The sequence below is a fragment of the Procambarus clarkii genome, chromosome 63 (assembly GCF_040958095.1).
Source record: "Procambarus clarkii isolate CNS0578487 chromosome 63, FALCON_Pclarkii_2.0, whole genome shotgun sequence".
Classification (NCBI taxonomy): Eukaryota; Metazoa; Arthropoda; class Malacostraca; order Decapoda; family Cambaridae; genus Procambarus; species Procambarus clarkii.
Window position 1 is genome coordinate 6,787,440 of NC_091212.1, and position 72,089 is coordinate 6,859,528.

Consider the following 72,089-nt stretch of genomic DNA (forward strand, 5'->3'; position numbering starts at 1 on the left):
CTTCGCTGTGCAGAAAAGGGAGAGGCCGTGAGAGGTTGACTGGCAGATGTGGTGGCCACACCTCACTGCTTTTTGACTTGCAATATCAACTTAGTGGTTCGTTATGATGAACAAAACATGCAGATACATATATAGTGTATAACCTGTGTATCTAGTGTAATAACCGACAAAGTATTTGTTTATTGTTTTGTGAACACAATAATTGAATCAATAATATGCACACCATAATTTTGAGTACAGCGATGATTCACACATTTTATTATATAAATATATCACACTACACACTATTGAATAATATTACAGCAAAAAAATGAAGAAAAATCAATCAGAGTCATTGAAATAATTAGGTAATTATCTCTTTGTGGCCACTCCTGCCTGACAGCTGGGACTGAGCAGACTGCCTCCGATGCACACTGAGTCAGCGCCTCTTTTTTGCCAGGCTTCCCTGCCCTATAGCGGGCAAAATATGCCACTTACGATTGTTTTATTATTTTTTCCGTGATCAGGGAACACAAATTAACAGGTTTAGAAGAATTTTTTTTTGTTATGCATCTGTGGGTCACAATGGCCAAATAACCTTTAGCAACACAAGGGTTAACCCTTAGACAATGGTTATGGAGAAAGTCATACAGTACAGTACCTGTCTATGCACAAAAAAATATAAAAAAATTGTCATTATTATTATAAATCTGTATGCAAACTGTAAGAAAAATATGAAAATCAGTGAATGTTTATCATTTCATTGGGTGGAGGCACTCGACTCGTTGGGTGTGCAGTAGGTATGTTTAACACCTGCCAACATCCAGTGCCTGACTGCTGATGCTGCCTGTGTTATCCTCGGGTGTTTCACTGATTGTTTATTGCCTGCTTCTCTTCATTTACCAGAGTATGTGTGTTGAATAACTTGATAAATCACATAATTTAACCAGCGCAATTGTTTCAATAATAGATGTTTCAACTGATGATTGGTTTACCTGGTATACTCCATTACAACCATAAAGAGTAGTGAAAAGGATATGAACATAATATACAATGGTGTTGGGCTCTGGGCAATGACATATGGTCTAATTAGCACCATATGGGCAAGAGTATAGATTGAAAGAAAGGCGTAAGCCATCAATATAGCACATGTACATGGCAGCAGGATCCTCCTGGTATGCATAACAATGAAATGGTAGCAGGATTTTTTTCATGGGTCAAGGGTAAACTCCATTGCATCCACAGAGAGCTATTATATCCATATTTGCATCACATATATAAAACCCAGACAGTAATTGTTCAAAAAGTCATACGACGATGACCGCATTTCCCCTAGTAATATTCATGACAGTAACTGCATTCCCCTAGTAAACGTAACCATGAAATGGTGGTAGGATTTTTTTCATGGGTCAAGGTAAACTCCATTACTAAACATTCACATAGAGCTATTATATCCATAATTGCATCATACATATAAAACCCAGACAGTAATTGTTTAAATCGTCATATGACAATAAGCGCATTACCCCGTGAATCAACGAATGGCGACAACTGCTGTCTAAGGGTTAATAATGTAATATATGACAATACTGTATTTTAAACATTATTACAGTAGTGTGTAACAATCTTAATGATTTCATAATTTTTTTACAGTTATGAGGTTGTAAGTGATGGAGAGTGGCATTCTGTTGAACTGCTGACTATTAAGCAGAACTTCACAATGCGTATAGATCGGGGTACTGCACGCTCAATAATAAATGATGGATCTAATGAATACCTTCAGGTCTCTTCACCCCTCTATATTGGTGGTCTTCCCAAGGAAGTGGCACAGTCTGCCAACAGACAGTGGCATCTACGGGACTCGGGAAGCTTCAGTGGTAAGGAACCTAATGTGTTTATGTTGTAATCCACGTACTGTAAATGGTTTTAAATAATATAACCAAGTTCTGTGTCATCTTTTATTTACTTTTTAAGCTTTATTTGAATTCTTTTTTTGACAGTATCAAACTATAGTATTTTGTTTATTATTTGTATAGGTTGTATGGAAAGAATGTATCTGAATGGTCGTCTTACGGATCTTGGCTCTGGGCAGCAGCACAAGGTTGCCCCTGGTTGTGGTGGTGAGGAGACTGTCAGAGATCAGGGTCTTAACGGGATTGACCAGCACATGTTAAAACCTACGCACCGGCTTGGAGCTAAAGAAGAGGAATGTCATCACAATAACTCAATTGCTAATGAAGTTCAGGTAAATCAAACTGTCCCATTGTCATCTGTATTAGCACATGGGGATGTAGAGGCATCATCCCAGAAGTAAAAGTTACAAATGATAAAAGAATAATAAGAATTTCTTTAAAAAGATACCCTGTTCACTCGCCAAATCTTTCACATTCTGCAGCATCACAGAATCAACACTGTCACACTAGCAATCCATCCAGTAATATATTTATGAAGTAAAATAACATTTTGATTAAATATAAGTTGGCATTCTTAACTTTCAATGTTTTTGTAATAATATATTTTTAAATTTATTACCTGCATTCAGTAAGCTTGTCCTTGTTTGTTTAACAGTAACCCATTTAGAACTTCCATACACCAGTTTTAGCACATTTCTGTTCAGTTGGCTCTGTGAGGCTTTATGGCTCCCTGAGGTGGACCTCTACACTTAAGCATGGAACTAGTGGCTTCCATTCTACATAGTTCTGTTCCCCAATCATGAGGCTGTGGATGCTTTTCAGCTGGTCTGGTCAAGGTGGATGCCTTTTCTCTCTTTCCTCCACATTCAACTGTTGATCCATGTTTTGTCCAGACTTGAGACTTTCACTTTACAGAATATTCCTTCTATCTCCTTGGTGGCCTGCTTAATCTTGGTTTCTGACCCTTTTTGGCTCAGTGTCCGAATCCAAGCATGTTTTTGCTGCTTTGAGGTTCTCCTCAACTCTTTGTATGCAGAGTTTCTGACGCTGGTTTGTTGCCATCTGTGTGGTGCTCAGGTGGCTGAGCTCTTGGTTCCCACCTGCATCATTTGTCATGGGGGTAGTATGATGTTTCCTGGTGCTCTTTTCATCTATTAGTCTCTCTTCATCATTTGTCTTCTGTCTTGGTAGTTTGTTGATTAGCATCTTATATCCAATTGTGTCGCTTCTTATTGTTTGGAAGAGCCACTTTTGTTGCTTTCAGTGTTGACTCAGCACCATTTCATAAGTTGTCTTGCGGATTTTTTCACCTCCAGTCTGCTCATTTTCTTCATGGTCTCTGGATTGGGTGATGGTTTTTCTTTCATTTTGATGAAAGCCTGTGACTCTTTTTTGAGGCCTTCTGTTTTTGTTACCCTTTACTTCAAATTGTGGGGTTGAAGAATTTCTTGCTCTCCTCTAAAAGCATAGATTTTGTTCTTTCTGGCATGGTGGGCAGTTTTGTCTGCAGCCTTCTCTTTCTTTTCTGGCTCAAATAGAAATGATTGGTCTCTGAAGGGGTCCATTAGGTATTGATTCTTAGTTTGTTTAGTCAGGGTTGCATCACTTGTGTCCAGTTGCAGCAGTCCACAGTGTCATACCTGGTCAGTGTACCTTTTTCCCTTTGAGCTTGCATTGCTCTCGGGTTTGCCTCATAGTCTCTTCCTTTTGGGGGCTTGCTTGATCCTAACTCTCCTCTTCTTCTAATGAATCCCACTTTTCACAGGACTGAAGATTGTTGACAGTAGACCCAGTAGCTCCTATTGTGCTGTCACCTGATGGTGTGGTCAGCTTTTATTATTTATTTATTTTATTTATTTATTTATATATATATACTGTGTGTATATATTATATATACAGGCATACCTCAGAATAAGAGTTTAATCCGTTCCTGGAGACGCCTCGCCTTCCGAAAACTCGCATTCCGAAGTTAATTTCCCCATAAGAAATAAAGGGAAATGAATTAATCCGTTCCTGACTACCCCAAAAACCCCACATCAAACTAAATTTTATACCTAATTTACCTAATTCATCTAAATAAACCTACAAAACTGTGTTCCAGTTATTACTTACCTTGCTGTCGAGTGCTGTAGGCGTATGGAAGATGGTGAGGAGGGGGGAGGAGGAGAGGAGTTACTGTTTGGAAGGGGAGTCCCCTTCCATAATCACATCACATAACCCCATGCCTTGTAACACTATGGATACCACTTCTCTTTCTAAATTTTTCAAACCAGCCCCTGCTTGCCTTAAACTCTTTCTTATCTGCATCACTCGTTGCAGGGGTATTCTTTAGAAGGTCTTCGTGCAACACCCTGGCTTTCTCACAAATAATGGCCTCCGAAACACTATCACCCCTCAACTCCTTGTCGTGTATCCAAATTAATAACAACTTTTCCACTTCTTCAAGTATTTGTGGTCTTTGTGCCGTTAATGTTCTTACTCCTTTTGCCACTTTAGCACCCATAATCTTATTTTTCTTCTTAAGTATAGTGCATATTGTTGATGTGGCTTTGTTGTACTGCCTACAAAGTTCAACAACACGTGTACCGTTCTCATGCTTCCGAATGATCTCTTGTTTCTCCTCTATTGTCATCCTCACATGAGCTTTCTGGCCTTTATCCTTACCACTGGCTTTCTTGGGACCCATGGTAAGATATATAATAACAAATTGTATAAACAAATCACCAAAAATCCAACAAAACACTGAAAATCCGCGAGAAGAATTGATGTGGGGGTAGTCACTGAGCGCGAGACAATAATAAACTGAGGGGCGGAGGGGCGACGATCGCCGAACCACCACGCGCTAGGTCGGCCTGTACGCGTATCAACAAACTCGCGTCCCGAAGTAACCCTCGCCTTCTGAGACAAATTTTTGGAGTAAATACTCCTCGCCTTCCGAAAACCTCGCATACAGGGACAATCGCATTCCGAGGTACCACTGTATCTGTATGTATGTATGTATGTATGTATGTATGTATGTATGTATGTATGTGTGTGTATATATATATATATATATATATACACATATATATATATATATGTGTGTATATATATATATATATATATATATACACATATATATATATATATATATATATATATATATATATATATATATATATATATATATATATATATATATGTATATGTATATATATATATATATATATATATATATATATATATATATATATATATATATATATATATATATATATATATATATATATGTCGTACCTAGTAGCCAGAACGCACTTTTTGGCCTACTATGCAAGGCCCGATTTGCCTAATAAGCCAAGTTTTCCTGAATTAATATATTTTCTCTAATTTTTTTCTTATGAAATGATAAAGCTGCCCATTTCATTATGTATGAGGTCAATTTGTTTTTATTTGAGTTAAAATTAACGTAGATATATGACCGAACCTAACCAACCCTACCTAACCTAACCTAACCTATCTTTATAGGTTAGGTTAGGTTAGGTAGCCGAAAAAGTTAGGTTAGGTTAGGTTAGGTAGGTTAGGTAGCCGAAAAATAATTAATTCATGAAAACTTGGCTTACTAGGCAAATCGGGCCTTGCATAATAGGCTGAGAAGTGCGTTCTGGCTACTAGGTACGACATATATATATATATATATATATATATATATATATATATATATATATATATATATTCTGTCTGTTATGCTTTTAATACTGTACTGTACTGAGTTAATATACTCTCTAGATACACCCACCTGCCCTAGAAGAGGAGCACAAGGAAGAAGATATAACTCGGGTTGATCCATGTGAAAATCACAAGTGTCGTCGTGGACGATGCAAGCCCAAGCGCAAAGCAGATGGATTTGATTACAAGTGTCGCTGCCGAACTGGATGGTCTGGAAGGTTTTGTGATCAGGGTGAGTTTTTCTGTTTGTATTTAAAAAGTAAGAAGTTTGGGTTTCCAGTTGTCGGGAACAGTAAGCCTGAAGTTTGTCTTATCGAGGTTCTCCTGGACCAACTACTGATCATTTCCAGGATGCAAACCATGACAGTTATCTAACTCTCAGGTACCTATTTACTGCTAGGTGAACAGGTGCATTAGATGAAAGGTAATGTGCCCAACCAGTTCTGTTCTTCCTAGGGAATCAAATCTGGGATCTCTCAATTGTGAGCCGACGATATAACCACTGATTTGAGAGAATCTTACTGGATTTGAGGAAATGCATATGAATATTTTGTTCTCTTACTACCCCGAGTATACTGTACTTATTTATTACTTTTCTGTGAAGAGCCCCTCCGGCTCCACCGACCAGGCTGATGTGTGTATATATTATATATAATAAATAAATAAATAAATAAATGTTTATTCAGGTAAGGTACATACATACAAGAGATTTTACAAAAATTGATTGATTTATAGATAGAGCTAGTACATACAATGCCTAAAGCCACTATTACGCAAAGCGTTTCGGGCAGGAAAAACATTAATGACTAAAACTTAATACTAATTGAGTATAAAGAATAAAATGTGTTGAGAACAAATAAAAATAAAGATAAAAAAGGGGGGAACATGGCTGAAAAAATAGCACAAATACAAATTAGATCGACAAACAGCGTTGTTTAAAAAAACAGACATGGGTTGACAATAGAGGGGTAAGGTATGTTACAGGGAATTTATTAGGTAGTGCTTCGTTTTTATCTTAAACTGGTTGAGAGAGGTACAGTCTTTAACATGGTTGGGAAAGTCATTCCACATTCTGGGTCCCTTGATTTGTAGAGCATTTCTAGTTTAAGTCTGTGGCAACAGTCACTCGATGGAGTTTTTAGCCTACCGGAGACCACTGGGCCACCCCCATGTAGTTGGAAGCAGTCTATATCTGCCATCTACCAGGTCAGGCACCCAGAAAGGTATGAATCCCAAAACAAACTACAGCTGGCTAAAAATTGCAAACCGAAAGCCGAACAAGCAAGCAGAACTCCAAATTAGAAAACAAGCAAACAAGCATGACGTCACAACAACGAGGTTAGTTCGATCTTCTCCTCCGATCTTCGCGCGTGGTCTTTTTGACGTGGGTTTATCACCACTTGTATGGTGATCAGGTGACTTCGTTGATGGTGTCCCACCTGCATGCTTTGTCTCAGCATCAGTATGAAGTTTCCTGGGGGTCCTTCCATTATTTCTTGTCCCTTCGTAGGTTTACTTCTGTCCCTGATAAGGTTGTTGTGCCCTTCCTTTCGTGGTTGTTCCAGGATTGTCATCTTATGCCCAATACTGTCGCCTTGTATTGTGCTGTGCTGGCAGAGCCGCTGCAGCTTGCATTTGGCATTGATGTTACTTCTGCACCGTTCCGCAAGCTGTCTTGGGCGTTGTTTCACCTCCAGCCTGCTCGTGCACCACCTGAGCTGTCCTGGTCATTGGATCGGGTGCTCTCTTTTCTCTCTTCCCCTTGGTTTGTGGTGGCCCCTTTGGTTCAGGATTGTTTCTCCAGAGCCCTTGTCTTGTTGGCATTGGCCTCTGGGAGTTGGGTCGGGGAGCTTCATGCACTCCTTCTGTGCAGTGGTTTCTGCTCTTTCGGGCCTGGTGGTAGGTTTGTTCGTTTGCAACCATCTCCTTCTTTTCTGGCAAAGAATGAGACCCCTTTCTGGAGGGGTCCTTGGGTTGTTAATGCTTGGTTGGTTTGGCTGAGGGTGCATCATGTGTTGTGTCCGGTCGCGGCTTTCCGCCATTTCCTGCGCATCACGGCCTCTGTGGCCAGGGATGTGCTTTGGGTTGACCCAGTTTCCCTTCTTCCCTGTTCCAGGGTTCGGGTCTCTCAGGTTGTCTGCAGGGTTATTCGGTCCAGCCAGCCTACGGTCTGTCCCCGTGCCCACAACGTTCGTAAGTTTGCTGCACATGCTGCCATCTTCAGTAACATGTCTTGGGCCGACATTCGGGCGCGGGGTTTTTGGAGAACGAACGGGATCCTGGCCGCTCGCTACCTTGTAAATGTTCCTGTGCCTAGTCAGACCTGTGTCGCATTGGGTCAGTGGTTGCAGCCAGTTGTCACGACTTTGAGTTGAGGAGCGAGGGCTGACCATCTCCTGGGCAAGTCCCTCTTGTTTTGTCTTTGGGTAAGTAGCTCCAGCGAACCAAAGGGGCTCCCTCCAGAAAACCAGCGTTGAATGTAATGAAACACCATTTTCTGGGTGAGACCTGGAGGCTCTCCGGCAACCCTTCCTCCCTCCAGTCGGCAGTTTTTCACGTGTTTTGACATCCAGCCTCAGAACTGGGGTGTGAATAGCCGGCGCAGGGATCTGGGGCTTCCTCTTCCCCCTCCCGGGGAGGGGGGGGAGGTGAACAGACAGCTGTGTGGTGATGTCATGCTAATTTGCTTGTTATCATTTGGGGAGTTCTGTCCACTAGTTTTGCTTTCAGTAGCAATATTTTAACCAGAATAGGGGTTTGTTTTGGGGCGCTTACCTTTCTGAGTGCCTGACCTGGTCGATGGCAGACACAGAATGCTTCCAACCACATGGGGGTTTCTATAGGCCATTGATCCTCATGCCTCTACAAGGGGGCCAGGTTCTGACTCGTGGTCCCTGGTAGGCGTAGAACTCCATTCGCTTAGTCTGATGCCAGGGTCTAATACATTTATATCAGCCCGAGGAACCTCTGGGTCTCATCCAGGAAATGGCGTTTCATTACATTCGATGATAGTTTTATGAGAGTAGATAACAAAGAAGATACAGCAGACTTCCAATCTGATGTAAATCAGGTCTTTCAATGGGCCACTGAAAATAATATGGCATTTCAGAGAGTAATCACACAAATGTGATTGCATCAAAGAAAATATCCATAGAAGCAGAAACATGTCATGGTCTAGTTGCTAGAAGCGTGTGGGTGGGAACATCCACTGCATAGGTTTGAGCCCCTATCAGTGCTCCTATGGATATTCTCAATATGGTATTTAATGAAGATAAATTACACCTGTTGCGGTACGGAAAAAATTAAAATACCAGTACTGTATTAAAACGGGAACCACATAAAAAACGCAGTCAAATCATACCATTGAACGAAAAAGCAATGTAAAGGATTTGGGAGTACTCATGTCAAAAGACCTTATCTTTACCCCGTGGGCTGCTCTTGCAATTATAGCCTGCAACACACCCAGGCTCAAGATATAAAAAAAAAATAAGTTTCGTCTTATAAAAGTGTTCGTTTGTGTTCCCTGATCACAAGGGAAAGAAATCGTAGGTGGCATATTTTGGCCGCAATAGGGTGAGGAAGTCTGGCAAAATTGAGGCCTGACAGAGCAAGCTTTGGAGATTTGCTCCGCCTGAGCTGTCAGACGGGAGTTGCCATAAAGATATTATTACTTGATTATTTCAATATCTGATTGATTTTTTCTTAGTTTTTTACAGTAATATTATTCAATAGTGTGTAGTGTGATATATTTATATAATAAAATGTGTAAATCATTGCTATACTCAAAAGTATTGTGTGCAAATTAGTGATTCAATTATTATGTTCATAAAACAATTTTCAAATAGTTTTACTGTTACAGTATTACAGCAAATAACAGCAACTAATAGCAACAGCAAATAATAGGTCAGCAACACAGGTTATATACCTTACCTTACCTTGAGGTTACCTTGAGGTTACCTTGAGGTGATTCCAGGGCTCAGCAATCCCGCGGCCTGGTCATCGACCAGGCCTTCTCATTGCTGGACTGGTCAACCAGGCTGTTGGATGCGACTGCTCGCAGCTTGACGTATGAGTCACAGCCTGGTTGATGAGGTATCCTTTGGAGGTGGAGAACTTTGAGGAGCTCCCTCAAGGTCTCTCTTGATCACTGTGAGGGGTCAGCCAGTTATGCCCCTTATGTGTAGTGGAAGCTTGTTGAATAGTCTCGGGCCTCTGATGTTGATAGAGTTCTCTCTCAGAGTACCTGTTGCACCTCTGCTCTTCAACAGGGGTATTCTGCACATTCTGCCATGCCTCCTGGTCTCATGTGATGTTATTTCTGTGTGCAGGTTTGGGACCAGCCTCTCTACTATTTTCCATGTGTAAATTATTATGTATCTCTTCCACCTGGCCTCAAGAGAATACAGATTTAGGCTCTTTAGTCGGTCCCAATAGTTTAGATGTTTTACTGAGTGGATTCTAGCAGTAAAGGATCTCTGCACGCTCTCCAGGTAAGCAATTTCTCCAGCTTTGAAAGGGGCTGTCATTGTGCAGCAGTATTCCACTCTAAAGAGCACTAGCGTCTTGAAAAGTATCATCATCAGTATAGCATCCTCTAGTGTGAAAGGTTCTTGTTATCTAACCTGTCATTTTTCTTGCAGTTGGGACGGCAACTTTATTGTGTTCTTTAAATGTAAGGTCTTCCGACATCAGTACACCCAAATCCTTTACACTTGCTTTCCGTTCTATGATATGATTTGACTGCGGTTTGTACGTGGTTTTCGTTTTTATATTTTCATTTTTTCCGTAGCGCATGAGCTGAAACTTATCTTCGTTAAACACCATATTATTTTCTGTAGCCCATAGAAAGACCTGATTTACATCTGATTGAAGGTTTACCGTGTCCTCTGTTGTCTACTCTCATAAAAATTCTAGCGTTATCTGCAAAGGATGATACCGTACTTGTACTTGAGACATCTTGACACATCTATGACACAGCTATTGATATACAAGTACAGTATCTGCATGCTTTGTTCACCATAACTGTACAACTAAGCTGGTATGTGTCCAAACAGCATAGTGGCCACCCTACACACAGCATGACAAGTCATATAGACGACGCCACCTCCCTCACCAAAATGGCTCCTCCCAACATACTCCTTTTGCTGTTAATTACAATAATACACATGTTATATATAAGTATTTACATTTGTGTTCACCATAGCAAACCACTAAGCTGGTATGGTGAGTGCAGACAATAACAGGTGGCCACACAGTCAGCAGATGCTACCTCCCTCAGCATTACTCCTCCCACCATACTACACAGCACTAATTATCACAACAATCCTGCTATTATCAGAATCCTGGTCATTTCTATCAGTCAGGGGTCTTTAGTAATACTAACATCACTATGTAATACTTGTTACATATATATTTTGACATTTTTAGGCAATGCTGTGGTCACAAGCTGAACAGCAGTGCTGCTAACTCATGCAGTGTGTGCCAGCCTTGGTTGCTCACTCAGTAATGAGGCTCTCACACCCAGGAATGTTGCCCACAATTTTTTTTTAAATGGTGTCTGTTTACAAGAGCCCTCAGGAAGCTAATGTGAACCCCGTTTAGCCGCGGGACCTTTAAATCTTACGGGGTACTCCAACATATCAATAGCTGTGGTGTGCAATTCCGCGACAGTTACTCACCACAGCTATTGATGTGTAGCGCAGTTTAAGGGTTAAAGAAAACAATAAAGTAGCCGTCACAACAGCAAGAAAAATGACAGGTTGGATAACAAGAACCTTTCAAACCAGAGATGCCATACCAATGATGATACTTTTCAAGATGCTAGAGCTCTCTAGAGTGGAATAATCTTGCACAATGACTTTCCATCTCAAAGCTGGAGAAATGGCTAAGCTGAAGAGCATGCAAAGATCCTTTACTGCTAGAATCCACTCAGTAAAACATCTAAACTATTAGGACCGACTAAAATGCCTAAATCTGTCTTCTCTAGAGCGCAGGCGGGAGAGACACATAATAATTTACACTTGGAAAATATTAGAGGGGCTGGTCCAAAACCTGCAACAGAAATAACACCACATGAGACCAGAAGGCATGGCAGACTGTGCAGAATACCCCTGTTGAAAAGCAAAGGTGCAATAAGTACTCAGAAAGAGAACTCTATCAGCATCAGAGGCCTGAGACTGTTCAACACACTTCCACTACACATAAGGGGCAAAACTGGCTGATCCTCACAGCGTTCAAGTGAGAACTCGATAAACACCTTCAAAGGATACCTGATCAACCAGGCTGTGATTCATATGTCAGGCTGCACACACACATGTCCAACAGCCTGGTTGATCAGACCAATAACCAGGAGGCCTGGTTAGGAATCAGGCTGCTGGGAAGTTGAACCCCAAAATCATTGCAAGGTAACAGCAAGGTAAGGTCGGCACTAACCTCCCCCTTCCCCCAACACACACATACACACACGCTCACACCTATCAAGCTTCCCTGCCACACACGCTCACACCCATCAAGCCCCTACTGTAAATCCATTCACCCAGAAGTGATTGGGTTGGTAAATGATTGGCAGGTCGTGTTCCAGGGGAAACTAGTTGGTAAGGCTTACCATGAGCTATGGGGTGGGAAAGCTCTCAGCCTGCTAACAGAAGTCAGTAGTCATCTGTTCCTGTACCCACCTGTGTAAGAAAAAAATGGTTAGTCACTTGTGGCTGTGAATCGTTTTAAGCTCTTTAGAAACAGGATGGGAGTCAAGGTATTTTTCCTGTAGATCATTGTGTCAAGGCGGTGGAACATCACATTCACGGTCTTGGATCTCTAGCAATATTGATCAGCTTGGAACCCTATTCTTTGAGAAAACTAGATGCTCTTGTCCCAAATGCCAAGGGGCTGTAACCCCTATTGGTCTGGTTTCCTATACAGTACTTGCTGAACTTGTCTGTTCCCTCTTGTTGGCAATGCCACCTAATTAACTAACACTGCCATCTGTCCTCACGGTTGTCACCACATTTATAAAGCTATCAACTACAGCACTGAGGTAGGGGGGGCCCCTAGAAAGAGGGCTTCATAACATTCAATGCTAGATTTTTTCTTTCACAATTCAGTTGATCTTCTGTCATCAGACGACAAAGTTGATTTTTCAAAACTCTGCCGGACACACTGACATGATGACACATGGTTGTTCTAAATTAAAAAAAATTCTTGTTATTGTTAAATTACTGACATTATAAAAGTTTGACAAAATTTATTCACTTGTCAAATTTTTCACTATTTAATTTACATAAAATTTTTCACTGTCTTCTGTTTTTCTGGAGTTGTAGTTTTTACTGAAGCTGTGAACTACAGTCCTGTTTCATCTTACATGATATGTTCCTACCTACCTTGAGGCTACCTTGAGGTGCTTCTGGGGCTCAGTGTCCCCGCGGCCCGGTCGTCGACCAGGCCTCCTGGTTGCTGGACTGATCAACCAGGCTGTTAGACGCAGCTGCTCGCAGCCTGACGTATGAGTCACGGTGTTAGTGTTAGATTAAGGATCTTCCCGAAACGTTATGCATGTTAGTGGCTTTGCATGAATGTACAAATTCTAATCTTATGTAATCTCACCAACCCATTGTACCTTCTTGTGAATAATTATTATTATTATTATTATTATTATTATTATTATTATTATTATTATTATTATTATTATTTTTATTAAATAGATTTTCTGCATTCCATATGTTATGAGTGAGTAATGATTGAATGGTTGGTTGGGACTCAAATATCCAGTTGGAAATCAATAAGAATTTATTTTTGTTTATCATGAACATTTTATATTAAACTCAATATTGCGTTCTCTATTTTTGTTTTCCAGCTCCAACATGCCGTAAGGAACAATTCACCGAGTACTATGTAGAGAATGGATGCCGTTCAAGGAAGCCCATAAAAAATGCCATCTGCAGTGGCACATGTGGCACGCACTGCTGTAAGCCACGCAGGACAAAGCAGCGCCAGGTTCGGCTTATTTGTAATGACGGAACGTCTTACAAAAAAGAGATTGAAATCATCAGGAAATGTCGCTGTCGTAGACGATGTTACTGAAGCAAAAAGTTATAAAATCAATCGAAGATTGATGGAATGCTAGTATAGTATACTGGTAAGAAAATCAAGCATCTATTATTGAAGAAAGCCTGTGTTATATCAGTAGAGAGAGAGAGAACATTGTGAACATAAACATGTGTGTAGTGAGAGAATACTACTTAAGCTATGAAAGTGACAAACAGTAGATTGACCAAGTTCTTCAGGAGATAAGCATGGTATCCAGGGAGGCATAACTATATATAAGGTTCAACCTGAGGCACTGAAAAGGATGGTAGTGTTATTATAATATTATAAATGTAGCAAATCATGATTAACCTCCTACATATCTCCGTGTCCGTGAACCAAACCAGTAAATGTACATTTCTTTTGATCGTAATGTTTGATTATGTAACATAGAAACAGGCTGATTCAGATAATGGTATCTGCAAGGAGAAGTGACCTCATTGAATAGTAAGGTCGTTGCTGTTATAAACACTCCTAGAGGAGACCTAACCCTTGCTATATAAACATTCATGATCAAAAGTGTGCAACTTTGCATATTTGGTTAGAGCCAGTGATGTCACAATAGTCTGAATCTATGTGCAACTGTATTTTATAACTAAACTTGGGAAAAGTTGAAAATCTACTTGTATATGTGGTCAAGCAACTGTTAATCAGTGGTGGAATTCAGCTTTTCTGTAGTTGCTGTAACAGTTTGTATTGACATTTGGTTGATGGTTCTTTGAGCAGAATCTTGGCATCGTTGTTTCTGCATTAGGAGATGGATTCAGCGGTGTAATGCATGTGTAGCTATCTACAGTTTTGAGATCAGCATAGTAGATATACACCTCTCGCCCCCCCAACTACTTACCTCATAAGCCGTTGTGTTAATTATCCGTTGCAGCATGCAATGTGTGTCATATATCAAAATATGTGTAATGTTTACATAGCTAATGTAAGTCATATGGAATTTACCGGGAATTTCATTTGAAACTTCACGGAGACTAAACTCTTAGCATTGAAACAGATTCATAAACTATTACTATTAAGTTTCAGGATGTACATAGTGATAAATTGTAATTTAGTTCAGATAAATAATTTTATGAACTGTATGATAATTTTATGAAAGGCTTTATTGTAAAGTATGACTGCACTTTTGTTGCATGTAAATTATCATGTCAAAGTCCCTCTCTTGTTTCTGTGTGCTATTAAATTATTTCATATAAAGTATCTCATAATTCATAAGAATCTCAAGGTAAATTTTCTAACCTATTATAAACTTATAATCATTTATATTTTGTACAGAAGATATGACGTATCATAGTGCTGACGTAGTTCAGAGCGTTCCCATATGTAGGCTAGTAAAGTAAATATCTAACCAGGGTAGACAAGCAGGAGATACATATTAATGGCATAGAGCTTTATCAAATACTAAGCAATATATAAGGTTGACCTTGTTGCGCGGTGTGAACATTTCATTATATAAATATGTTATATGACATTTCAGAATTGATGTAAATTAACTTGTTGTAATGAACTCTGTATGTATTTCATTTAATAATTTTGTCAAGAAACTACATACAGTAATTAATTTAACATGTGAACCGAATGTCAGATATTGTTTTCACAATTGAAAGATAAATGACTAATATCCATAATATTTAGAGGACTATACATACTGTAAGTCTCCTCAATCTCTCATCCATTGGTAGGATAGATACAATTGCTTCAGCAACCTTTGTGCCATATCCTCTGTGGGGCAGCTAAGGTCAAGCTGGGTCATAAAGTGAGGTAAGCTTTACTACAAGTTCCTACTAGAAATCATGTCCTATTATTTTTCTGAATATAAATTGCTTTAATAGCAAAGATACTTTGATAGCCTGCATCATCTGAGTACTGTATTGCATAATGTTTACAGGAAGCTTACCTCAGCCAGCGTTGAACAAATTACGGAACGTAAGTATTATGATCTCGCCAGCTACGATGCCCTATTGCTTCCCATTTGTATAAAATGTCTCCTTAAGTGTTGCTTAGTTTAAAGAAAGGCCAAATATATAGGCAAGTGACACAGTGGTACCATTTCCTTCATTTTAAACTTGAAGGTAAATTATTTAAAAAATTACTAAAAGTTAATGGTGTGTGTGTACATAGAATGTCCTCCAATCCTCTCCTTTCACTTCTCTCCACTCACTCCCCTCTTCTCACTTCACTTGTCTGCTCCCTGATCTTCCCTTATTTCCCTTTGTCCCCTCCCTCTGTCCCCTCCCTTATCTCTCTCTGTCCCCTCCCTTATCTCCCTTTCTCCCTCCCCTGATCCCATCCCATCTGAGTCCACTCTCTCCTACATTCCTTTTAATTTCTCCTTTCACTCTCCTTCTCTCTCTCCCAATGACAAAACATATGGAGCTGGGGATGTGTATCACACTGGACTGTTAATAGTTAAGAGGAAGGACCCAGGAGCTGAAGCTCAACCCTTGTAAACACAGCTAAGCGAGTACACATACACACACCACAGCATACTAACTCTTACACGTATTTATTTGCATGTGTATGCACCAGTACACATGTACACCCCTAACACACACACACACATAAATGAATACATATACTGTGTACAGTACTGTATATTAAAAAAATAATTGCTGGAGATATGTTACTGAACAGGAGTTATTTTTGTTATTTTTGAAGGAAGTGGATCCGAAGCAGACTCATTCTTACTTTTGTATATATTAAAGTTGTCCCAATGAAGACAGATATATAACCTGATCAAGACAGGTAAACATTGGACACACCCACAGTAAGAACAGACGGCGCAGGTACCACTGTGGTGCCTAACTGGCTCACTCATTCACATGACACTTATATTTCAGCTACAATACTGTACCTATCTGTGCAACCATTTGAGAAAAATTTGTATAGATTTTTCCTTGCAGCTTCATTATGTGAAAGGTTGCATAATAATGATCATGGAATTAGTGATCTGACTCACTAGTTAAAACAATTATCTAATACCACTCTCTGAGATGTACAAAACTCCAGTCTTAATACTATAAACATTATTGTGTCTTATTTTGTTTCTTTATCCCTAAAATGTATATGACAAATAATCATTGATTTTTGTTGTTGCCCATAATTTTACCTGTTTGCCAACCATCTTATAATTAATGATAAAAAGGCAGCTGATACTGCATACTTTACATCAGTGTTCACTAGAAACATTAACATTGCTTTATAATATTACATTTTCTGGGAGGGAGGGAGACAGCCGGACACCCAGTCTAGTCTTACTAACCTGTTTGTTTTTAGAAATGGAAATAACCACAAAGAACTTCCATTAGATATACTGATTCACCTGATTTACCCGAGGGCCACTAACCCTAGTAGCCACGACGAGAACAGGAAGCTGGCAGCTTGTCGAAGGTTCCCGCCATTTGCCTTGATCTTTTCTAGGTATATTTTAAAGTCAACACAGTTTTGGTAGTTACAGCTTCGGCGGGTAGACAGTTCCATGGGTTAACCCTGTGGGTAAAAAAGCCTCTCCTGTTCTCAGTCCTACATTGTGGCTTGTTGAACTTGAAACCGTTGCTTCTTTCCATAGAGCTATAGCACTGTAGCACATGGAATAAACAGAAAATACTAGGATGACAAAGTGATTAAATCTAGGAAAGCAAATAGTAGTCCATAATAGAAATTAATCCAACTGAAAAGTGGATCAACGCAAGGTCCCATTTTAGGGCTAACTTTTTTTTGTTAAATACATCAATTGACATGAAATACTTGTATATCAAAGATACACATGGGAAAAACAATAAATTTGATATCATCTCTTGGACAAATTTTTCAGAAGATTATGTATATCATAATTTTGTTTAAACACAAAATTTAATACTGTACTGTAAAGGTTCTACTGGGGCTAAAAAAAATTACAGGTAATCACATTTACCAGTAAAAAAATTGATAATTTAGAATGTCTTGGTTTGGTGAAATGCCAACAACCATCATAGACTGAAATGCTGGTAACAATACTCTGGGTATCTGATTAACACTCTTGCACACTCAAGATACCCAATTAACACCCACACTCAGGATACCCAATTAACATCCTCTCAATTCCTATATTCGAATTATAAATCAAAATATTTCATCTACGTACTGCAAATATAGAAATTTACCAACTTTACTAATTTACCTACTTTTTGGTTAGCGGCCAAAAGGCCACTAACACTCTAGTGACCTCGACGAGGACAGGAAGCCGGCGATTTGTCAAAGGTCCCTCCTCCCCTCATTTGCTCTGATGAGTGTTTCCAGTTGGATTGTCAAATTTAACAGTTTTGACATTTACGGCTTCGGCGGGTAGGCGGTTCCATGGGTTTATAATCCTGTGGGTGAAAAAACACACCTGTTCTCAGTCCTACAGTGTGGCTTGTTGAGCTTGAAACCATTGCACCTTGTTTGTGTTACATCTTTTGAAGAAGTTAGTCCAGATCGACATCCTCCAAATTGTTCAGTATTTTAAAGAAATTGAAATTGAAATAAGTTTATTGAGGTGTATCTTAAAGGTTTCCTCGAAATCCGCCCTGTCATGCATGGTTTAGTGTTGTTAATCTTGGGGACAATCAACCGTTCCTGATTTGAGAGATGACTTAGCTCTGGAATGATTTTTTTTGCCCGGTGTTGCACCTTCTCCAGAGCAGCTATGTCCTTGTGAAGTTGAGGTAAGGTGAATTGTCAAGAAAGCCTAAACACCCTCTCTAATATAGGCCTTACGATACAACCCTCTCTAATATAGGCCTTACGATACAATTTTTTTTTATTATATAATGGTAATTTTTATATTGAAAAAATGCATGTTTTGGACCCATTGTGCGTTAGATGAACGAGCGAACACTTGCCATGCCATCCCACAGCCACGTTTGTCCAAGCCTCGTCGGCCTCAGAAACGCATCCATCAACTTTAACATTCTATATCCTAAATCGGTATTTTCTTAAGTAAAATAAACTTAACTCGGTTTACTAATTTTTTTAGTGTAAGTTATACCTATATTGGGCTAGGTGTTTAGGTTTTGTATTTTTTTTTAATTTGCCTCAATTAATTTGCCCTAAATAATTAATTAGGGGCATAACTGGCCGACCCCTCACAGTGTTCAAGAGAGAACTGGATAAGCACCTCCAAAGGATACCTGATCAACCAGGCTGTGACTCGTACGTCAGGCTGCGAGCAGCCGCGTCCAACAGCCTGGTTGATCAGTCCAGCAACCAGGAGGCCTGGTCGACGACCGGGCCGCGGGGACGCTAAGCCCCGGAAGCACCTCAAGGTAAGGCAAGGTAGCCTCATATCGTACACACATATATATATGTATAAATATATATATAAATTAATATTATTATACATAAAAATTCTATGTATAGTTAGGCATAGGTTAGGTGTTTAGGTTCTCTGTTGGCGATTATTTGTACTTGAAGTATGTGAGTGAAGCATTTATAGAATTGTGGTTCGAACAGAGGACGCGAGCGAAGCACTTGTTCCGGAAGTGTTCGGACGTCATCAGTCGTGAGTCGTGTGTAAATCGTTTTTTATTCATAAACAGGGAGTTTGGTGGCTGGATTAACGAGTTTGGATTTTTGTATGCGATGACGGATTCGAGCTGAGTACGTAGGTGGAGGATTCGAACACTGGGGCTGCAGGGGAATGATCGAAGCGTTTGATCAGTGTTTTGATGAACCAACAGCCGGCTTCGAGCGAGTTTATGAGCTATGACTCTCAAAAGGAAGACCTCGGCCCTCTAGGTCACACTTCCGCCGGTCAGGTTGTTAAGCTACGTAGTTAATGTGATGAATGTGATGGAATAGTGTAAGGTGTTACTGCAAATATTAATAACTACTGCCAGATAAGAAAGTACGTCAAGAGGACTGGTTATTGTAGTCTTCAGTGAAGATTACATAAATACCGAGAGGGGTGTAAACAGCTTCTCGTCCAGACGGGTTTTCGAAGGACAGAAGCCACCAGCATTTACAGTATGAGGTATATAAATTTCATGTTTTCTTCTGTTTCCATTGCTGCTATATTATGTCTAGTAATTATAATCACAAGAAAAGTGTTAGTCGGATCACTTCAAAGTTACTTCATAGACAGAATACTGCCATGTTAATGTAGATCATTAGGTAAGTTCCACAAATTTACAGTAAATTATTTAACACCCATCCTCAGAGCGAATCCATTACCATGAGGAACCACACTCCCCTTCAAACCACCTGGGTTTGATATTATCTAGATATTTGTGGTGTGAAACCATATTACTGTTCCAGTAATAGTCTATTTGGAAACTGGCAAAGGTTGCTGGTCTGATCAACCGGGATGCGGTTGCTCGCAGCCTGGTCGTACGAGTCACAGCCTGGTTGATCAGGCATCCTTTGAAGAATCTTTTTTTTTTTTAAACACAGTGGTCGGCCAGTTATGCCCCGTATGTGTAGAAGTGTTGAAAAGTCTTGGTTGGGCCTTTGATGTTTATCGAGATCTCTCAGCGTGCCTACTGCACCGCTGCTCATCATTTTGCACATCCTGCCATGCCTCCTGGTCTCATGTGGTGTTATTTCTGTGTGCAGATTTGGAACCAGTTGTTCTAATAATTTCCAAGTGTAAATTATTATGCATCTCTCCTGCCTGCGCTCTAGAGAACACAGATTTAATTTATTTTAGGCGGTCCAAATAATTTGGGTGTTTTATTGAGTGGATTCTAGCAGTAAAGGATCTTTGCACGCACTCCAGGTTAATCATTTCTTCAGCTTTGAATGGGACTGTTAGTGTGCAACAATATTCCACTTTAGAGAGCACAAGTTCAAGTTCAAGTATGTTTATTGAGATAAGCAATAAATACATCTCAAAGGGATAGAGTAGCTTAGGCTATTTCTACCTCCCTCTACTTCAAGTCCCTCAAGGGGCGCACAAATGCAGTGAGTACAAATAGACAAATAACATTACAAGAATCCCATTTAACATTGCAGGTTAATATAGTAATTACAGCATATAATTGTTACACTCTTGGGGCAAAATTCTTGTAGCTCCTAAGTATACTGTCTATCATACCGTTATCACACATCCAAACAATTTGATGTGGTACACTATTTATTTCCTTATTTCTATAGTTTTCAATAAGTTGACACTCTAATACATAATGTTCTAAGGTGTGGGCGTGCGGCATACTACATAATTTACACTCCTTATCTTTTTCACTGACATCAACACCGTATTGCCAGATATATTTGTATCCTAATCTTAATCTCATGTAAATTGAATCCTTCCAATTAGACTTTCCTTTACCATAAGTGAAGGACGAATTTGTATTTATTATTGAATAATTCTTAAGTGTGTTACTACTGTCCACCATTGCCATTCTCTTTATCATTTCTTCACCCTCTTGGATCATCTTGATTCTTGTTTTTATTTGTTTCAAGGTTAACTGACATACAACATCAACAAGAGTTTTTTCAGTGGCTCTCTTCGCTATGTCATCAACTACCTCATTCAACAGTATTCCCACATGTGAAGGGATCCACATGAATCTTACTTTATACCCAGTTTTTTCTAATTTCTTAACATTCCCTCTACATTCCATCACAATATTCTGATATACTGGGCGTCTGCTATTTAATGACTCTAACGCTCCTCTGCTGTCAATAAAGAAACAGGCATTTTTACCACATTTGACTACTTCCTGTAATCCTGCTAATACACCTTGGAGTTCAGCCTGCGTTGAAGAGACATTGTCAGTTAAGAGGCGTCCAATAACAGTATCTACAGTGCCGATGTCAGTGTACTCCCTGATCAAGACTCCACATCCTGCCTTCCCATCCCTAGCTACTGACCCATCACAACATACATGTAGAGTGTTTTCTGTAGGCAGTTTTCTAATTATACAATCATATGTTGCCCTCAGCTCTCCTATTTCATACATACTTTTTTTCTTTTGCAAGGGAGTAATTACTACATCTACATTACAATCCTCCCATGGTGGTGTGAATTTTCTCTTGGGTACAGCAATACACTCTGTAATAACATCATACTTTATAACATTATAACATAATTTATTCATATATACTCTCTTCATCATACACTGTTCACTACTTCCCACCTTTTGAACCGAGAGGATTAACTCGTTAGCTCCCCCACCTCCCATTAATCTAATGGCAGAGGCTACATTTATCTCTTCAATTCTATCCCCAATACTCTGCAGATTCAACTCCATCCTCATTATCTCAATCATAGCATTTCTTGGGCATCCTAAGATAATTCTCATGGCTTCATTTTGTACCTTCTCCAACTTGCCCATCATACCTTTACCAAAACAAGAAATGACAGGTGCAGCATAATCAATAAGAGATCTTACTGTACTCAAGTATATCATTCGTAGCACAGGGACTCCCACTCCCTTTCCACAGCATGCCAAGGCCTTCAGAGGTTGTAATCTCTTCCGACATTGACCCAACAGTCTGTTCATCTCAGCTTCCAAACTCTCATGGGTATATCCAACATATATGCCTAAATATTTATATATATTAACTCTATATTTTTACCGTTAATTTTCAATATAATGGGCCTCCGACTTCTACATTCAAACTTAGTTTTGTTTTCATTAACCACCAGTCCCATATGGTGACACAGGTTTCCGAAATTGTCCAACACAGTTTGAACCTTTGAAATATCTTTGCCCTGAAACAAAATGTCATCGGCATATATGATCGGAGTTACCCCATTTGAGTATCTCTCAGATGCTATCTTATTCATTAGTACATTAAACAGGGTGGGACTCAACACTCCTCCCTGAGGTGTGCCGAGTTCAAAAGACCTCACACCTGACATGCAACCTTGATACCACTGCTGAGCCTTCCTTTCGTAAAGATAATCCCCTATCCAGCGCAATAATCTCCCTTTAACACCAAGACTAGCTAATTCATATAAAATAACCTCTTTGTTGGCTTTATCAAAAGCTCCTTGTAAATCAATAAAAATTCTATAATAATCATTTTCATTAGCAAGACATTTAATAATACAATCAGAGGTACTTTTTCCTTTGAGGAACCCGAACAAATTACTAGACAGCTGATCACCTATTATATATAAAAGTCTATTTAAAATGATCCTCTCCATCATTTTACAAAAACACGAGGTTAAAGACACAGGTTTATACTCTCCATTGGCTTTAGGGATAGGGATGATCATAGCTTTTTTCCATTTACTGGGAATACTGCCCTCTTTACAACTAATATTAAAGAGGTCTAACAGTGGGCTTTTCGTCATAGTGGCAAGTTCATTAAGTATTTCATAAGTTACTCCATCCTCCCCAGGGGCGGTAGATTTCCCAACTTTAATCGCCATTATTAGTTCTTCTCTGGTAATACCTGTGCAAGTGACATCACCACTGTTACCTGCTGTAAGTATAAAATCCTTTCTTAGATCTTTCCAAGAATCTAATGACTCTCTCGTTACAGCGGGTAATGAACTAAATTTGGCAGCTTCCGCCCATTTATTTACGAGACCATTTGCAATTCCTTGCGGGTCAGGATGTGCAACAAAATTATGCTTTTTACCCCTTATTTTATTTACGTCTTGCCAGAGTTCCTTCAAGTTTCTGTTACTCCCAACTTTCTCTGCAAACTCCTGCCAATACTTGCTCCTAATTTCCTTTCTCTTCTCCCACACAGCCTAGCAACTGCCAGTAAAGCATTCTTCCCTTCCTCAGTCCTACCATTCCTATTCCAATCCCTGTGAGCTCTCCTCATTGTTAATGTCCACCCCTTAAGCATCTTGTCATGGGTATAATTTTCTTTTCTGAGGGGATGTTTTTTTTTATACTAGATGTTTTCCGGTTCAATGTTGCATTAAATACATCTACCTCCTTAATTAAATCTTCATAAAATGCTTCTGCCGAAACTGGCTTATAAGTATCATACCAAGACTTAATATGGCCAACAAGACCCCTTAATTCTCCCTCATTAAACTTTAACCTTTTCCTCTGAAGGCAGGCACGCTTTTTATCTAGTTTAAGCTGTATTTGTAATGCAAAATGATCACTTAGCATTTCATCCACAGTAAGACAATTCCCCTCTATGCCCTCAGCATTTATCAAACAAGCATAATCTAATCTCCCTCCCCTCAAATGAGTAGGAGAGGGCTCGCCCAGCAGTTGAACATCTTCATGTTCCTGCAAAAACTGGTACCATCTGCAACCATTCCTACTTGCTTTACCCCTTGATCCTAAAGCTGGATGTCTGGCATTAAAATCCCCTACCACAAGTGTATCTTCAGAAAAGAAGGAATCTGGCAATTATCTTAAATCAAGGGAGCTATCAGAGATGTATAGATTAATGAAATTTAACTCTCGGTCCTTTAATTGTATCCGCAAGCTAATACTTTCAATACCTCTATATCTCTGAGGGATTCCAGTTATCTCGGCAGGTATGGTACTTTTGACATAACATGAGAACCCCCTAGTTCCTCCATCAGCATATAAGTGAAAGCCTCTATAGCCATTTAGCCTCAGAATGCTACCATCCCTATTCCCAGTTTCCTGGAGTGCTACTATGTCAATATTCTCTCTAAGAGTATAATAGTGTACATCCACCGCTCTAGTTTTTAATCTATTAACGTTCCAAGATAATATTCTCAATTTACTTTCATCCATGATTAATAATAAAACTACCTTTGCCCTGTCCGTCACATTCCATGAGATACGAGAGTACCTTAGAAACTTCCTTCCAACACCGTAACATTTTTTCTTTCTCCTCACTTTCACAACTACTACCAACATGAAGGTAATATTATTCATATCTATTTTCTTTGTTATTTCTGTATACCGTTTTACTTTAACCTTTCTTTCAATTACACATCCTGTTTCACCACCATCTTCACCCCGTCTACCTTCCATAGCCAATTTTTCCAATGCCTCAATCCTCTTATCTATTTTTTTTAGATACTCCAAAATTTGATTACCAACCTCAGAGGTGACCATATTGTCCTGAACCTTGTCCTCACAAGGTTTCAATTTTTCCACTGCATGATTTACTTTCCTTAGGCTCGCCTTTATTTTCTCCGTCCCTTTCTCCCACACATTGATCATAGGGGCTGTCGTTGGCTTCCAGCTGTTTCCTCCATGTTCCTCTTGCACAATCCTTCCTTGCTGCGAAGAGTTTACATTTAGTCAAGTCTACATCAGCAGGTGGTGTAAACTGCCAGAGGTACTTGTAGCCGAGCCTAAGCCTAGCAGTGGTAACATCTAGAAGTCTGCTAACATTATTGGATGACCCATAGACGTGCGGTTCTTCCTTCATAATAGACTGATGATAGATGGAGTAACTGGTGTGAATTTCATTTTGCCTCAAGCTGGAGCAGTTTTAATTTTTTTTAATTGTTACAAAAACAATTTCCTAGAATTACTAGGAAATTCTAAACTGCTGTGGTTCTTCAGCTATATCTAGCTCTGGTTAGGCCCCATTTAGATTATGCAGTTCAGTTTTGGTCGCCGTACTATAGAATGGATATAAATTCACTTGAACGTGTCCAACGTAGGATGACTAAGTTAATTCCCCAAATTAGAAATCTTTCATATGAAGAAAGATTAACAAAGCTTAAGTTGCATTCACTGGAAAGGCGAAGAGTTAGGGGTGACATGATAGAGGTTTACATGTGGATGAATGGACATAACAAAGGGGATATTAATAGGGTATTAAAAGTATCAACACAAAACAGAACACGAAACAATGGGTATAAATTGGATAAGTTTAGATTTAGGAAAGACTTGGGTAAATACTGGTTCAGTAACAGGGTTGTTGATTTGTGGAACCAATTGCCGCGTAACGTGGTGGAGGTGGGGTCCCTCGATTGTTTCAAGCGCGAGTTGGACATTTATATGAGTGAGATTGGGTGGTTACAAATAGGAGCTGCCTCGTATGGGCCAATAGGCCTTCTGCAGTTGTCTTTGTTCTTATGTCCTTATGTACTAAAAGTTATAATATTACTTTACTCCATTAACATGTTCAATTTGCACTGGTTCCCGAAACTCGGCAAGTAATTAGTGGTTGTATAAAATATACAAACACTGCGCGTATTCAGCCCACCCGGCCAACACTCGCTAAAACTAAACTTGTCCTAAGTGGATATCAACGGGGGTGTAGCTCAGTGGTAGAGCATTCGACTGCAGATCGAGAGGTCCCTGGTTCAAACCCGGGCGCCCCCTCACACTGCTTTTTTTTCCTTGCAACCTGTCCTCTTAAAAAGAACGTCGCTTTTGGCCGTTTGCCCGTATGGCCGAATTTGGACGTAATTTGAAAATGAAAAAAATATGAAAATAAATTTGGGATTTTTTTTTTCAACAACAGTAAGTTAAGGGTCCTCTGATAGGTTAGGTGGGCAGGGAATTCTCATAAAGTTTCAAAACGTTATGAAAAACGTTGATTTAAAGTGTCCTCTTATAGCCTCTGCGCGTAGGCCGGACGACTCAAATAGAAAACGGAACAGAACGTCACTTTTGTGAGTCGATTTCATTTCAAATTACGTCCAAATTTAGCCATAGTGCGCATACGAGCCAAAAGTGACGTTCTTTTTAAGAGGACAGGTTGCGGTGACGCATCTTCTACTGCTTCCCACTGCATGGGTGTTGGGTGAGACTTCCCCCGCCGCCCACGGGATGGGTGTGGGAGATGCATAATCCACACCCGCGATTCGGTTTAGAGCTTCAACTAATGTAGAATCAATATCATATAATCGATTAAAACCTTGAACTCGTTGCCCATTTAGTAGTAGTGCACTGTAACACCTCCGCCAACCGCCGGAGTGATACGAGGCTTGGAGTTAGGTAAACTATTTGGGCTGGGATGGGTTTGACCACCAGCTGTAGTCTGGGGGACATGGAATGTGAGGTTGTGTGGTACCTCTTACTCTACAATAATGTTCTCAACACTCTCCTAAAGCTCCAAGATTTCCGTAGAACTTAAATTTGATCTTAAAATCTGATTGGGTAAACCAATAAGTTTACTTACTCATCTACGGCATCGATTGCTAGGACTCCACGCAGCGAGGCCACGTGATTCTTAATTATAAATAACAGATCATAACATAATGTCATTGCTTACTCAGGAAATGTATATGTTTATCTCTCAGAATGTTTGGTAAGAACATAAGAACATAAGAACAAAGGTAACTGCAGAAGGCCTATTGGCCCATACGAGGCAGCTCCTATTCTATAACCACCCAATCCCACTCATATACTTGTCCAACCCGTGCTTGAAACAATCGAGGGACCCCACCTCCACAATGTTACGCGGCAATTGGTTCCACAAATCAACAACCCTGTTACTGAACCAGTATTTACCCAAGTCTTTCCTAAATCTAAACTTATCCAATTTATATCCATTGTTTCGTGTTCTGTCCTGTGTTGATACTTTTAATACCCTATTAATATCCCCCCGGTTATGTCCATTCATCCACTTGTAAACCTCTATCATGTCACCCCTAACTCTTCGCCTTTCCAGTGAATGCAACTTAAGCTTTGTTAATCTTTCTTCATATGAAAGATTTCTAATTTGGGGAATTAACTTAGTCATCCTACGCTGGACACGTTCAAGTGAATTTATATCCATTCTATAATATGGCGACCAAAACTGAACTGCATAATCTAAATGGGGCCTAACTAGAGCAAGATATAGCTTGAGAACCACACCAGGTGTCTTGTTACTAACGCTGCGATTAATAAATCCAAGTGTCCGATTTGCCTTATTACGAACATTTATGCATTGATCCTTTTGTTTTAAATTCTTACTAATCATAACTCCCAGATCCCTTTCGCAATCCGACTTCGCAATCACAACACCATCTAGCTCGTATCTTGTAACTCTATCATCATTACCTAACCTCAGAACTTTACATTTATCAGCATTAAACTGCATCTGCCAATCCTTTGACCATTTCAAAACCCTATCTAGATCAACTTGAAGTGATAGTGAGTCCTCCTCCGAATTAATTTCCCTACCGATTTTCGTATCATCGGCAAATTTGCAAATGTTGCTACTCAAACCTGAATCTAAATCATTTATATATATTATAAACAACAGAGGTCCCAGGACAGAGCCTTGAGGCACTCCACTTACAACATTTTCCCACTCTGACTTGATTCCATTTATACTAACTCTCTGTTTCCTTTGGTATAGCCATGCCCTAATCCAGCTTAATATAGCACCCCCAATACAATATAGCACCCCCAATATAGCACCAAACAAGGTAATATGTTTATTGTTTGTGATGTGTGTCTATGTATGTATTAACACGATGTACTGAACGGGGTGAGAATAGCTTGAGCTACCTCATCCCTTTGTGTGTATTTTACCTCAATAAACTTATTTCAGTTTCAATTGCTTACTCGGTTAAACCGTTAATCTGATTTATTCTTTCTGTCGGCAACCTCTACATTCTTCACTATCTCTTGATATGTTAGATACTGGTGTTGGTGGCCGATGTTATGGCGTGTATGTGTGTGTGTGTCTCATGGGGAATTATCCAAAAACGGCCACAAGCCAGAGACACTATGAAGCACCAGTGATGTCTCCAGTGTAAACTTTGGTGTATTGCGTCAACTTTCACCTTCCTACATTGGCATTACCTAAAATCTGTCGAAGTTACGACCTGTTAAAACATTTTAAACATAAATTGAATCGTTTGTTATTCATCCTGAAGCATTATACATCCATGATCCTCAGCATCAAATCAGTACTTCTCGAATAGTACCTCGCATATTGACGTATTGCCCTTAAGGCCAGAAACTCGTGTATACAAAGCCTAGCGGCTAGCAAAATTGACTTAATGTCGCGTTTTTCTATTCGTAAGTAGTCGGTTAGGTTCGGTTCGGACCATTTAGTACATGAGCTTAGTGACGCTGTGAACGCTAGAGAGGACAGGCTACATAATCATGCAGGCGATGAGTCACAATAACGTGGCTGAAGTATGTTGACCAGACCACACACTAGAAGTTGAAGGGACGACGACGTTTCGGTCCGTCCTGGACCATTCTCAAGTCGATTGTGACTCGACTATGTATGATGATACATATCATCATCCGTGTAAACTTTGTAAACCGTGTAAAAAAACATATCATCCGCGAACATGGATATATAAGCTGTTATTGCCAGTGCTAAGCGTTAACCAGCTCCAGGAACAGCATCAGACTGTACTTATCCTTGAGGTACCTAACTCTTCGCCGTTCTGAGTGTTCTCGGCTACAATGTTCTCCCAAGTTCTTTTTGGCTGCCAAGGAACCTGCAGACGGTGTTCTCAGATACATTTACGTTATCAAAGTTATGAGTCATTTTCTTCGTTCACTCGCAGCAATAACTCAGTTTACCAGCAGAAACCATTAGAAAACTGGAAGAAGTGTTGGAAAAGTTTGAGAATCAATTCAACACCTTGCAGCAGCAACACTGTTTCTCAAGACGAATCTGACCGAAAAAGCTCCTTGATTCTGTCATTATCTCCTCACGTAATTTCTCCCAAGACACTGACGGAGAGGACTGTGCTCTCATGGTAATCCGAGAATCACGTGAAAACATAAATTATGAAATTCGAACAAGAGACATCAGAGCAGCATATAGAGTGGGTTCCTAATCACTTGGCGTAAGTAATAGAAGAATTCGTGTGAAACTAGATAGCTCTTCGCGCAAATCAGACCTTATCAGAGTTGCAGTATCTGGGAAAACCTCTGTTTATGTGAATGAATGTTTGGCCAGAAGGGAGGGAATTATCAGGGGGGGAAGCGCCCAGCCATGACGACTATATAGCACTTGGAAGGGGTCAGGATAAAAATTTGGGATGGGACGGTGGGAAGGAATGATGCCCAACCACTTGGTGAATATCGTAATTTTGACTTAAAGATGAAAATTTAACAAGATTATGTGTCAATGGTTTTCCCTCCATTGCCATCTCCCATGTGTCATCAAGGCCGTTGAACCTCCTTGTGTGAACCTCCCAAATTCTCCCATATTAAATTGTATGTCGTATTAAATTAAATCCATGCAGTTCCCGTGGTAACACACTCGCCTGGCGTTTCGTGAGCGCTTTAACCTGGGGTTCGTATCTTGGCCTGGGAGAATTTACTGGGCGCTAATCCTTAACTGTAGGCTCTGTTCACCCAACAGTAAAATGGATACCTGGTTGTTAACGATTTGGCGGGTCGTATTCCGGGGAACACAGGATTAATGACCTGCCCGGAACGCAACGCGTGCTGGCGGCTGTACGAGAATGTAAGAACGCTTGAATAAATAAATAACTAAAAAATAATAAAAGATTTAACGTACCTGTCAGTAAGAAATTACATCAAAAGAAGACATCTCTCATTAGTAATTAAAGTCAACAGGACGCGGTGGTTTCCCCCATGAACCACTGGCAATCCCCTAATTAGTAACTATCAATACTCTTGTAGTAACTCGATTATGGGCTCACCATAGCCCGTGCTGCTTGGAACTGCTTGTTCCAAGTAGTGAATCTTTAACAACAACAACAACAACATTGTAGTAACTAATGTTATGGGGTGGTGGCAGCCGGGGTTTCTCCTTTGAATTGAGATTAAGCATTTCCTTAATGCACAGTACCGTTGGTTCTGTGAGACTGGTACTATCAGGCTACACTCAACTGTAAATATTGTTTACACTGTTTAATTAAGGAAAGTAAGAGTACCAGTGTCTCCGCCTCCAAAGCACGAGTAACGCCAATTCATAAAGGAGGCGATACGGCTGACAAACAATTACAAACCGATATCTAATCTATCTGTATTATCAAAAATAATTGAAAAAAAAATATTAACGAACAGCTCTATTGCTACCTGTTAAAATTCAACATACTAAGTCCCTGTCAGTTTGGCTTCCGCTCCCAAAAGAGTACCAACGATACAATTATTAATCTGCTTGATGTCATCTACTCAACCCTTGACAAAAATTAGTTCCCAATTGGGCTCTTGATTGACCTGAGAAAGGCCTTTGATACTGTAAACCTTAACTACCTCTTAAACTTCACCATTATGGAATCCGAGGCCTTGCCCTGAACTATATCCGATTCTATCTTAGTGACAGACACCAATATGTAGCCATCAATGATATAACCTCTCCCACTAACCGTAGGGGTGCCACAGGGCAGCATTCCTTGGACCTCTCCTATTTCTTATATACATCAATGATCTGCCAAATGTCTCTAACATTCTTAAATCTATATTATTTGCTGACGATACTACCCTCCTATATTCAGACCCCAACCAACACACACTAAATAATGTTGTAAATAACTAATTAAAAAAGAAAGTCCACTCATGGATGTCAACCATCTAACTCACACTAAACATACAAAAGACTTACTACGTCTTATTTGGAAACAAATCATCAACTGAAATTCAACTTCAGATAGACAATGTTGACATCAGCAATAAAAATTATGGAACGTTCCTTGGCCTATTCATAGATAAGAGACTCAACTTCAGCACCCACATAAAACACATAGCCAAAAAAAGTATAAAAAAAAAAACTATCGGTATACTCTCTAAAATCAGATATTATGTTCATCACTCTGTTTTCCTCTCATTATACTACTCTCTAATCTACCCTATCTTACATACGGTGTCTGTGCATGGGGGTTCAACTACTGTAAATTATCTCAAACCCATCATCACCCAGTAAAAATCTGCTATCAAACCAATAACTAACTCTATTTTCAGACAACACACACAGCTACTCTGTTTAAATCCCTAAACGTGGTAAACATGAACTCATTCCCCACATACTCTTGTGCCATTTACATGTACAAAACCTTGTTCCTAAGTGCAAATTCTAATCTGAAACTCTTCCTAGGCAGATGTAATAGAACACATAATCATCCCACTAGAAATAAATATCTCTTTGATATCACCAGAGCCAAACTCTGTGTAAATACTCTTTGCTAATAATGGGACCTAGTCTATAGAACTCACTCCCTAACGAATTAAAAAGCTTAATTCGTTAGGGAGTGAGTTCCATAGACTAGGTCCCATTATATATATATATATATATATATATATATATATATATATATATATATATATATATATATATATATATATATATATATATAAAATATAATATAATATAATATAAGAGATCATGCATTCTTGTACAGCCACTAGCACGCGTAGCGTTTCGAACAGGTCCTTAATCCTAATATTACCCCGGAATACGACCCCAGGAGGCTGTTTATAACAATAACAACAGTTGATTGGGAAATTTCCATGCTTGTAAACTATTGAATAATTGTAACCAAAGCCGTCAAAGATTGAGGAAAGATGTACACGTTCGTAAGTACTTGAGTAACTAATTCGTGAATCTGGCTTTTACTGCTGGGTGAACAGAGGCTGCAGTTAAGGATTGGCGTGCAGTCAATCCTCCCCGGCCAGGATACGAACCCAGGCCAAACCGCTCGGGAAGCGCTGAATACTTGTACATTCAAGAATGTAAAAACCTCAGTGCTATGCACTCTCATAAACCCCAATGTTTCATCTTGTATATATAAATACATAAATAAATTTACTTGGTCTCGAAAGTGTTAAAGAGAGAGAGGAATATGTGTGCATGTGTGTAATATATATATATATATATATATATATATATATATATATATATGCAGGCGATGAGTCACAATAACGTGGCTGAAGTATGTTGACCAGACCACACACTAGAAATTGAAGGGACGACGACGTTTCGGTCCGTCCTGGACCATTCTCAAGTCGATTCAATTTCTAGTGTGTGGTCTGGTCAACATATATATATATATATATATATATATATATATATATATATATATATATATATATATATATATATATATATATATATATATATATATATATATATCAGAGGAATTCGAAGAAGTGTTTGACTTGCAACAATGATCGAACCCGTCTGTGACATTCATCAATGTTTCCCATTGTTGTGTTTTTCAAGAGATCCATAACCTTTAAGCACCTTTTTGCATTATTATTTTTGTATCAACCCATGTATATCTTGTAACCATCAAATGCATAATAAAGCACAAAAAATAAAAAAGGAAGGGGGTGGTAGGAGAAAAGCACACAGAAACTGTATTGGAGGGGATCTAAACATTCCCTCTAATGCATTATGCGTGGTTTCCTCCGAGGCTATGGGTCCCCCTTCTTCCAGCTAGAGGTGGTACTCCCTTCCATATATATATATAATATATATATATTCCCATTGAATTTAGTTTGGTCCTGGTGTAAATTTATGAACATAGAATACTCGCTGGTTGGTCAGTACACTATTGTGTTGGCCTTAATAACACTCCATAGGCCGATACTTCTTCCAACACCAAACCAAACTAAAGGGAAATATTTAAAATTATTAGTTAGGGGGCGCCCGGGATTGAACCAGGGACCTCTCGATCTGCAGTCGAATGCTCTACCACTGAGCTACACCCCCTCGTGGGTACGTGTGTTACACAGATGTATCACAGTGTTACGTCAGCGTTGGTGGCTGGTGGTGGTGTAGGCGGCTCGTCGGGCGGGCTCCGGGTGGGACCCCGCCAGGTGTGAGGGGACTGTCAGTGGACAAGTTGACGCTACGGCCGCCTCCACCTGGTTTGTACTCACCTATTTGTGCTTGCGGGGGTTGAGCTCTGGCTCTTTGGTTCCGCCTCTCAACCGTCAATCAACAGGTGTACAGATTCCTGAGCCTATTGGGCTCTATCATATCTACACTTGAAACTGTGTATGGAGTCAGCCTCCACCACATCACTTCCTAATGCATTCCATTTGTTAACTACTCTGACACTGAAAATATTCTTTCTAACGTCTCTGTGGCTTATTTGGGTACTAGGTTTCCACCTGTGTTCCCTTGTTCGTGTTCCACCCGTGCTGAAGAGTGTGCCTTTGTCCACCCTGTCAATTCCCCTGAGAATTTTGTAGGTGGTTATCATGTCTCCCCTTACTCTTCTGTTTTCCAGGGATGTGAGGTTCAGCTCCTTCAGCCTTTCCTCGTAGCTCATGCCTCTCAGTTCCGGGACAAGTCTGGCGGCATACCGCTGAATCTTCTCTAACTTTGGCTTGTGTTTAACTAGGTATGGACTCCAGGCTGGAGCTGCATACTCCAGGATTGGTCTGACATAAGTGGTATACAGGGTCCTGAACGATTCCTTACACAAGTTTCTAAACGCAGTTCTTATGTTAGACAACCTAGCATATGCCGCTGATGATATCCTTTTGATGAGGGCCTCTGGGGACAGGTTCGGTATGATATCAACCCCCAGATCTTTCTCTCTATTTGACTCTTGCAGCGTTTCACCTCCCAGATGGTACCTTGTGTTTATCCTTCTGCTCCCTTCGCCTAATTTCATTACTTTACACTTTCCTGAGTTGAACTTTAGTAGCCATTTTCTAGACCATTCCTACAGTTTGTCCAGGTCATCCTGTAGTCTCTGTCTATCTTCATCTGTCTTGATTCTTCTGATAATTTTTGCATCATCAGCAAGCATTGAGAGGAATGAGTCTATACTCTCTGGAAGATCGTTTATATATATTAGAAACAGTCCAAGTACAGAGCCCTGTGGGACTTCGCTGGCGACATCTCGCCACTCTGATGTCTCACCCCTCACCGTTACTCGCTGTTTCCTGTTGCTTAGATACTCCCTTTTCCACTGGAGCACCTTACCTTTTACTCCTGCCTGTTGCTCCAATTTTTGTAACAGCCTTTTATGGGGTACTGTGTCAAAGGCTTTTTGGCAGTCCAGGAAAATGCAGTCTGCCCACCCTTCTCTTTGTTGCCTAAAAAATTTGGGTTGCTTGGTCATAGAATTCTATTAAACCTGTGAGGCACGATTTACCATCTCTGAACCCATGTTGGTGGTGCGTTACAAAGTTATTTCCCTCCAGATGCTCTACGAGCCTTTTCCTCACGATCTTCTCCATCACCTTGCATGGTATACAAGTTGGGGAAACTGGCCTGTAGTTCAGTGCCTCTTGCCTGTCACCCTTCTTGTATATTGGGACTACGTTAGCTGTCTTCCAACTTTCCAGTAGGTCTCCTGTTTCCAGTGGCCTGTTATACACCATAGAGAGTGGCACACTTAGTGTCTCTGCACCTTCTTTTAGTGTCCATGGTGAGATTCTGTCAGGCCCAACAGCCTTTGTCACATTCAGCTCCAACAGTTTCCGTTTGACCTCATCACTGGTGAGGTCCAATTCCTCCAAGGTTGCTTGGTTTGCCTCATTTAGTGCAGGGGCTTCTCCTTGTTCTTCTGTGACGACCTCCTGGAATCTCCTGTTGAGCTCTAAAATTTGTGTTGAAGCTTCTGTGGTTGCCGCTGACTCCCTCTCTCCCTCCCTGGCTGACTCCCTCTCTCCCTCCCTGGCTGACTCCCTCTCTCCCTCCCTGGCTGACTCCCTCTCTCCCTCCCTGGCTGACTCCCTCCCTCCCTCCCTCCCTCCCTCCCTCCCTCCCTCCCGGTAGCCTCCCAACATCTGCTCATTATTTTCCTACTCGGACGCGTAAACCGACCCGTCCTGCTAAAAGAACGTCGTATTTTGACGTATACTCTCACTATGGCCAAATCGTCGTACTAGAAAATGGAAGCGGCTCGCGAAATTGACATACTGCCCCGTTTTCTGTTTTGGGTCCTCTGGTAGGTTAGGATAAGGCCACTTTAGTACGACAGTTTGTTAACGTTGGGGAACCTTAGGAGGACGGGCTGTAAAAGTGTGACTGTGATACAGTCTCCGTGGTGTAGTGGTAAGACACTCGCCTGGCGTTCCGCGAGCGCTATGCCATGGGTTCGTATCCTGGCCGGGGAGGATTTACTGGGCGCAATTCCTTAGCTGTAGCCTCTGTTTAACGCAACAGTAAAATGTGTACTTGGATGAAAAAACGATTCTTCGCGGCAGGGGATCGTATTCCAGGGACCATAGGATTAAGGACTTGCCCGAAACGCTACGCGTACTAGTGGCTGTACAAGAATGTAACAACTCTTGTATATATCTCAAAAAAAAAAAAAAAAAAAAAAAAAAAAAAAAAAAAAAGCTTCGCCAATGTCATCGCTTCTTCTTAAACAATAATATTTATAAGATAGGTAATTTAATGGTAATTTAAAGGTAACTTAATTCAATGATAATATAAAGTATTTGTTTTGTATATAAAGTCATTAATTACGCACAACGTAGCCTAATGTTACGAAAATAACAAAAGTATAACATTTTGTATTTTACATTGCGCAAGAGTTGTATGACGTCACCCGTATTTAATTATGACGTCAGTATGTTTTTTGGACGCTTCTAGCCTAAACGGTATTCAGGATGATTTTGAATCTATATAACAGAGAGTGTTTCTTCGAGATTGGGAATCATCCTCTCCAAATTTTGCAGGATGATTTGTGATTGTATTCGAAGTGTCATAGGGAGGGTGTGGTCGACCCTCCCATATAAGAAGGTCGAAGGGTGTGGTCGGCCCATCTTTAAGAAGGATCGGCTACTATTCCGACATTCCAGAGACTCTTATAAAGTACGAAATGTGGGTTAGATTATTCATAGTTTTAAAATGGAATTTAAGGATGTTATATTGACTCAATGCTGATTCTTGGTTATCTTTTTGCCCTCTGAGGGAAGAGAATTGGGAAGAGAGTACGAAGGTGGAGAGAGAGAGAGAGAGAATAGGGGGGAGTTACGAAAGGGCGGAGAGAATTGGAAGAAGAGGGACAGAGGGAACATTAGGGAGGGAGAGGGACAGAGGGAACAGAAGGGAGAAAAAGGGCTACCCGGGCACCGCCGGGTAGCCCGATCAACTTATAATAATCCAGAATTTAGCAGACAAAATTTAGAAAGCCATTTTAATTTCAACAAACATGTATAAGCCTTGAACAAAATTTCAGTTAAGCATTGTTTTCAATTCATAATATTACTGGATAAGGTAATACAACCTTAATTCCAGACTTCATACAAATCGCCAGGGGAGGGGGGGGGGGTGAGATTAACATGGCAATATTTATAAGTGTGGCACTGAGGCTAACCTCGAGTGTCTTATTACATGCCCAAACCTCCCATGATTCATCACTGAAAGTTGGTTGTGGCTACCCCTAAGCGTCTGACCCCCCAGCCTCGTGCAAACTCAGACGAACATTCTATTTTATAGATAAAGATAGATTATATAATTACATATTAGGAGACACCATAATCTTTTCAGTCATTAAGACTAAAATATGATCAATACATCAATATGATTTGTTATTGATGTTGACAGCTGTGAGTAATTTACGGTGCACCCTCATACTTGTGGGCATTGGCTGCTCAATACACTAGCCGCTCTATATAATAATTTCTATATAATTTATATATAAACCTTGAATAAAGTTCTTAGTCCGGCCCAGCATGGAAGGGAGCCGGGGTGTCCCAGGGAGTGGGTAGCAGGAGGTGGGGGAGTGAGGGTCAGATGTGGAGGAGGGGGGTGAGGGAAGAAAGTCAGGCAAGGAGGGTATTAGGAAGAGAGTGAGTCGCCATACCAACCACAGAAGTCTCAACACAAACCACATGGAGGCGGCAGCCAGCTTAGCTTACCTGCCAACACCCACACATGGTGTCAGCAAGGCGGACAGCCCGCCTGCTTTCATACCTCTCACTGTATTTCCCACTTCTATACTTCCCTTCACCTATGCCTCTCCTTCCTCTTTACTTCCCCCCACCCCCCCAAAAAATGGAGGCAGCCGTAGTGGACAAGGACTACGGCCGCCTAATAAAGAGAGAAATTAAATTGGCCGCCTCCTCCCACACCTGGCGGGGTCCCACCCGGAGCCCGCCCGACGGGCCGCGTACACCACCACCACCAGCCACAAACGTTGACGTAACACTGTGATACATCTGTGTAACACATGTTCCCGTGAGGGGGTGTAGCTCAGTGGTAGAGCATTCGACTGCAGATCGAGAGGTCCCTGGTTCAATCCCGGGCGCCCCCTAACTAATAATTTTAAATATTTCCTTTTAGTTTGGTTTGGTGTTGGAAGACGTATCGGCCTATGGAGTATACATTATAGTATACATTGGAGTGTTTATCTTCGGATAAATGACGTAATCTTGTATGCTAAAATGAGAGACGTAGATGTGATCTGTTTACAGGAACCATATACGTCCACAACTATCAAGAAGGTCCCACCCAGGATACCTGGGTATATAGCATACAACAACAGTATTGGAACTGGTTTACTAACGTATATTAAGAGTGGATTAATCTGTAAACTAATTAAAAATCATAGGAGTGATAGTATACATTATCAAAAATTCAAATTGCAAACTGCAAATAGCCATTTCCTACTGTATAACATATATGGACGATGTAATGTACTTAAAGCAGACCTGCTACCGAAACCTACAGGTAACACAGCTATGTTATGTATGGGTGACTTTAATGCTCGTCACACTGCTCTTGGTGACGTTCAGTGTAACAATAATGGAAGGGTCTTCTTGAAATACCTTAATGATCATAATATTACTGTGTATGATACTGATAAACAGACCCATTTATTGGGGGGTAGACTGGATTATGTGATTGGATACAGCCTAGTAGATAGCAACGTCAACGTTAAGCTCATCCCAGAACTAGTAAGTGATCATTTTGCAATATATTGTGAATACAATGTGGCGGATATTAAGTCCAATCCTCATCCTAGAGTTAAAATTAACATTCCAGACAATCTTAAACAGCACTTTAAGGCTTATGTACATAAGTGGTACACTGGGTATACACCTGTATCAGTGGACCACTTTTACAATGATCTTGTCAGTATCATTACCAGTTATTATGATACCTGGGTTAAATCAAGGAAAAAAAAGAACACTCGTTCTTCCTCATGGACAGAGGATCCTATTATTATTGCAGAGCGAGCTAAAGTGCTTCAGCTGCTGACTCTTATAAACGAGACAAAACAGCTGACAATTTACTTGCATTCCTTAATGCCAACAGAGATTTTCGCGAGCTTAAGGGTCAGGTTAAGAACACATATTGGGAACAATTCCTACAAGGTATCAATAGAACTACAACATTATCAGAAATGTGGAACAAAATTAAAAACATTACCAAACCTTCAGCCCCAGTTCAGCTTCATCATACTCCTGCAGAATATGCTGACATGCTCCTAGCTCAATGGTCTAGTGTCTCACAAATTTCTTCCTTACCCCCAGATATACAGCAGCATTTAAGACATACCAACATTAACAGAAACTTTAATATTGAAATAGCACGCTCCTCACCAGATTTAACGGATCAGTTTCCTATAACCCCCTTTGAATTAACATCAGCATTAGGAAAACCTAAACAAACTGCCCCTGGTGAGGATGGTATAACTTATAACATCTTGAGCTTACTGAATGATGTCCCTAGCCACCCTCTGCTTGACCTCTATCAAATGAGTCTCTCACAAGGTATCTTGCCAAAGAATTGGACACAAAGTCTCATAATACCAATTCCTAAACCTAACTCTCAAAAATTCAGACCCATTTCCCTTACATCTTGCATGTGTAAAGTCTTGGAGAGAATTGTTCTCAATCGAGTCATGTTTCAGGTCAAAGAAAAACTGGCCCCAAACCTATATGGGTTCATGCCCAAGTGTAGCACACAAACATGCTTTGCTGAATATTTTGTAAACTCCCAGGATGGGACACAGGCAGCCTTTATTGACCTAAAGTCAGCTTTCGATGTAGCGAATGGCGAAATAATATTAGAGCAACTTGCTGAATTTGGAATCAAAGGTAATCTTCTGAGTTGGATAAAGAGCTACCTATCCAACAGGCGTGCTAGTGTCCTATTTAAAGGAGTTAAAAGTACAAGAACAGATGCATTCGAACTAGGCACACCTCAAGGTGGTGTCCTAAGCCCTATGCTCTTCAATATACTTATGCACAAACTTATCCATGACATACCTGTACAACCTACGGAAACAGTTATATGTTATGCTGATGATATTTGTATTATGGCACACAGTAAACCAAGGCTACAAATGTTACTTGATGCATTCTCCAAGAAAGTAGTAGAATGTGGCCTCATAATCTCTGTTGATAAAACAAGGGTTCTTATTCCCCATTCTCTCCATGCTAACTATACTATTAATGGAGTGCCCGTGGAGACTTGTGAGTCTTATAAATATCTTGGAGTCGAGGTTAATGATACAAATCTCATCAGCAACCTGCGTAAAAAACTTGTTGAGCGTCTTAAACCTCTCAGAACTCTTGTTGGCAAAGGATTTGGCATTAACATAAAATATGCTCGTAGTTTTTATATTGCCTTTATACGATCTGTTGTTGATTATTATGCCTTGCATCTTCTTAATTTTTCTCCTAAACAATTACAAGGCCTAGATGTAGTACAGAATGATGCCATGCGCATCATCCTGGGTTGTCCTAGAACTGTCAGAATTGTTAACATGAGAAAGGAACTAAACTTACCTTCCATTTACGAAAGAATAGTTCTACTTAGTACTATGTTTTGCGCCAAAACTTTGAAAAATAATGGTCCCCCCAGCTCTATTCAAATTAAATTGAGATCCATTCTAAACAATTCTGACTGTTCCCTCAATCCGCCGCAAAAAGCTCCCTACAGTGTGTGGCTCAGTTGTTGTGCCTATAATCTTCAGAAACTGAATGTATCTCTTAACCCTGATAAAACTGTTCACTATATTCCCCCTTGGAAAGATGTGGAGGTCTCTCTGCATTATACTCCCATCAGTGTAAAACAAATGTATAACACTGACATTTTGAGATGTATAACATTAGAAGCTATTGACAGTCATCTTCAAATTCTCAAACCGACTGAATCCTATGCCTTTACTGATGGCTCTGTGCAGTTAGGCACTGGTAGAACAGGTTGTGCATGTGCAGTGTATAAAGGGAATGAAATGATCATGACTAGTACACAGAGATTGAACAACTGGGCAAGCACGACACAGACCGAGCTATTGGGTATTTATCTAGCCACTGAATACCTTAAGCTCAATGGTGGTGGAGTTATTTTCTGTGACTCTAAAAGTGCTCTGCAGTCCTTAAATAACCCATCACAATGTATGTCGGAAGTAGCTTGTAATATTAAATGGAATGTAATTTTTGCCAATGATAATTCTTGTATAAAATTTGTGTGGATCCCATCCCATGTTGGAGTTGAAAAACATGACTTTGTAGATCAATTGGCCAATGAGGCTTGCAGGAAAGAAAACATTGATTATGACTTTGGACTATCTAATGCAGTTATTAGAAACATACAAATTAAAGAAATTAATTCAGATTTAGAAGAACTAAGAAATGCACAGAGACCTGAAAGCTGCAGTATTAAAAGTTATGACAAGTTCTGTAATAATAGGTATTTGTATGGTCAGCACAGTAACCGGACCAGGCAATGTGATGTAGTAATTGCGCGAATTCGCCTTGGCTATAGACACATCTGGCAGGTTAGTGAGGCTGAGCCACTACCAGAATATTCAGATTGTAAACTCTGTGATAAACCTTTAATGCACTCACTAGAACACTATATTGATGAATGTGAAACCGTAAAGGACTTTAGACCTCCTGGCCTATTGTACCACCAACTGTGTAACTATTTTATTGACTCAGGTGTTCTGGACGACATCCTAACAATTTACCCAAAATTTGCTTGTCCATTTTAAAGAATGAAGAACAATTTCTATTTATACTCTAAGCTGCATCACTTATGAACCCATCCCTGCCCTTGTGTGGCAGTGCACAATAGAAAGTTGTTGTCACATATTCACACATTAAAACATTGATTGTAACCATGATATATATGTGCTTCAGCCTACAGTTTAGACCTATTGTCTTATGTATGACCCTCTGTCCTGCGTGACAGTGAATACTAGCATTAACCTCAATTTAATAAGACTATCAAAATTCTCAGATTAGGCAAAATTGTAATTAATTTTGTCAATAAAGATGTTAATAATAATAAATCAATCCCGGGCGCCCCCTACCTTACAATTTTAAATATTTCCCTTTGGTTTGGTTTGGTGTTGGAAGCCTCCACCTCTTGGATTGTCGGAAAGCCTTTGACACAGTACCGCATAAGAGGCTGGTACATAAGCTGGAGAGACAGGCAGGTGTAGCTGGTAAGGTGCTCCGGTGGATAAGGGAGTACCTAAGCAATAGGAAGCAGAAAGTTACGGTGAGGGGTGAGACCTCCGATTGGCGTGAAGTCACCAGTGGAGTCCCACAGGGCTCTGTATTCGGTCCTATCTTGTTTCTGATATATGTAAATGATCTCCCGGAGGGTATAGATTCATTTCTCTCAATGTTTGCTGACTGCCAAAATTATGAGAAGGATTAAGACAGGACGACTGCTTGAGGCTTCAAGAAGACCTAGACAAGCTGAAGGAATAGTCGAACAAATGGGTGTTAGAGTTTAACCCAAGCAAATGTAATGTAATGAAGATAGGTGTAGGGAGCAGGAGGCCAGATACAAGGTATCATCTGGGAGATGAAATTCTTCAAGAGTCAGAGAAAGAAAAAGACTTGGGGGTTGATATCACGCCAGACCTGTCTCCTGCAGCACATATCAAGAGGATAACATCAGCGGCATATGCCAGGCTGGCCAACATAAGAACGCATTCAGAAACTTGTGTAAGGAATCATTCAGAACTTTGTATACCACATATGTCAGACCAATCCTGGAGTATGCAGCCCCAGCATGGAGTCCATATCTAGTCAAGGATAAGACTAAACTGGAAAAGGTTCAGAGGTGTGTCACCAAAGTAGTACCCGAGCTGAGAGGTATGAGCTACGAGGAGAAACTATGGGAATTAAACCTCACTTCGCTGGAAGACAGAAGAGTTAGGGGGGACATGATCACCACATTCAAGATTCTCAAGGGAATTGATAGGGTAGATAAAGACAGGCTATTTAACACAAGTGGTACACGCACTAGGGGAAACAGGTGGAAACTGAGTGCCCAAATGAGCCACAGAGGTATTAGAAAGAACTTTTTTAGTGTCAGAGTGGTTGACAAATGGAATACATTAGGCAGTGATGTGGTGGAGGCTGACTCCATACACAGTTTCAAGTGTAGATATGATAGAGCCCAGTAGGCTCAGGAATCTGTACACCTGTTGATTGACGGTTGAAAGGCGGGACCAAAGAGCCAGAGCTCAACCCCGCAAGCACAAATAGGTGAGTAGAAACCAGGTGGAGGCGGCCGTAGCGTCAACTTGTCCACTGACAGTTCCCACACACCTGGCGGGGTCCCACCCGGAGCCCGCCCGACGAGCCGCCTACACCACCACCAGCCACCAACGTTGACGTAACACTGTGATACATCTGTGTAACACACGTACCCATGAGGGGGTGTAGCTCAGTGGTAGAGCATTCGACTGCAGATCGAGAGGTCCCTGGTTCAATCCCGGGCGCCCCCTAACTAATAATTTTAAATATTTCCTTTTAGTTTGGTTTGGTGTTGGAAGACGTATCGGCCTATGGAGTATCATTAAGGCCAACACAATAGTGTACTGACCAACCAGCGAGTATTCTATGTTCATAAATTTAAACCAGGATTAAGCTCAGTTTAAATTAACAGAAACGGGATACACCTCTTGGTTATATATTAACTAATTCGTTTTGTCGGGGACAGGAAGCCTGTGTATATTTATACTTCAGGCTTGTATAGATGCTCACCTGTGTGTAGGTGCTCACCTGTGTGTAGTCGTCTTCAGACAGGTGCTCACCCGTCTAGACTCACATCGTCACCAGTCTCGTCACAACCCGTCCTCCTAACACAGCGTCGCCTTTTTAACGTACACTCTACGTAAGGCCCAAAAACTGTCCTTCCAGAGTATGTTTGGAAGCGCCTCGCGAAAGTGACCTACTGTCCCGTTTTCTGTTTTGGGTCCTCTGGTAGGTTAGGTTAAGGGCCACTTTAGTACGACAGTCTTGTGACGTTAGGAAACCTTACGAGGACGGGGCTGAGCCGCTACCATATTCTAAGACGATAATTTTTTGGGTCTTAGAGTATACCGGCTTAGGGAGCCGGTCGGCCGAGCGGACAGCACACTGGACTTGTGATCCTGTGGTCCTGGGTTCGATCCCAGGCGCCGGCGAGAAACAATGGGCAGAGTTTCTTTCACCCTATGCTCCTGTTACCTAGCAGTAAAATAGGTACCTGGGTGTTAGTCAGCTGTCACGGGCTGCTTCCTGGGGGTGGAGGCCTGGTCGAGGACCGGGCCGCGGGGACACTAAAGCCCCGAAATCATCTCAAGATAACCTCAAGATACGTCAAAATGCGACGGTGTATTATGGTGACGGGTTGTACCAGAACAGGTACAGTACCAAGGGGCACAAGTACAAGTAACAATTTACAGAATTGCTTACACGGCAACATGTGTAAAAATGCGAACAAGCCTGAATGGTCCCTAGGCATATATGCAACTGAAAACTCACACCCCACAAGTGACTCGAACCCATACTGCCAGGAGCACTCTGCAACTGGTGCACAAGACCCCTTAACCACTCGACCATCACGACACATGTGTAACAATGAATACAGTTTATTGAGAGGTTTACTTACTAATATACCCGTACTCTCAAGTAATGACATCACATTTTTCCCTAATGCCAACCACTACCTTACCGTGTGTCCACCTTGTGTAGCTTCCGGGGATCAATGGCCCCGCGACCCTGTTTTCGACCAGGCCTCCCGGTTGGTCGTCTGGTCAACCAGGTTGTTGGACGCGGCTGCTCGCAGCCTGACGTATGAGTCACAGCCTGGTTGATCAGATATCCTTTGGAGGTGTTTGTCAAGTTCTCTCTTGAACACTGTGAGGGGTCAGCCAGTTATGTACCTTATGTGTAGTGGAAGCGTGTTGAACAATCTCGGGCCTCTGATGTTGATAGTTCTCTCTTGAACACTGTGAGGGGTCGGCCAGTTATGTCCCTTATGTGTAGTGGAAGTGTGTTGAACAGTCTCGGGCCTCTGATGTTGATAGTTCTCTCTTGAACACTGTGAGGGGTCGGCCAGTTATGTCCCTTATGTGTAGTGGAAGCGTGTTGAACAGTCTCGGGCCTCTGATGTTGATAGTTCTCTCTTGAACACTGTGAGGGGTCAGCCAGTTATGTACCTTATGTGTAGTGGAAGCGTGTTGAACAATCTCGGGCCTCTGATGTTGATAGTTCTCTCTTGAACACTGTGAGGGGTCGGCCAGTTATGTCCCTTATGTGTAGTGGAAGCGTGTTGAACAGTCTCGGGCCTCTGATGTTGATAGTTCTCTCATGAACACTGTGAGGGGTCGGCCAGTTATGTCCCTTATGTGTAGTGGAAGCGTGTTGAACAGTCTCGGGCCTCTGATGTTGATAGTTCTCTCTTGAACACTGTGAGGGGTCGGCCAGTTATGTCCCTTATGTGTAGTGGAAGCGTGTTGAACAGTCTCGGGCCTCTGATGTTGATAGTTCTCTCATGAACACTGTGAGGGGTCGGCCAGTTATGTCCCTTATGTGTAGTGGAAGCGTGTTGAACAGTCTCGGGCCTCTGATGTTGATAGTTCTCTCTCAGAGTACCTGTTGCACCTCTGCTCTTCAACGGGGGTATTCTGCACATCCTGCACGTCACTATACTGGTGACGTATACCAAATAAGTAAATAAAATAAAATAAAAATATATAAGTAAAATAAAAAAATAAATAACAAATAAGTAAAATAAAAAAAAGTATACCAACCAAACGTGATCAAGGACCCACCAATAGAAAACGGACGCCGCGTCAATTATGCAAGCCGTTGTGATTTTTAGGACGTCAGTGTTAATTATTGGGACCGATTAAAGGTTCAAAATCTGTATTCTCTTGAACGCAGGCGAGAGTGATACGCGATAATCTACACGTGGAAGATATTAAGAGGGGCTGGTCCCAAATCTGAACACGGAAATTACCTCACATGAGACCAGAAGGCATGGCAGGATGTGCAGAATACCCCCGTTGAAGAGCAGAGGTGCAACAGGTACTCTGAGAGAGAACTCTATCAACATCAGAGGCCCGAGATTGTTCAACACGCTTCCACTACACATAAGGTACATAACTGGCTGACCCCTCACAGTGTTCAAGAGAGAACTATCAACATCAGAGGCCCGAGACTGTTCAACACGCTTCCACTACACATAAGGGGCATAACTGGCCGACCCTTTCACAGTGTTCAAGAGAGAACTATCAACATCAGAGGCCCGAGACTGTTCAACACGCTTCCACTACACATAAGGGACATAACTGGCCGACCCCTCACAGTGTTCAAGAGAGAACTATCAACATCAGAGGCCCGAGACTGTTCAACACACTTCCACTACACATAAGGGACATAACTGGCCGACCCCTCACAGTGTTCAAGAGAGAACTATCAACATCAGAGGCCCGAGACTGTTCAACACGCTTCCACTACACATAAGGGGCATAACTGGCCGACCCCTCACAGTGTTCAAGAGAGAACTATCAACATCAGAGGCCCGAGACTGTTCAACACGCTTCCACTACACATAAGGGACATAACTGGCCGACCCCTCACAGTGTTCAAGAGAGAACTATCAACATCAGAGGCCCGAGACTGTTCAACACGCTTCCACTACACATAAGGGGCATAACTGGCCGACCCCTCACAGTGTTCAAGAGAGAACTATCAACATCAGAGGCCCGAGACTGTTCAACACGCTTCCACTACACATAAGGGGCATAACTGGCCGACCCCTCACAGTGTTCAAGAGAGAACTATCAACATCAGAGGCCTGAGACTGTTCAACACGCAACCAGGAGGCCTGGGCGAGGACCGGACTGAGTAGATAAGCCCCGAAATCATCTTAAGGTAACCTGAAGGTAACGTTGTTACCTCAAGGTAACGATGTCTATGATTACTGGCTTCGAGGTGGAAGAAAACCATTGCCCAGACCCGGGATCGAACCGGGGACCTTTAGATCTTCAGTCTAACGCTCTCCCAACTGAGCTATCTAGGCTTCGTATACTAACTTTATGAAATATTTTATTAAGTTTTTCTTGTTTTGTATCTATATATACGCGGGTTCTAAATGGGATACGAGAGATATATACACAGAAGTGTATATTAACCCATTCCTCAGTGAATATACACTGAAAGGAAGGAGATTATCAAGAGAAGTACTGAGCCAGTGTTGACCAGACCACACACTAGAAGGTGAAGGGACGACGACGTTTCGGTCCGTCCTGGACCATTCTCAAGGCGATTGTACTGACCTAATTGTGCTTGCGGGGGTTGAGCTTTAGCTCTTTGGTCCAGGGATGTGATGAGGGAACTGAGCCAGTGTGACTATGTAGCACATAGAAGGGATATGAGGACAGGACACCATATAAGAAGAAGGAAAGAACTGTGCCCAATCACTTGTTGGACCATCGGGAATCGAACGCCGACCCTGCAAAAAGCAAGGGGTCGGATTACGTTCAGGACTATATTATACTTTCTCGTTGGTTAGCAAGTAATTGTGGTGACCTTAATAACCTTACAGGAGGTTAATTGACCCTAATTAACCCCAACACCAATTCCTGTAGCACAGACGACCTCGTCCTCGACTCACAATGGGGGATCCCGGGTTCGACCCCAGGCGGGACAGGTATGATGGCACGTTTCCTTTCACCTGATGCGCTGTTTACCTAACAGTAAATAGGTACCCAGGAGCTAGACAGCGATTGTGGGTTGTTTCCTGAGAGAGGTAGGGGGAGGGGGGTCTAGACCCCCGGGGGGGGGGGGGGGGAGTCCCTCACTCACCCATCACCTGAGGATACACAACATTTTCAGTAAATCAGTTAATACAAACAGCAATTTATTCGAACAAATCCACAAGGGCCGTGACGAGGATTCGAACCTACGTCCGCGAGGATCCCAGACGCTGCCGTAATCGACTGAGCTACGACATGGTATAAGAATTACTACCGAATTTCTCGTCCTACTGAAGCCTCGTCACGGCCCTTGTGGATTTGTTCATTTGATACATCACGCTATTGTGATTTCTGTGTGTAGCAATTTATAGCGGGGTTCAGTCCCTGAGCCCATTATGTGCCTCTGTAACCCTTTCCACTACCGCCCACAAGATGGGTATGGGGTGCATAATAAATGAACTAAACTTAAAAAAAAACTAAAGCAATTTATACCTAACTTTTGAAGTGGTTGTTCATTGCACTCTATACTTTCAACAGTTTCGTAATGCAACTATGAACAGTTTAACGCAACTTTTTTAAGCGTAATGCAATACAGTTATTTAGACAAATGTTATGCAGTTTAGATGTATCTTTTGTGTGTTATTAACACATTTTCGATCAAGAGTAAAATGTCGCATTTAACTTTGTGTAAATATGACTTAATTGGTGTTTTTACTGAGTGATCTTGCGACCAAATATTTTATGAGTGTTAGCTAAGCGTGTTAGTAGCTTTGTGTGAGTGGAAAAATACCAATCTTATGTCGTCTCACCAATACTTTGTACCTTATTGTGAGTAAATTATTATTATTATTTATTGGGTGGCTGTGAGTAGAGAAGTAGAGTTTTACACTATATTATCGTAACCCGGGCCAGCCATCCTCGCTATGGTAGAGTGGGTACCTCCTCACCACTATGGTAGAGTGGGTACCATCCTCACCACTATGGTAGAGTGGGTACCTCCTCACCACTATGGTAGAGTGGGTACCTCCTCACCACTATGGTAAAGTGGGTACCATCCTCACCACTATGGTAGAGTGGGTACCATCCTCACCACTATGGTAGAGTGGGTACCTCCTCACCACTATGGTAGAGTGGGTACCATCCTCACCACTATGGTAGAGTGGGTACCTCCTCACCACTATGGTAGAGTGGGTACCTCCTCACCACTATGGTAGAGTGGGTACCTCCTCACCACTATGGTAGAGTGGGTACCTCCTCACCACTATGGTAGAGTGGGTACCATCCTCACCACTATGGTAGAGTGGGTACCATCCTCACCACTATGGTAGAGTGGGTACCTCTTCACCACTATGGTAGAGTGGGTACCTCCTCACCACTATGGTAGAGTGGGTACCTCCTCACCACTATGGTAGAGTGGGTACCTCCTCACCACTATGGTAGAGTGGGTACCATCCTCACCACTATGGTAGAGTGGGTACCATCCTCACCACTATGGTAGAGTGGGTACCTCCTCACCACTATGGTAGAGTGGGTACCTCCTCACCACTATGGTAGAGTGGGTACCTCCTCACCTGGAAGTACATGCACTCCCTGAGCTCGAGTGCATGACTGCAAGTCTTCACTCCACCACCTGGACGGGTGTGGAGTGCATGCCATGCAAATAAAAAAAACAAAATGTAACTAGTTCCACGCCAGAGTCAATTGTTCGGTTAAAACACGTCTGAACCCGTTATTTGACTGTAATTGCCTATTTCGCCATCGTCCTTAGAGCAAGAACCACGATAAAGACAGAACTGAGACATAACCTGTAATTATTATTATTATTTTATTAACTGTGCAGTATAATCTGCAATATATATTATTATTGGAATTATTTCTAATACAGTTTAAGACACAGTTTCAGACATAATTTCGCTAGTTTTCCTACATATCTTAAAATAGTTCAAAGTTACACAGTGAACATATTGAGCAGAGAACAGAATGGGGAGAACACGAGAACAAACAGAATTGAGAACACGTGACCACTAAGCCGAAGGCTGACAAAATTACAAATTTGTTTTGGGATGAAGGCCTATAAAGCCTGGGAAAATATTAGGCTACCGCAGTAGGCTACTGACCAGCCAGCAAGTATTCTTCAGCCCTGAACATCGTTTAGCGGTTACCTTGACGTAATTCCGAGGGTCGTCGTCCCCGCGGCCCGGTCTCTGACCAGATTGACCGTTAGACGAGGCTGCTCACGTATGAATCACAGCCTAGTTGATCAGGTATCTTTAAAGTAAATTCAGAATGTGCATACACCGAGAACCTGGGTATATATATATACACTTCTCGGTGTATGTGTATTTGTTGATGTGGCGTAAATTGTTGTACAGATATGTCTTATAAAGATACTTACTGTGTCGCAGTAATTGTTGTTCAGGCACATTGTAACAATGCTGTCATTGTCGTGATTGTAATTATTATTTTTACGACACTACTTATTTTCCGGAACGTTAATATAATTAAGCCGTTAATTTCAGGCAACGTACAATAGTTTAAATGATAATACTGATATAATTATACGAGAAGTGACGAATGAGACCTCAAACCCGTCAGATCAAACTGTGCTCGTCCAAGTTGTGGCCGAGGTCAGGCTGTGCTCGTCCAAGTTGTGGCCGAGGTCAGGCTGTGCTCGTCCAAGTTGTGGCCGAGGTCAGGCTGTGCTCGTCCAAGTTGTGGCCGAGGTCAGGCTGTGCTCGTCCAAGTTGTGGCCGAGGTCAGGTTGTGCTCGTCCAAGTTGTGGCTGAGGTCAGGTTGTGCTCGTCCAAGTTGTGGCTGAGGTCAGACTGTGCTCGTCCAAGTTGTGGCTGAGGTCAGGTTGTGCTCGTCCAAGTTGTGGCCGAGGTCAGGGTGTGCTCGTCCAAGTTGTGGCCGAGGTCAGGCTGTGCTCGTCCAAGTTGTGGCTGAGGTCAGACTGTGCTCGTCCAAGTTGTGGCTGAGGTCAGGCTGTGCTCGTCCAAGTTGTGGCCGAGGTCAGGTTGTGCTCGCCCAAGTTGTGGCCAAAATCAAGTGTTTAACTTAAGTTATATTGGCAAGTATTTGTATGTGTAGTATAAATTAGTTATAGTTGCGATTCGAACATAAGAAGAGCACGAATAATTCTAGACAAGTTTTCAATCGTTATTATTAGTTGTTAATCACGTGTAAACCCGTTTTTCTTTCATAAACTGGTTTATTGGTGCTTGAATTAACAAGCACTTACCTATAACAAGCATTTAAACGATTTGGCGGGTCGTATTCCAGGGGAAAATTGGGATTAAGGACCGGCCCGAAACGCTATACATGCTAGTGGCTTTACAAGAGTCTAAGAACTCTTGCTTATATATATAATAAAAATTTAATATTGTTGAAAAGGCCGGACTGGAGAACCAAAAAACATTTGAGTGTGTCCTGTAAAAGAAATCAGGTTAAACCGTTTTCTTTGAGAGGAGGATTTGTTTTGATCACAGTCTGCCTTCGTTTTGTTGTTGTTGTTGTTGCTGTATAATCCATACCCCCCTCTCCTTTGTTGGATATATTATAAATATATTGATATCATAGACGATATTGTTTTTATACTTTAAATACTATAGAGGTAAGCTGATCTCCAGCACTTATTACAGTGTGATAGTTGTTATGGTGCACAGAGTCGTCTGGAAACTATAGATCTTGTAAACATCACCGTTATATAAGATTACTCGGCATTTCAGCTTATGTAAATTTATATATTGGTATGTTACTTTGATCACTTGTTGCAACCTGTCGCATGTGGCTGTGGTTAGGGTGATGAAGGGGACACACACGAAGTAGATGGGGGAAAAAACATTCGAGGTTAGTGAGGCTTTGGCAGTACTCCCACCTCCCTCCCTCCCTCTCCTTTGAGCGTAGCAACTCGTCCCGAGGCGTGAACCTCGGCTTCCCACCCCGCCCTGCCTGCCTGCCTGCCTGTCTGGCAGCGCTGCAAGTTCTGCCTTCTGGCAAAATGATGTTGATAGGACGAGGGGAAGAGAGAGGTTTAGGTTCAGTAAGACGAGCATGATTTATTATTAACAACATCTTTATTGACAAAATTAATTACAATTTTGCCTAATCTGAGGATTTCGATTAAGTTTTAAATTTAAATTTTGCCCCGTTGGAATGCACTTCAGGAATAGGTTGTGGAAGCAAATACTATTCATAATTTTAAAACCAGGTATGATAGGGAAATAGGACCGTAGTCATTGCTGTAAACAACTTATGCTCGAAAGGCGGGATCCAAGAGTCAATGCTCGATCCTGCAGACACAAATAGGTGAGTACACACACACACACACACACACACACACACACACACACACACACACACACACACACACACACACACACACACACACACACTGGGGCGCCTAGTGGCTGAGTGGACAGCGCTCTGGATGCGTAGATCTAGGGACCCGAGATCGATCCCGGACCATGGCGGAAACAAATGGGCAAAGTTACTTTCACCCTGATGCCCTGAGCGGACAGCACGCTGGACGCGTGATCCTGTGGTCCCGGGTTCGATTCCGGGCGCCGGCGAGAAACAATGGGCAGAGTTTCTTTCACCCTAATGCCCCTGTTTCCTAGCAGAAAATAGGTATCTGGGAGTTAGTCAGTTGTCACGGGCTGTTTCTTGGTGTATGTGGTGTGGAAAAAATAGTAGTTAGTAACAGCTAATTCACAGTTGAGAGGCGGGCCGAAAGAGCAGAGCTCAACCCCCGCAAGCACAACTAGGTAAATACACAACAGAAGACAGTGAGTCACTGTGAGGGGTGAGGCCTCAGATTGGCGAGTCGTCGCCAGTGGAGGCCCGCAGGGGTCAGTCCTTGGATCTATACCGTTTCTGACATATGTATATGATCTCCCAGAGGGTATAGAATCGTTCCTCTCATTGTTTGCTGGTGATGTAAAAATTATGAGGAGGATTAAAACAGAGGATGATAGTAAGAGGCTACAAGATGACCTAGACAGACTGAATGAATGGTCCAACAAATGGCTACTAAAATTCAACCCGAGTAAATGCAAAGTAATGAAACTAGGCGGTGGAAACAGGAGGCCAGAATGGGAAATGGGAAATGAAGTGCTTCATGAAACGGACAGAGAGAAAGATCTAGGAGTTGATATCACACCAAACCTGTCTCCTGAAGCCCACATAAAAAGAATAACATCTGTGGCATACGCGAGGCTGGCTAACATCAGAACGGCCTTCAGGAACCTGTGTAAGGAATCATTCAGAACCTTGTATACCACATATGTAAGACCAATCCTGGAGTATGCGGCCCCAGCATGGAGCCCGTACCTTGTCAAGCACAAGACGAAGCTGGAAAAAGTTCAAAGGTATGACACTAGGCTAGTCTCAGAACTAAGAGGCATGAGTTACGAAGAAAGGCTGCGGGAAATGCACCTCACGACACAGGAAGACAGAAGAGTAAGAGGAGACATGATCACTGCCTACAAAATTTTCAGAGAAATTGACAGGGTAGATAAGGATAAACATTTTAACACGGGTGGTACGCGAACAAGGGAACACAGGTGGAAACTGAGTAAATGAGCCACAGGGACGTTAGAAAGAACTTTTTCAGTGTCAGAGTAGTTAACAAGTGGAGTGCATTAGGCAGTGATGTGGTGGAGGCTGACTCCATACACAGTTTCAAATGTAGATATTATAGAGCCCAGTAGGCTCAGGAACCTGTACACCTGTGGCTGAGGTCAGGCTGTGCCCGTCCAAGTTGCGGACTGCCAAAAAAATTAATAGTTAGTAACAATATTGATTGACAGTTGAGAGGCGGGCCGAAGGAGCAGAGCTCAACCCCCGCAAGCACAACTAGGTGAGTTCTAATCTGTTCATGATTAGGCTGTTTAATTGTTATTGTGTCCTTCAGAATAACAATAATACAAAAAGTGAGCACTTTTGGGTGTAACCCTATTTTATACACTTTATTCATTATTGCTATAGTTGCTATTAATAATAATTAATACTGTAATCCATTGTATCGGGACAGGTAGCCAGCGTATATACATGTTAGGCTTACATCGTTGCCCCTCCCCATCAGGTCGAATTTCCATCCTTCGTCCAGGATGCAACTCTGTAACAAGCTCATGGGTAATTATTTACTGCCAGGTGAACAGGTGCATTAGGTGACTGGAAACACGCCCATTTATGTCCCGCCCGGAATTAGAAGCCTGATTTTCCGATTGAAATTGAAATTGAAATAAGTTTATTGAGGTAAAATACACACAAAGGGATGAGGTAGCTCAAGCTATTCTCACCCCGTTCAGTACATCGTGTTAATACATACATATACACACATCACAAACAATAAACATATTACCAAACATTCTCAGAGATAAACATCTACATTTCCTGATTTTCCGATTGTGAGTCGATAACGGAGCCGACTGTACTACCGGAGAGGATGGGTTGCCTTAACTACACATCTGCTGAAATACTTAAGTTTTTGAATGAAATATTACGAAACGTTATACAAGGACGAAAAATATGCAATAGCTCTCATTGTTACAGTAAGAATGTATTTCCTCAGTTATGCTAATTATTTAAGCGAATTTCGCTACGATCAGCAATAATGGGAAACTTTAAATATATGACGTTAACACTTTAAATAGCCATAATATATATGGCCACAGTATTGACGTATATGGAGTCGCACGTATACGTGACGAGGTCGGCTTCTGGAGCAGAGAATCGGACGAGTTCATGTAGGTTATCAACCCATGGGGAGGGGGGGGAGGGGAGCAGGAACGGTAGGTTGCCAGAAGTCATAGGGTAAAAAAAAAAATCTATGTCCATATTTATATTATATTGAATAATTAAGTGTTCACAATGTGGGCGCCCACATTAGGAACATTCTACATCGCCACTATCAAACAGCAATTGTTACTGCGTAAAGAAAGTACTGACTAGAGTGGTACACGGCACCACCATTCAGTTATTGTCTGGTGGTGACGTGTATCATGGAGACCGGTCTAGCCGTTTAACAAGGATTGTTTTGAAATATTTCCAAGCTGCCAATATTTTCTTGCAGCTCGTGCTTTGTTTTATTAATATAAATAAACTAAATAAACATCGTGATTCTTATAAAATATAACATATCCTCTGCATTGTTTATTATTAGTTTGTGAAAATTATATAAAGGTTGTTTAGAGCGGAATTACTGCCTCTAGTAAACCCTTATACAATCACACTAACAATTAAGGTTGTGAGGCTGAGAAGTACGATATTATATATGTAGTAGCAGGATTTGTTATTAAATGGGGGAACTGGCGGGGCTTTCTGCGCGGCGGGTTGAGGTGTTTACGTCTATTTTTTCCCAACACAAGGCCCCAGGCTGGGAGTATTCCTCCGCCGTGTTTACAATCTACGTACCGTGTGAATTTTTGTTACTTGGGACAATTTGCGTATTCGGATGAAATATAACCATGTCACATTCCTTTTATTATATAATTTAGCATTTTTTGTAATGTACAAGAGCAGTATTTGCGAAAATGTACACGATCTTTGTGGAACTAGTTTACCACGCGGATGGATATATGTGCGCTTCTCACGATCACAACCAAAACAAACAGCGAGCGACTGCACTCGCCGAGCGAGTTTCACTGAAGAAGGTCGCCAGACTGTGCGCTAGCCGGACACATTACAATTTCAAAATGCCTAGCAAAGACGAGCTGTGTTTCCTATCTGAGGCAAAGGCAACTACCACGCAAGATTTTTTATCGAGAGACATTGATGATTTAGTGTTAGAAATTAAGGAAAACTTGAGATTAAAATCTCGACCGGCACACTTAAGTAGCGGGAAGGCAAGGACCCGAGCGTCTCCATACAGTGTCCCTTCCCGGACTGAGAGCAAATGTGGGTGTTGTGATGGCCGTCGTTGTATTCGTCGGGGGCTTGCAGCGAGAAGAAGTTCCGACGATCCATACGAAGCGCTACAAGAATTATTGAAGGATGGTGACCTTATTAAGGAGGCGGTCCGGAGGCTGCAGCTTGGACTCTCTCCTAAACAGCGGGTGTATTACGACTCTGACGATGAGCTCAGAACACCGCCTTACCCCTTTGACCATATAGAAGTTTGATTGAGTCTAATTTCTAGTGCTGCCCCGTCTCCCCCGTCTTTGGACCACGTAGGCGTGTACCAGCCATCACAGTGTGTTACCAATAACGCCAAGTCTCTCGTGTGATCTTGTGTGGAATGCCTCTCGAGAAGCCGGATCCTGCTGTGGTCGTGAATTGAGCAAGCTTAGTGCTGTTCACGCCAACCCAACAACGTCACGCTACACCTGACGATGGAGTACTGTGGTGTCTGTGGTCCTATCCAACCATTATCTAGTGAGAGCTCAGCCTAACTCTCGCATGTACTGCTGCCGTTCTGTCTATCCCAGGACCATCTCCACTACAAAGGAATTTAGTACAAAAGAGCTTGATATGTATTAAATTAGTGATTCCTATACGGTACGTGTGAGTGTTTCAACTTGTCCATCGAACGCATTCTTCATGACCCGAATGCTTCCCGTCCAAAGCGCAGAAATACTCTTTGTCAACAGTAGAAAGCCTAGTTGATTTAAGTGTGTGTGACGGTATCAGTTCTCCACGGTGAAGGAAGAAGTCGCAGCAGTTTTAAACCAGCAATAGGAAGTTGTGGCGACCACAACAGTGTGTACTACTGTAACAGATACCCGGCTTCCCTGGAGGTCTCACGTCAGGGATGGAGCAGAAGCTGGTTGTGGTGACCAAATGTACGGGGGTTACCGTTAACTTACAAGTTCTCTGATCTCAGTGTGTGCTTGTCAATAGACGGATCTGATGCTATTTTCCCGAACATTAGTATTTTAACTTCTAAATAAACCTTGAAGTTAGTGTGATCAAAACTGTGCGGTGTTAGTAGCTATAGGAGAAAAAAAAAAGACCTCAACAAATTGTTCGTTTCCGATGCCGTGGTATAAGGTGTTAATTACTAATTTACATTCATATGAAAGTGCATTTAAATGGAAAAGTAAAGTAAATGCCAAGTTGTATTTCAAATCTTGTACAAGTGCATTGACCATTTTTTGTGAAATCGTCAATTATGATTTGCATTGGAATAGTTTTATTTATTATGGATTGATGTCAGATACGAACGAAAAATTGAGTATACAAAGTTCCACTGCTAGTACAAATATCCCCACTTTACTGTTTCAGAGCTCAGGTTTCGGTTACTGTTTCTTTTAAGTTTACTGTTTACATCACATTGTAATGTTAGTCTTTGTGGTACAAAATCAAACCACTAAAGTACCTAACTGAATATTGCTCATATTGTTCTCCCAACACTGTTGTAAGGGGGCACTTATATAATGCATTTGTGTGGGCTGTGCAAGCTGGCAGCGATTGTCAATAACTTAGGCTAGTGAAATCTACAAGTGGATGGTATGTTAGAGGCGGTCATGACTTCCCTCAGAAGTGTGATTCGACGTGGCCAAGATCAATAGCTGTACAGTCAGCTTGCTAAAGGAACAACGCTCACCCCACACACTCGTGCTCCTGACGTTGTTAGGGCGGCCTCGTCGTCATGGAAGCTCATTGTATAATAACAATGCATTGTACCCCCACTTCAGGAACTACATTGTATTACGTTTTCTAAATACTTGTTCTAATTTTCATTGTATTTATTGTATGTAAACTTGAGCTCAGATTTTGGAACTTCAGCTGTATGTAGTGAATCCCAGTTTGTACAAATAATTTGTCAATTCCATCGACAAATGGGAGTATTTTGTGAATGAATGTAACGACATAAGTCATTGTTGGTCTGAATGATCTTCCTCAATGTTATAGATACACGTGTAGTCACTCTTCATATTCTGTTATCCTGAATTAAATGTGATATGTATTTATTAAGTCACCTTTTGAAATATGTTTACCTAGTGTACATAGGCACTGTTAAAACGCTTAGGTCATTGTACATAACTCACATCTAGATCATTGTCTAAAAGTGCATGTTTTAGTGCATTTAAACAACATAGTTTCTGTAACTGAAAAGACACTGATGTGTATTTGTAATAAACAGACAAAGTGTATATTGGGTTTGGTATGTTCCTTTTAAGTTACTAGTTTGGCACAATTAAATTTGAAAGCAAATCATGGCAAATGTTATTTAAAAATGCTTCAAGAATTTTGTTGGTGTTGACTAAATACATTACAGTAGTATAAATGTATTAAAGATTCAATTGAACTGAAATATATATACTGCAGCTCTTTAACATTTAACATAACTTTCTAAACAAAAAAATGCAACCAAGTACAGTAACGTTGTTTTTAACCTTTATGCAAATCAGATTATCATGCAAGCTATATTTAGGCTTGTGTGTAAATTGCTGCCAGAGAATTTGGTAGACAGCCATTAAGCAGAAATAAAATGGCGTGGACCCATTTGTATCGTCTTGCCTTGTATAATGACATGGTATTTTGTCAACTACAGTACTGGAGCTACATAGTCTTATCTGGTTTGGAGCCTTTGGATAATTAAAGTAGTTGGAAACTGCGCCCTTGAAGAGATTCCTCAAGTAATAAGATTGCAGCATTTGGACTACACAACTTTCACGTTGTTTCAGTACTTGTTATTAAACTTTGATAATTCCCGACATGATGAACGGGGTTAGATGGTACAATACTTACAATGCGATAGTGTCTGTTAAATCATAAATGCACGAGTAAAGAACAGAACCCTGTAATAACTAGGGAAATAAATAACTTAGTGGCTTATTGAAAGGAAAGAAAATAAGGCATTGTTGAACGTAGGGTAATTGCAATTTCTTAAAAGCACAAAGTAGGCATTATACTTTACCTTATGTAATGCTATTTTTTATTTTAACTGAACACAAGTGAACAAATTAAATTTTGCAGTCAGGATCGATGAAAACATTACACCAGAGTCTCCCCAGCTTTGTACTTTTTTCTTATAACTGGTACTTAAACCATAGTCTTTCGTTCTCTGGAGATCATACCGGAAGGCTTCGTGTCGGTTACCTTGAGATGGTTTCCGGACAGTTTCCCCGCGGCCCGGTCCTCGACCAGGCCTCCTCGTTGCTGGACTGGTCAACCAGGCTGTTGACGTACGGGAGCAACCCGAAAGTGCGTAATGCACGTCGGTTAACCATGTTCCATGTAAAGTGGTGTTGTGAAATTGAATATAAAATAATTTTTTTAAATCAAATCCTTGACAAGAGGTTTCTTTTGATATTTGACAAGAAGTTAGCCTCAAATGAAACTATGATCAGATGCAGAAGATTTGCAAATATATTGGATATGGATACTAGTAATTATTAATCGAAGAAGTGATTGATTTTTCGTCTACTATTACTTCGTATCTCGTAACGTTTTAAATTTTACGAGCAAATCGTGAAATCGATTGTGATGAAAAGCATTGGTTTGAATTGTTATGATTAGCCTATAAATTCATAAAAGCCTATATATATATGTCGTATCTAATAGCCAGAACGCACTTCTCAGCCTACTATTCAAGGCCCGATTTGCCTAATAAGCCAAGTTTTCATGAATTAATGTTTTTTCGTCTACCTAACCTACCTAACCTAACCTAGCTTTTTTTGGCTACCTAACCTAACCTTACCTATAAATATAGGTTAGGTTAGGTTAGGTAGGGTTGGTTAGGTTCGGTCATATATCTACTTTAATTTTAACTCCAATAAAAAAAATTTGACCTCATACATAGAGAAAAGGGTTGCTTTATCATTTCATAAGAAAAAATTTTTAGTAAATATATTAATTCAGGAAAACTTGGCTTATTAGGCAAATCGGGCCTTGAATAGTAGGCTGAGAAGTGAGTTCTGGCTACTAGGTACGACATATATATATATATATATATATATATATATATATATATATATATATATATATATATATATATATATATGTCGTACCTAGTAGCCAGAACGCACTTGTCAGCCTACTATGCGAGGCCCGATTTGCCTAATAAACCAAGTTTTCCTGAATTAATATATTTTTTCTAATTTTTTTCTTATGAAATGATAAAGCTACCCTTTTCATTACTTATGAGGTCAATTTTTTTTAATTGGAGTTAAAATTAACGTAGATATATGACCGAACCTAACCAACCCTACCTAACCTAACCTATCTTTATTGGTTAGGTTAGGTTAGGTTGCCGAAAAAGTTAGGTTAGGTAGGTTAGGTAGTCGAAAAATAATTAATTCATGAAAACTTGGCTTATTAGGCAAATCGAGCCTTGCATAGTAGGCAGAGAAGTGCGTTCTGGCTATTAGGTACGACATATATATATATATATATATATATATATATATATATATATATATATATATATATATATATATATATTTCCCCTTGTAGGTAACATGAAGGCTCATAGGCTTTTCAAGGCCCCTTTTAGGCCAACGACTGAACCTACCCACGGTGCAACCCACAACAGTTGCATAACTCTTAAGTACCTATTTATGCTAGGTGAACAGTGGTATCAGGTGTTAGGAAACGTTCAAAAGTCACGTCCTGCGCTGGAGTCTAGCCGAGGACCATACGGTTGAGAGCCAATTTGCATAGCCTAATAGTCAGAACACACTACTTGGCCAAGTATGCAAGGCCTGATTTGCCTTACAAGCAGTGATTTTTGGTATTAAAAACAATCAAATTGGTTAATCTGAAATATTATTATTATACACTTAATTAAAAACATGGAATACTGACTTAGTTATGTTAGGTTTGGTCATGTTTCTATGTTAAAACATAATTCAAATTAAAAAGAAAGATAATCATATATTGGAAAGCTTTATCATTTAAGACAAAAATGTAGAAAAATATATAATTTCATGAAAACTCTGCTTGTTAGACCTTGCATACTAGGCCAAGTAGTACGTTCTGCCTATGTTGCTGTTGTTTTAAATTTAGCTACTCAGAACGAAATGTACATGTAGCACGGGCTATAGTGAGCCCGTAAGCGTTCCTGGCTATTAGGTACAACATGTACAGTATAACCGTTGCTCGCTCCATTTTGTGTCAAATTACAACCTGCCCCCGGAACACCTGACAGGCGTGAGGCTCGCCGGCTAGACCCAAACAAAACACAGCTGGTACGCGGGCTTCCACAACGAGTCTACCCCTCTACACTGATGCCATGTCTTCTCTTTTATGTGTTTTTGTTAATATCCTCCACTAGATTTGGTGGGAATTTTGTACTTGTAGTTTTAACTGTTTATTGTGCATCGAAATATTGATATATCTTAAGCGATATTTTAGGGTCAAATGAATATGAAATATGAGTCACGTTGATGGAAACTTCCTTATGCAAATTAACAGTAGAAAGGCAGTTGCTTAAATGCTCTCCATAAGATCTTAACAAAACAGGAATACAATTCTAGGAGTAAAAGGATAAATACTAAAATACTAGCATAGCTGGGAAGAAAGATTTGGCGTGTTCTGAGCTCAAGGCGCAGTTCGCGAATATATTTCCCGGTGAAGTTGGTGGTCAAATAATAGAGGTTTAGAGAGGAGGGGAGGGGAGGAGGGGGGGGAAGGATCCCAAAATATACACAATGAAATTTGTATGCATTTTCTCGGTGTATAATACCTTGTATGTACAGTGTATATTATTGTTTGATCCTCACCAATCATCGTGTATACAAAATACTTTACTGCCAAAGATAAGATTTGAGTGATTTGTTTATCTGCCCCCAGGGGGGATAACGACTAAGCGATATATTCACTCATTAAGGAAATAGCGAGGGTTACAATCACGATGGATTGTAAGTAGCGTATTTGTGTAATTGGAAACGTCAGTTAAGCAACGGATGATAATGAGGGAAGCACAGTGCTGTCTGGTCTCCCCCACACACTTTCACGAGGCTTCAGTGGGTGGCGGAAAGTTACACAAAGTCTACAAAGTAGGTGGAGGGGTGACGTGTGAGTGGCGCCAGGCTGGGTCCCACCACCGGGCCCCCGTGGCCCCTTGGGACAGTGGGCCAGTCCGTCCTCTCCAGCCTTCACAACGTCACTAAAATGATGTTCTAAATTGGCCGAGCCTAACATAACCGAGGCCCCCCTCTCGAATAGAAAACGGGATATCACATCAATGTTTGGGAACTGATTTATAGTACATAATATCTTGGCCAATTCAATTCAGTTTCTTTATTATGCACCCCATCCCCATCCCGTGGGCGGTGGTGTAAAGGGTTACAGGCACATAATTGGCTCAGGAACTGAACCCCCTAGTTCGTTTAACTAAGCAAATAACAATCTTTTGACGCTAGTTACACAGTTATTAATGTTATATATACTCGTACACATACTCATACATACATACATGTGCATATATATACATATATATATATATATATATATATATACATATATACATACACATACATATATCTTGGCCGTTGGGGTTGGTACTACATAGTTTCCTCTACTTGGCGCCTTCGTTTGATAATTACTTAGTTAACATATAACACTTTGATATAACACGTAAGGAATCAGGTCCAATATTGCCTTGAATCAGAACCTTTTGACAGTTAAGACTGGCTGAGTACAACTCTGGACAAGAACTCTATAACGATGGGTGTATCACGAGCGTATACGGGCTCACCATAGCCCGTGCTACTTGGAACTTGTTCCGAGTAGCTGAATCTATAACAACAACACGAGTGTATAGTCCTATTCAAAGGACTATACTTTATGAACCAATGAGAGGAAGCCTACACGGGTGAAGAGTGTGGGAAACACAGTAACAGTGTTCAAGAGAGAGAACTTGATACACACCTCCAAAGGATACCTGATCAACCAGGCTGTGATTCACACGTCATGCTGGGAGCAGCCGCGTCAAACAGACAGCCCGTCCTCCAAACAAAGACTCAAAAGTGATTCCATCCACCCGCCAAACCCACTGTTTATGAATGAAAAACGGTTTATACACGACTCACAACTGATGACGTCCGAACACTTCCGGAACAAGTGCTTCACTGACGAATTTTGTTCGAACCACAACGCTGTAAATGCTTCACCCACGGACTACAAATACAAATAATCGCCAACAGAACTTAAACACCTAACCTAACCTATGCCTATATATGCACAATATGCTAATGCATTATAATATTAATTTATATTTGAGAAAATTCCCGTTTTGAATGAACAGCATGTTAAAATTTATGAATGCGTCTGTGGGGTCGACCGCTGGATGGAATGGACTTGAGTCGAGGACGGGTTGCAAACAACCTGGTTGACCAGTCTAGCAACCATGAGGCCTGGGCGAGGACCGGGCCGCGGGGACCCTCAGCCCTCCCCGGAGTCCTCGCAAGGCGAGGCAAAGAAAGCCTAGCACCAGCCCTGATACGGGCTCTCCATAGCCTGTGTTACTTGGAACTTTTTATTCCAGGTAGCGAATCTTTAACAACAACAACCAGCCCTGAACGGTCCCTCCAACGACCCAGAGCTTCCTAGCTTCACTTAAGTTGTTATAGATTCAGCTACTCGGAACAAGTTCCAAGTAGCACGGGCTATGGTGATCCCGTAGTGGACTTACCTGGCACAGGAGCGGTGCTGAATGTGCTGTTCACGTAAGTAATGAAGAGGGAATTATCAAGGGAAAGCGCCAAGCCATTACACTTGGAAAGGGTCAGGATAAGGATTTGGGATGGGACGGGCGGGGGGTGGGAGGAGGGTGATGAATGTTGCCCAACCACTTGGACGGTCGGGGATTGAACGCCGACCTGCATGAAGCGAGACCGTCGCTTTACCGTCCAGTCCAAGTGGCTGGATCGTAAGTAATGAACTGATATATTTATTCACTATAATGTTGGTGCTGAATGTACCACATGGAAAAAAACATATTTTTACTCTGAAATGATATAATTCTATAACGAAATTGGGTCCATCTAATTACCCAAAGCCATAACTCGGTCGCTTGGATCGTCAACTTCCTGTGGCGTCAGCTGCCATACAGTTTCGTCTGATGTCGTTATAAAATCATATTATTTCAGATTAAAAAAAAGTTTTTCCCATGTTCAACATTCAGCATCAACATTATGGTGAGTAAATGTTATATTTACTCATTACTTACGTTAGTCTCCGTGGTGCAGTGGTAAGACACTCGCCTGGAGTTCCGCGAGCGCTTTGTCATGGTTTCGTATCCTGGCCGGGAAGGATTTACTGGGCGCAAATCCTTAACTGTAGCCTGTAACACAGTAAAATGTTTACAACGGTCCCAAAACAACGATTCTTCGCGGCAGGGGATCGTATTCCAGGAACCTGCCCAAAACGCTATGCGTACTAGTGGCTGTACAAGACTGTAACAACTCTTGTATATATCTCAAAATAAAAATAATAATAATGTCATGAGGCTTCGGGTGGCTCTGAGTACCTCCACGCTCCCCTCCTGTACGGGGAATTCTCTTAAACCTCTTGGAATTACGTCGGTAAAGAAGAAATTCAACATATTTTGTTACTATAATATTTATAATGAATGTAGAACGATGTCACTAGCAGGTCGTGATGAGCCCAGACGACTTTTTTTTTTTTTTTTTTTTTTTTTTTTTTTTTTTTTTTTTTTTTTTTCCTCCCTTCAGTGGTCGTACTTCGTTATCAAGTATTCTTATACTTGACTCAAAGTATAATTATTCACGTGTTGACAACGTGAACGGGTATACTTATGTCTAAGTTTCATTTCTTCTCTGGTACACGACATCTGTTTCATCATGATGAAGGTTCTGCCCGAAACGGTATGTGTGTTGGTGACTTTGCAAGAATGTAAAAATTCCAATATTATGTAATTTCACAAACCCATTGTACCTTCTTGTAAATAAATGATTATTGCTATTATTATCAATGTAGGATAAAAACCCCACACTTGTGTATTTGCGAAATTTATATAAGTAATTTACATAGTCTTTTGCACTCGACTGAGTGCTTTGTGAAGGTCTGAGTGTGTGGCGAGGACGAGACTTGCATCTCGACGTCTAATCCGCGATTAGACTACGAGATGCAAGTCTCGTCTCGATTGTAAAGTGGCAATTAATAGCCACTTTACACATACACGTTTTGGATGTATTCGGGCAGTCTATGCATTTCTTTAAGTTTATATTCCTCATTTTTGCCACGTGTGCGAGCAAATGTCAATATGCCCGAAAGGCTTTATTAGTGGCTTTAGGCATAGTAAAATCGACTTTAGTAAACAAAATTTACTAGCTCTAGAAATCCAACTTTGTTTGTAACTCATTTTCTATGTATGTACTTTTACCTGAAAAAAACATTATTATTACTATTATTTTATTAATAATAATATTCTCACTGCCCAATGTACCTTCTTGTACATAAATGTATGACGCAGTAGTAAAGCACTTGCCTGGCCCTTCGCTAAACACTTTAGCCAGGTTCGTATCCTGGCCGGGGAGGATTGACTGGGCGCTAATTCTTAACCGTAGGCTCTGTTCACCCAGAAGTGTATGGGTTACATGGTTGATAAAACGATTTGGCGGGTCGTATTCCGGAGTAAAAATAGGATTAAGGACCTGCTCGAAACGCTACACGTGCTGGTGGCTTTACAAGACTGTAAAAAGTCTTGTGTATATATGTAAATAATAATATAAGAATGAGAGGGAGGAGGTGGTGGTGGAGGAGGCCCGCGCGCTAGCCCCCGTCACAACACAGCTGGGAGGCGGTGGTGCGCAACGAGTCTCCTCCCACCATGGCTTCCAACGACAAGACGTGAGTTTTGTTTCTCAAACATTTTGTTCTGTGCTCGGCGATGACAGCTCGAGCTTGTACCGTCGATTGACTTTTATGGTGATTGGGCAGTAGCTGGGTTACATTTTGACGTTCTAAGTAGTGTGTGAAGAGCAGAACACGTGGTTACACTGGAGGGATGACGGTCAGCTGGTCAGTGCGACTTGGGGAATATTTGACATGGAAGTAAAGTTTGCGCTCGGATTTAGCCATTTTTTTCTAGGGGGGAAATATGTGTACGTTATTTTTATATTTATAGACATATTAAGTGGTAAATTGATATTTATTTTCGTACCCCGTACCGAGGAAGGCAGCCAAGGGCCGTTAACACGATTGAGATGCGCCAATATAATGTTCATTATATTTGTGGTGGCTCTTGCGTTCAACAGGCCAGTGACCTATTCTGTGTTTACTGATTCTCTGTATATCTCTATCTCTATCTCTCTCTCTCTCCAGCTTAATTTGTTAAAAAGAGGTTATGGGGAGAGTGCAGGAGGCTGTGTGGCAGCGCTGGTCAGGTGATTCCCTTATCAGCGGCTCCTTATCTGGTGCTGACAACGGCAGCATGTAAACAAGTTGTTTGTTGTTTTGGTGTTCTACAAAAACGTATATAATCTTGTATATAATTTAGTATAATAATATTTATATAATATATATTACATAATATATTATATAATATTATATAATGTATATTATGTAATATACGTATATTATATAATATATATTATATACTATATATTATGTATAATATATAATTTATATATACACCTCTCCAATGTATTCACTTAGTTGTTCTCGCCTACTTGTTGAGCTTGGGCTCTTTGGACCCGCCAAACCAGTTTGCTCTCTTACCGTCAGTTTGGGGACAAGTGAACGAGGTGGGGAATGTTACTTTTTGGTCAACACATATATGGAAATTAGATCTTACATGTTTGTTATTGAATAGCTCTTGAGGAGTGTGTGTGTGTGTGTGTGTGTGTGTGAAGGTTTGTGTTATGTTTATATGATAAATACTAGAAACTGTGACACTTCTCCTAAGCTATCGATGTTGATTTAACCAATGTGTATTACGTTAGCGAGCAGGGAAGTCTTCTCGTTACCTGGACAAGGTGTTTTTTGTTTTTTGTTTACGGTGTTTCGCCTTGCTCAGGGTCCGGTGTGGAGGGAGTTGGGGGGGGGGAGGGGTTTAAACGCGTGGGCAAAAAAAAATTATACACCCCTCATCCAATGTGTGTGTGTGGGGGGGGGGGGGGAAGGGTGGAGACCTCACCATCCATCCGCTGATGGTATATGGGACCTTCCCACCCATCTGGCGATGGGGGGTAGGGGTGGGGGAGCTTTGGCCCTCCCTCCTCCCGTTGCCTGATAGGGATATTTATTTTATTTATATACAAGAAGGTACATTGGGTTTGTGGGAATATATAGCATGGTATTTACAATCTTGTAAAGCCACTAGAACGCACAGCGTTTCGGGCATATGGAAATGTTATTTGGAGGCTACAAAAAAAAAAACCTAGTGCTGGAAAACCTGTTATGATGCTCTGGAGGGATCTTGGGTATGCCAGCAGTTTCCACAAGCGATTATAGGCGCGCGCACACCCCCCCCCCCCCACACATACACACATACACACATACACACACACACACGCGTGTGTATGTGTGGGATATTAGAGATATTACAGGAAAGAGATGGTTGGGTTGACTGCATCTATCTGGACCTAAAAAATGGCTTTCGACAGTTCCACATAAGAGGTTGTTCTGGAAAATATTGGAGGAGTGACAGGTAAGCTTCTATCATGGATGAAAAATTTTCTGACATAGAAAAACGAGGGCAGTGATCAGAGGCAATGTATCGGACTGGAGAAATGTCACAAGTGGAGTACCACAGGGTTCAGTTCTTGCACCAGTGATGTTTATTGTCTACATAAATGATCTACCAGTTGGTATACAGAATTATATGAACATGTTTGCTGATGATGCTAAGATAATAGGAAGGATAAGAAACTTAGATGATTGTCATGCCCTTCAAGATGACCTGGACAAAATAAGTATATGGAGCACCACTTGGCAAATGGAATTTAATGTTAATAAATGCCATGTTATGGAATGTGGAATAGAACATAGACCCCACACAACCTATAAATTATGTGAGAAATCTTTAAAGAATTCTGATAAAGAAAGAGATCTAAGGGTGATTCTAGATAGAAAACTATCACCTGAGGACCACATAAAGAATATTGTGCGAGGAGCCTATGCCACGCTTTCTAACTTTAGAATTGTTTTTAAATACATGGATGGCGATATACTAAAGAAATTGTTCACGACTTTTGTTAGGCCAAAGCTAGAATATGCAGCGGTTGTGTGGTGCCCATATCTTAAGAAGCACATCAACAAACTGGAAAAGGTGCAAAGACATGCTACTAAGTGGCTCCCAGAACTGAAGGGCAAGAGCAACGAGGAGAGGTTAGAGGCATTAAATATGCCAAAACTAGAAGACAGAAGAAAAAGAGGTGATATGATCACTACATACAAAATAGTAACAGGAATTGATAAAATCGATAGGGAAGATTTCCTGAGACCTGGAACTTTAAGAACAAGAGGTCATAGATATAAACTAGCTAAACACAGATGCCGAAGAAATATAAGAAAATTCACTTTCGCAAACAGAGTGGTAGACGGTTGGAACAAGTTAGGTGAGAAGGTGGTGGAGGCCAAGACCGTCAGTAGTTTCAAAGTGTTATATGACAAAGAGTGTTGGGAAGACGGGACACCACGAGCGTAGCTCTCATCCTGTAACTACACTTGGGTAATTACACACACACACACACACACACACTGCATATTTCTTGACTGCCAAAAGGCCTTTGATACGGTACTGCACATGAGACTGCTATACAAACTTGAGAGGCAGGCAGGAGTAAGCGGAAAGGCCCTAGTATGGGTGAAGAACTACCTAACAGGAAGGAGCCAGAGGGTAATGGTAAGGGGCGAAAAGTCGGACTGGCGAACAGTAACAAGTGGAGTACCTCAAGGATCGGTGCTGGGACCAATCCTCTTTCTAATTTACGTAAATGATATGTTTACAGGAGTGGAATCATACATGTCAATGTTTGCGGATGTCGCAAAATTAATGAGAAGAGTTGTGACAGACGAGGATTGTAGGATCCTCCAAGAGGACTTAAACAGGCTGCAGAGATGGTCAGGGAAATGGCTACTGGAGTTTAACACCAGTAAATGTAAAGTTATGGAAATGGGATCAGGTGACAGGAGACCAAAGGGACAGTACACAATGAAGGGGAACAGCCTACCTGTAACGATTCGAGAAAGAGGCCTGGGAGTGGATGTGACACCTAATCTAACTCCTGAGGCACATATAAATAGGATAACGACAGCAGCGTACTCTACACTGGCGAAAATTAGAACTTCATTCAGAAACCTAAATGAGGAGGCTTTTAGGGCGCTTTACACTGCCTACGTGAGACCCGTCTTAGAGTATGCCGCGCCATCATGGAGCCCCCACCTGAAGAAACACACAAAGAAACTGGAGAAGGTTCAGAGGTTTGCGACGAGGCTTGTCCCAGAGTTAAGAGGGATGGGATATGAAGAGCGGCTGAAGGAACTGAACCTTACGACACTAGAGAAAAGAAGGGAGAGAGGAGATATGATAGGGACATATAAAATACTCAGGGGAATTGACAAAGTGGAAATAGATGAAATGTTCACACGTAATAATAACAGAACGAGGGGACATGGGTGGAAACTGGAAACTCAGATGAGTCACAGAGATGTTAGGAAGTTTTCTTTTAGCGTGAGAGTAGTGGAAAAATGGAATGCACTTGGGGAACAGGTTGTGGAAGCAAATACTATTCATACTTTTAAAACTAGGTATGATAGGGAAATGGGACAGGAGTCATTGCTGTAAACAACCGATAGCTAGAAAGGCGGGATCCAAGAGTCAATGCTCGATCCTGCAAGCACAAATAGGTGAGTACACACACACAGGGGCATGGGGGCCTCGTAGGGGCCTGGTAGCCTGGTGGATAGCGCACAGGACTCGTAATTCTGTGGCGCGGGTTCGATTCCCGCACGAGGCAGAAACAAATGGGCAAAGTTTTTTCACCCTGAATCCCCCTGTTACCTAGCAGTAAATAGGTACCTGGGAGTTAGTCAGCTGTCACGGGCTGCTTCCTGGTGTGTGTGTGGTGTGGAAAAAAAAGTAGTAAACAGTTGACTGACAGTTGAGAGGCGGGTCGAAAGAGCAAAGCTCAACCCCCCCACAAGCTCGGCTAGATGAATACACCCATGGAGGCCAAAACGTCACTAGTTTCAAAACTTTATACGACAAAGAGTGCTGGGAAGACGGGACACCACGAACGTAGCTCTCATCCTGTAACTACATACAGGTAATTACATGCATCCATCCACATATATGCACATGGGCATACATACACGCACACAACCTAAGGGTTCCGGGTTCTATTCATGATCTCGCTATTCACAGGAACCCGGGAGAGAGGCAACTGTTGTGGGTGGCTTCTGGGTGGGGGGGGGGGGGGGAGGGGAATCGGTAATTGGTAAAGGGGAACCTCGATAAGCCTTATAGTCTTGTCTCCGATAATCAGAAACTGAATATACTCTTTTTGCATACATGCAGGCACGTACACATACATGCATACAAACATGTGCATGTGCACACATATGTACATATGCATGCATAGTGTACATACACATGTACATAGACATGTACACATACATATGCATGAATACTGTTCATACACTTGTATACATACAAGTACATATGCATGTGTAGTGTACATACACATGTACATATGCATGCATACTGTACATATGTGTACATACATGTGCATGTACAGTTCGCATGCATATGTACATGAACACAAACATGTACATATGCATGCGTACTGTACATACACATGTACACAGACATGTACTGTACATACACATGTACACAGACATGTACATATGCATACGTACTGTACAAACACGTATGTCAATAGAATATTTAATGTACACTGTTAGTCTATGCTGGTAATAGAATATTTAGCTCCAATGTTACAATCTCGCTCAACCAACCACAAAGCTGAGATAATAAAGTCAAAAGTTTGCCACAAGACTGTTCCCTGAACTTGTAGAACTGAGCTGCGGGTAGAGGCGGGGAGCACGAGACCTTACCATGCTGGAAATAGAGGCAAATGGATGACATGATCACAACATACATGATCCCTAGAGACAGTGATAAAGTAGACAGAACCGAAATATTTAGCATGAAGAGCCGAGCAGCACCAGGGTGAAACTGGCTGGGATAAATCCCAAGGGAAGGGTGACTGGGTATGGGTGGACACTAGGAACTGGCACGTGGCAAATGGGTGCAAGAAATCACTTCTTCAGTGTAAGACTAGTGAGCAAGTAGGGGTAGAGGGGAAGGTTACAGCTAGCTCCTCTGCAGGCTAGCTCCTCCTCCGCTGCAGGCTAGCTCCTCCATATGTACTTTCACGAGTTGGTGCGGTGAAAAACGAGAGTGCCAGGCGCCATTGCAGCAGGAAACCGGTGGCTGAAAGATACGGGCCCAAGAGCTAAACCTCATCCTTCAAGCGTGTATAAGAGTACACACAGGCGTGCCTATGCACATTCCAGTCTGCTTATGCAGGTGGCATGACTGCTGATAGGAGCCTCAAGAAGACAGTCTGGCTTGGCGCCTTCTCACAACGGCTTCACCTTCAGATTACTATACACCATGAAGCTGAGAAATACATCCGCAGCGTGAAATGTGCCGCGGATGTATTTTAAAAGCACGAAGCTGGAGGTGTAACCAAGCTGGGGCCCCAGAGCTGAGCTTCACCATGATGAAACAGGCTGGGATGGGGCGGAGGGTGACAATATCAAGACTGATTCTCGGGTAAAATTTCGCGAGATATACAAGTGAGAAATGTTTGCATTTCAGTAATCACAGCATGAGGCAATATGGCTGGCCACTGGAAACTCAGATGAGTTGTAGGGAGGGAAGGAAATACTTGGGCTGTACGCGGGTGCTTACCTAAGGCAAACAATAAGCACTGTTAGGTAAGCACCCCAGTATAAGCCTAAGGCAAACACTCGCACATAATGAACTAAAAGAGGTGATAACAGGTGTTGCATATGTTGCCACGTCTGGGAGCAGCCTTCAGAGATCAAGAGAAAACATCGTTCATAACATTCACCACCTACGTAAGACCCGTACAAGGATAAGCAGCGCCAGCATGTAAACTACACCTCTCCAAATTTACATTGAAAGTCCCACAAAATTTTCGACGTTCCCTTCGCAAGACTGACACTTAAGTGAACTAAACATCCACCCCCCCCCATGCTAGAAATATAACAGGGAAAGACGTAAGTATTTTGTATGCCGTGATTATGGAATCTGTTCTCGGTGACGTTTGAGTCCCAGCAACCTTTACTTGTAACTCGTGCCTCTCAACTCTGGGAGGTGTTCACCAGGGGGTAATTTACCTCTTGTAAATGTCACAGGCTGCAAATACTAGACAAACAAGCAATAAACAGTTGGCACTAATTACGGCAGTTCTGGTAAAAGGCAAAGATGATAATACGGAGGTAATCAGGAGGTCGAACACCTTTTACAAAGAGATCAGATGCAAAGTTTTTCAATGTGTGTGTGCGTGTGTCCGGCTTGATGATTGGTTTAGGCCGTGAATTATAAATGAGGTCGAGAGACTAGTGATTCGTGCTGGTATTTGATGTTGGATTACTCTGTTGAACTTTCAATGTTACTTCGTGGAAAAGTTTATCTTTTAAATGTGAAAATTTTATATAAAATATGTATATGTATATATATGTATGTATGTAAGTTTAATATTTTTTATAAAGCTTCGGAAATTTGGGGTAAAGTGACAGGTATCTGTATTTGCAGGTGCCTGGGTGGGGCTTTTTACCCGGATATTAATAGG

The 72,089-nt window shown here is 41.3% G+C and overlaps 2 protein-coding genes and 5 non-coding genes across 9 annotated transcripts in view; 5 read left to right on the top strand and 2 right to left on the bottom strand.

The window, feature by feature from the left end:
- LOC123769680 (protein slit) overlaps positions 1-16,719 on the top strand; it is a 233,043-nt gene extending 216,324 nt beyond the window's left edge. For all 3 annotated transcript variants that reach the window (XM_069308674.1, XM_069308672.1, XM_069308673.1), the window contains 4 exons: positions 1,633-1,856; positions 2,016-2,224; positions 5,658-5,829; positions 13,447-16,719. In XM_069308674.1, coding sequence (XP_069164775.1) covers positions 1,633-1,856; positions 2,016-2,224; positions 5,658-5,829; positions 13,447-13,673 — 832 coding nt within the window. In that variant the 3' untranslated portion in view covers positions 13,674-16,719. The remainder of the gene's footprint in view (positions 1-1,632; positions 1,857-2,015; positions 2,225-5,657; positions 5,830-13,446) is intronic.
- A 9,091-nt stretch (positions 16,720-25,810) lies between these two features.
- TRNAC-GCA (transfer RNA cysteine (anticodon GCA)) lies at positions 25,811-25,882 on the top strand. Its single transcript has one exon. It is a non-coding gene; the product is annotated as a tRNA-Cys (tRNA).
- Positions 25,883-33,071: 7,189 nt separating this feature from the next.
- TRNAC-GCA (transfer RNA cysteine (anticodon GCA)) lies at positions 33,072-33,143 on the bottom strand. Its single transcript has one exon. It is a non-coding gene; the product is annotated as a tRNA-Cys (tRNA).
- Positions 33,144-37,584: 4,441 nt separating this feature from the next.
- TRNAC-GCA (transfer RNA cysteine (anticodon GCA)) lies at positions 37,585-37,656 on the top strand. The gene has a single exon. It is a non-coding gene; the product is annotated as a tRNA-Cys (tRNA).
- Positions 37,657-43,032: 5,376 nt separating this feature from the next.
- Positions 43,033-43,104, top strand: TRNAC-GCA (transfer RNA cysteine (anticodon GCA)). Its single transcript has one exon. It is a non-coding gene; the product is annotated as a tRNA-Cys (tRNA).
- Positions 43,105-46,597: 3,493 nt separating this feature from the next.
- On the bottom strand, positions 46,598-46,670 carry TRNAF-GAA (transfer RNA phenylalanine (anticodon GAA)). The gene has a single exon. It is a non-coding gene; the product is annotated as a tRNA-Phe (tRNA).
- Positions 46,671-64,991: 18,321 nt separating this feature from the next.
- Positions 64,992-72,089, top strand: part of LOC138354424 (xaa-Pro dipeptidase-like) — a 9,511-nt gene continuing 2,413 nt past the window's right edge. Inside the window, exon 1 of the mRNA XM_069308616.1 lies at positions 64,992-65,109. Coding sequence (XP_069164717.1) covers positions 65,090-65,109 — 20 coding nt within the window. The 5' untranslated portion in view covers positions 64,992-65,089. The remainder of the gene's footprint in view (positions 65,110-72,089) is intronic.